A 72,089-nucleotide genomic window follows, 5' to 3' on the forward strand; every position below is an offset into this window, starting at 1 on the left:
AATACTATAATTCTAAAGCTATTAAGAACCCCATGGATTCAATGGGAAGTCTAGAAACACGTTCCTCCATTAAGTCTTCTCTGAAGTAGCTTTTTCATCGCCCAGGCCACTGGGTATATGGACACTGGGCATCAGCATGCTTCAGTAGAAACCTTCCTGTAAGGAATATAACCTTAACTCAGTTTTGCTAAACACTGATACCTGTGCTATAAAAACAAAACAGGGCTGCCTGGGTGGCTCAGTCGGTTGAGCTGCTGACTTCGGCTCAGGTCACGATTTCACAGCTTGTGGGTTCAAGCCCCGTGTCGGGCTCTGTGCTGACAGCTCGGAGCCTGGAGCCCCCTTCGGATTCTGTGTCTCCATCTCTCTCTGCCCCTCCCTCACTCATGCTCTGTCTCTGTCTCTGTCTCAAAAATAAATGAACATTAAAAAAAAAATTAAAAACAAAACAAAAACACAGCATGTATGACTTCAGTGTCTTACGCAAATTTTTATGAAAAAGCTCAAGTTTTTTTTTCTTTATGAAAGATTAAGGCTTAAGCATGACTCCAAGGATCTGAACCAGCCAGCGATTTGAGAGTAGATACACAAAGCTGTATGCTCAGAATGTCTCGATCTTCTGACACTGACACACTGCCAAAAGAAAACCCCAAGTATCCCACTCTCTCTTCTCTTAAACCCAGTTCATTCTTAGGGGGCAACTTTGTCATGACCTCTCCAGTGGCCATCTTTCCAACTTCCACACATGACCAGTGTATTTGTTTCCCGTTGCTGCTATAACAAATTGCCACAAGTTTAGTGAACTACAACGCTACCCTTTTATTATCTCACAGTTGTGGAGGTCAGAATTCCAGAAGGGCTCAGATGGGTCCTTGGGTTAAAGTCTCACCAAGAGGCTGGCTGGCCTAGACTCTTTTCCGGACACTCTGAGGGATATTCCATGTCCAGGCTCATTCAGGTTGCTGACACACTTGTCCCCATTTCCTTCCCGGCTGCCAGCTCCTGGAAGGTTCCCACTGTCTTTGGCTTGTGCCTCCTCCTTCAAAGCCAGCAGCAGTGCTCCAAATCCTTCCAGAGTTTCAAATCCATCTGACTTCTCTTGTGTTGCTCTAACTTCCTCCTCTGCCTTCTTCTGGATTAAGGGCTCATGTGCTTACATTGGATCTACTAGAAACTCCAAGAATCTCTGTTTCAACATCAAATGGTTAGTAACCTTAATTATACCTGCGAAGTTCCCTTTTTACCATATAAGGTAACATATTCATAGTCCTAGGGTTTAGGGACTATGAATCTTCTTAGGGGCCATAATTCTGTCGACCACAATCAGACATGTTTGAAACTGAGTTTTTCCAACTGGAGTACCTACTTCTTATAGCATTCAAAGACCAACAGGAATCTGTTCACAAGTGTCTACTTCAAATCCCTGAAAGACAACACTTGTTTGTTAAATCTTATAATCGTTGCCTCGGCCAAATGTATTTATACTCTCCTATCCAATGCCTTTCTTTTATCAAAAAATGTGTAAGCTAGTTTGGTCATATGCAAACTATAATTACAAGGTCATTATTCTGGAGAAAGTATTATGTGTGTTTGACATTGTGTGACTATGCATGACAATCAGAATAATGTGAATTTTTGTGTCTGAGTATGTATGTATATATGTGTGTGTATATTTTTTTTTCCTTTATCCATTTATCTGTTAATGGATGCTTAGGGGTTTTTTTTCCATGTCTTTACAAATGTAAGTAATGCTACAGTGAACATGGGGATGCAGATATCTCTTTGAGTTAGTGATTTTGTTTCCATAAGTGGAGTTGCTAAGTCATAGGGTAGTTCAATTTTTAATTTTTTGAGAGGCCTCCATACTGCTTTCTTTTTTTTTTTTTTTTAATGTTTATTTATTTTTGAGACAGAGAGAGACAGAGCATGAACGGGGGAGGATCAGAGAGAGGGAGACACAGAATCTGAAACAGGCTCCAGGCTCTGAGCTGTCAGCACAGAGCCCGACGCGGGGATCGAACTCACGGACCGCGAGATCATGACCTGAGCTGAAGTCGGCCGCTTAACCGACTGAGCCACCCAGGCGCCCCATACTGTTTTCTATAGTGGCTATTCTAACTTAAAGTCCCACCAACACTGCACAAGGGTTCTCTCATATGGGTGGTATATATATATATATATATATATATATATATATATATATATATATATCTGTGTGTGTATATATATATATATATACAGGAATTTATTCCACCACAAAAAAGGAGGAAATCCTGCCATTTGTGACAACATAGATAGACCTTGAAGGCATTACACTAAATGAAATAAGTCAGACAGAGAAAGATAAATACTGTATGATCTTACTTATATGTGGAATCTCAAAAAAAAAAAAAAAAAAGGAGCTCCCCGGTATAGAGAACATATTAGTGGTTGCCAGAGACGGTGGCCAAAAGATACAAACTTCCATTTATAAGATAAATAACACCTAGAGATGTAATGCACACCATGGTAACTATAGTTAACAATACTGTGTTGTATATTTGAAAGCTAAGAGAGTAGATCTTAAAAATTCTCATCATAGGAAAAAAAATGTATAACCACGTGTAGTGATGAATGTTCACTAAACTGATTCAGGCAATCATTTTGCAATACATGCATATGTCAAATCACTGTGTTGTACACCTAAAACTAATACAACAGGGGCGCCTGGGTGGCGCAGTCGGTTAAGCGTCCGACTTCAGCCAGGTCACGATCTCGCGGTCCGTGAGTTCGAGCCCCGCGTCGGGCTCTGGGCTGATGGCTCGGAGCCTGGAGCCTGCGTCCGATTCTGTGTCTCCCTCTCTCTCTGCCCCTCCCCTGTTCATGCTCTGTCTCTCTCTGTCCCAAAAATAAATAAACGTTGAAAAAAAAAATTTAAAAAAAAAAAATAAATAAATAAAACTAATACAACAGTATTTGTCAATTATATCTCAATTTTTTTAAACTTCTATGAAGTATTTTTCCTTTCTTCTTTAGAACAACCACCGATTTTGCTCCTCATGCAAATCATCTCACTGCCAACAGAAGGGAATTTACAAGTTGACAAATCTGCTCCTCAAGACACAAAATAAATTGAACTGTAAAAGCTTTCAACATCTTGGGGCACCTGGGTGGCTCACTGGGTTGAGCCTCTGACTTCCACTCAGGTCACGATCTCACAGTTCATGGATTCAAGCCCGGCATCGAACAGCTCAGAGCCTGGAGCTGGCTTTGAGTTGTGTGTCTCTGACTCTCTCTGCCCCTCCCCTGCTCACACTCTGTCTCTCTCTCCGTCTCTCTCAAAAATAAATAAACTTTAAAAAAAAAAAAATTAAAAAGAGCGTTTCTTGGTTTAGCTCTCTCTTTCTTTAAAAAAAAAAAAAAAGCTTTCAATATCTTTAGATTCGCCTATATCCTCGTGCAAAACAGATGAGTATCAAAATCTCTTCCTAAGAAGGCAACACAAGCAGAATAAATCCCACAGAAGAGTTCACCCTTCATTTTTTTCTGGTGAGGAGTCCTGATGCAACTCACTCGTCCTCTGACATCCGCAGCGACTTCCCTTTGCTCCAGTGACAGCCTCTATTTTCCCCGCACACAAGTGACTGCACAAAACATATTTTTAGTAAAACATACGCAATATGTGTTTTGGGTACAAGAGGTAATGTCAGCTATTACTCACGTACCCAAAGACCACATGATATGGATAATATTTGTTGAATATAGTTGAAAGTATTCATAGTAACAGAATCTCAGATTTTTTTTTTTCCCCTGAAAGGGATCATGGCTCAAAAGCCATATAAACCATACAATCTTAAAAGCTTACATTTTCTGTTACTTGCTCTAATTTCAAACTACCTAAGTGCAATTATTTTTCTTTCATTGAACTCTTATTATCAATCCCTTAAAAGGTAGTTTGTATTGGGGTGCTTGGCTAACTCAATCAGTACAGCACGTGACTTTTGATCTTGGGGTTGTAATTTCAAGCCCCAGGTTGGGTATAGAGATTACTTAAAAAATAAAGCATTTTTTTAAAAAGTAATTTGTATTCCCCAATAACTGCTGCTGATATTCAGAGAATTTGTAACTTCATAGGTGAGGCAGAAAAGTATAGTACTTAGAACTTATACTGTCTCTTCTATTTCCATATGACATATTTGTACTAATTCTATTATGATAACTTGAGAGTATTTCAAAAGGCTGACACCATCTCTACTTCTTTTTTTTTTTTTAATGTTTATTTATTTTTGAAGGAGAGAGAGACAGAGTGTGAGCAGGGGAGGGACAGAGAGAAAGGAAGACACAGAATGGCATGCAGGCTCCAGGCTCTGAGCTGTCAGCACAGAGCCTGATGTGGGGCTTGAACTCATGAGCCATGAGGTCATGACCTAAGCCCAAGTCAGAGGCTTACCTGACTGAGCCACCCAGGTGCTCCTCTATCTACTTCTTATATCACTGATAGCATAGTATCTGCACATGGTGGTTGCCCACTAATGATTTTTGAATAATTTATTAATAAAATTCACAGAACTCAATAGAGCAAATAACAAAGTAGAGAACAGTCCAGTTCTACTAAATGCTAATGAGTTATCAACCAATGCATTGTGTTCTGTTCTTTTCCAGTCTATTCTGGGTGCCACATCTTTAAATCAATTTTATTCAGGTACAATTTACATGCAGTTAAATGCATTCATTTTAAGAGTCAATGAGTTTTGACAAATGCATATAACCAGGCATAGTCTACCAGCATAATCAAAATACATGTACCTGTGTGGGGTGGGGGTTGCAAATGGAGGCTGTACACACAGCATGTTTTCATCAAGCACAGAAAGCTTTTATAATGGAAGGTAAGCCTGCCTCACCTCTTTGCCCTGGATTAAATCGTTATCTCTCTGATAGTGGACGGTGAACAATCCTGCCTTTTTTTTCCAGGAGAAGACACTGCCCCCATCTTCTAAGACTGTTTGCTATGCAAACATCCTTGAAAGTATACTCCAGAACAAAGATGGCCAATGCCTTAGCTCACAGAACATACAGAAATGTGAGAGACCCATGGACAATTATGTTTTTTTTAATTTATTATTTATTTTTGAGAGAGACAGAGAGAGTGCAAGCAGGGGAGGGGCAGAGAGAGAGAGGGAGAATCTGTCAGCGCAGAGCCCAGTCGGGGCTCCAACCCAAGAAACTACGAGATCATGACCTGAGCCGAAATCAAGAGTCAGACCCTTAACTGACTGAGCCACCCAGGCACCGTGAGAATTGTTTCATAAAAGAGAAAGAAAGAATTTTATATACATTCCAAAAACCATAAATTTTATATACATTCCAAAAAGCATAAATTACCTCTAGAGGTAAATGTCGCCTAAATTAAACTTTTTCATACACATCGACTAGAATTGGTCTGAGACCAGAAAACAATATGCACAACTCTGATTATATTTTAGAATGATAGATAGAATAGATAGAATTCTATTCTATTCTATTCTAGCCTATCTAGATAGATAGATAGATAGATAGATAGAATTATAGATAATGGGTTATTTGAGGAATAATTGCTGGAAATATTTGTATCCTTTGCGTCCATGAACAAGTTCAGACTAGATTCTGTTGTCTCAGATATACTCACCGATAGGGGCCCCCCTCCCCTACCTCTGACTCTTGCGAAGAATAACAGTAAAATTATCCTAAGAGGTTTTGAGATCCAAGCTTGATTTTAAGCTGCCTTTATTCTGGGTTGTAAGCAAGGCTGAGCTGATTTTGAGGCCTGATGGAAATAAGAGTAAAGGGATCATTTAGGATGAAACGAGTAGAGGATAAGTGGCATCGGTGACAGCATTTTGTACAGTCAATGGACACCATGCCAGCAGTATGGCAGTGACAAAAGGCTCTTGGCACCGATATCAGTCCACCTGTACGAGTATGGCGGGGCGGTACAGTGTAGGACCTATGCCACTGGCCCTGGGCCTTATGTAGGTGCTGCACACAGAAGGCATCATCAGCAAGCCAGTGAAAGAAGAAGCAAATAAACATCAGAGCATCTCACATATAAGCCACTATTTGAAGATAAGTGTCCATGCAGAGTGGATGGTGGCAAAGCCAGAGAAATCTTTCTTCTTTTAAAGTGTGATGGGGCGCCTGGGTGGCTCAGTCGGTTAAGCGGCCGACTTCGGCTCAGGTCATGATCTCGCGGTCCGTGAGTTCGAGCCCCGCGTCGGGCTCTGTGCTGACGGCTCAGAGCCTGGAGCCTGTTTCCGATTCTGTGTCTCCCTCTCTCTCTGACCCTCCCCTGTTCATGCTCTGTCTCTGTGTCTCTAAAATAAATAACGTTAAAAAAAATTTTTTTTTAATTTAAAGTGTGATGATTATTCGATTGTGCCCCCAGATTGGTGTAACCTTGGAAACATGGTTTACTTATGAAAGAAGTGTTACTGAATGCAAATACCTTTAATCACAAATCTAGAATTAACCTTGTGGCCTTCCTTTCCCCCAAGGAAACACTGCCAATTCACAGATACAGAAATATGTCATTTTTATGTGTAATAAAATTTTTTGAAGAGTGTGATCATTTGTATTAGTATATATCAGAAATCTCTAATATAAAAATAGTTGTGTTCATACAGTTAAAATTCTGCCTGCAGCTCCCTCCTCTGTTGACTTTCAATAAATGCAGTTTCCCTTCTGCCTTTTAGAATAATGCATCTTGACAATATTGCTTGATTCCAAAATTTTCAGGGGATTTTCTTTGGATGATTCCATTTCTATTAACTAATATTTTTTTTTCTTTTTGCTAACTTAAGCAGCTACACTGTTAGAATAAGGAACACAAAATCTATTACAAATAATATTTAGGGGCTGGGTGGCTCAATCGGTCTAGCGTCTGACTCTTGATTTTGTCTCAGGTCATGTTCTCACGGTTCGTGGGATCGAGCCCTGTGTCTGGCTCCCGGAGCCTGCTTGGGATTCTCTCTCTCTCTCTTCCTCTCTCTCTGCCCCTCCCCCGCTCATGTGTGCTCTCTCTCACTCAAAATAAACTTAAAAAAATATATATTATTTAAATTCCTTTCATCAACATTTATTTTAATCACAAGATACATATCAAGCCTATAATATTTTTAGTTTAAAGTGGAAACTTGGCCCAAATCGTTCAGATGCTGTTTTTTTAGGCTGACTGTGTTACACATCTTGCACATAGTTCCACATGCACATAGTTCCACACATACTTATGCAATGAATGACACCACCAATAGTTGATGCAAACTTTCTCATAGTAAATTTTAAGGCAATAAAAGGACTGTCAGAGACTGTTGGGTTGGCTGTGCTCGTGTTACCACAGTGTCTGGAACAGAACTTGTCATCTTGCCACAAGGAAGGTCCCTTTGAGCAGGACCTCATTTTGCTCACAGCTGGTGCCATCAGTAAAAGTAGTGAGGAGGACGTAGCCATTGTCCAATACTTTTTCTTGGATAAATAAATGTGTGATTGAGACCATCACCAGATTCCTGCTGCCTTCAGGATAAGGACAAAACTCTTCATTATTGAATACTTTGTTCTTAAAGTCCTCTCTACCTGTGTCTCTTGAGGAGACTACTAATTGCTGTCCCGATAAGCAGAACTGCTTTGCCTGAGGACGGTTCTTGGATATTCCAGCAGACATTTATATTTTTTTTTATTTTTTTAATGTTTATTTTTTTGAGAGAGAGAGAGAGACAGAGCATGATCCGGGGAAGGGCAGAGAGAGAGAGGGAGACACAGAATCCAAAGGGGCAAATTCTCTTCATGCCTGATGTCTATCAACAGGCCAAGAATATATATTCTCCTCCGAGGAAGGGATACAAACATTGGTGAACAAGAATACATTCTATCACTGCCATGTACCGAAAAATAGAATGTAGAATGTCAAATCAGCCATTTAATGGCATCTGCAACTCAACCCAGTTTATTCTTACAAAAATGAGGAAGCCGTTGAAGAACAAGAAGCCGGAGACACTGTAAGAATGTCCTGAAGGAAACCCACGGAGGAGCAAGGAACTGAAAGCAGTTTCATTCCCAGGACGGAAGGCTGCCGGGACTGCTCCTTCTCTCCAGAAGGACATCATATGGGCGCCAGGCCTGGGATAAGAATGTTTTGTCTGGCGCCAGATGTATTCATGACCCAGTATGGAATACACTGCAGGTGCAGGACCCGTCAAGATGCCAAATACTATGTTGTATGTGCATGGTGTCATCAAGACAATTTGCAAAAATAAAAGAGGCTTGAGGCAGGGGAGCGATGCTTCGGCTCTGGAGAGTCTTAGCCCCCTGCTTTGCAATTCTCTCATCACTGCACCTTTAGGACCTGTCTCTCTACAGGAAGAAATGGAGCAAAATATATCATTTAATTTTTTTACTTTGATAATTTTAGAAATATAGGCTAAAAATTCCTTTCACTAAAAACAAAACCTACGAAAACTGTCACAAAATTAAAACAGTCACAAAAGCTCTTCCAAGTCTCTGGAAAAGATAACAGCAAATTAAAGAAACTCTGTAGAGCAAAGATAAGACGAAAGAAAGAGCAAGGTTGCACAAAAGATATAAAGCACAATAGCAGAAGATATACAAAGCAGTTATAACCACATGCGCAAAAGGCTTAATGTCCCATAATGAAAGGCAAATACTAGTTAAAAAGTAAAATCCAACTATGTGCTGCTTAAGAGTTAAACCTAAAGTAAATTAAAAAAAAAAAGAAAGGAAAAGTCAAAACTGAGCGATTGAAATTGTAAACACAAAAAGAGGGAACAAAAATGACTATGGCCAGTGATTTCTACCTGTGCTGCTGTGTAGGGCACAAGGCAAGCTTGGACATGAGTTTCTGGAGTACGAGGTTCAGCCAGAGAGAAAGCTTACAGATGCCAACCACAGCAATTACAAAAATGATGTCATGATCAGAAAGGGGGCTTAAATACACAAGAATGTAAGGGGAGAACTGAAGAGAATTATTGATGACAGTGAAATTACAAAAGAAGATGCTTTGTGGCCCCCCTCGGACAGAGTTAGCCACCTGGAGCTTAGAATTGTCAATGGAGATGAACACATTTCTTTTACCACATCAAAAATAGGTTCTCTTGTTTATTTTCAAAAAAGTTGTTTGTAGACCGTGCAAAAAAATAAAAAATAGGCTCTCTTATTGACATAAATCAGTCAAAGGATCCTGAAGGCCTTCAAGTATTTTACTATTTGTTATAGGACCTGGAATGTTTAGTTTTTAGTCTTATTGGATTACAATTCAAGATGAAACCAATCTAAGTTGTATGTTTTTAAAGCTGTTTTTATATTTAATTAACAGATGAGTTTGTCATTTATAATACTGGGATTTTTATAAATGCGGAACTTTTTTATACGCCAATTAAAAATAAGAAAATACATAAACAAGGGCACCTGGGTGGCTCAGTCAGTTGGGCATCCAACTCTTGATTTCGGCTCAGGTCATGATCTCACCTTTCCTGAATTTGAGCCCTGTGTGGGTTCTATGTTGATGGTGGCACGGAGCCTGCTTGGGATTCTCTGTCCTCTCTCTCTACCCCTCTCCCACTCATGCTCAAGCCCCCCTGCGTGCTCTCTCTCAAAAACAAACATTTTAAAATGAATAAAATATGTAAACAGGCTTAATGTCTATTCTCATTTGGGTCCAAGTGGTTTGGACAGTCCCCACACATGTTAAATTCTGTAAATAAAAGCAACCTTTTGTTGAAATTATGTTCTAATAAAACATGTCAAAGCCTGAAAAAAAAACACACAAACAGACAAAAAGAAAGTGGATAAGGAAATATCAGCTCAAGTAGAGTTTAAATTTTAAAAACTTAAATGTAGGGGCACCTGGGTGGCTCAGTGAGTTAAGTGTCCAACTTTGGCTCAGGTCACAATCTTGCAGTCTGTGAGTTCAAGCCCTGAGTCGGACTCTGTGCTGACAGCTTGGAGCCCAGAGCCTGGAGCCTCCTTCGGATTCTCTGTCTCCCTCTCTCTCTCTGCCCCTCTCCCACTCCTGCTCTGTCTCTGTCTGTCTCTCTCTCAAAAATAAACATTAAAAAAAAATAAAATAATTTAAAAAATAAAAATAAAACTTAAATGTGGGGGCGCCTGGGGGCTCAGTCAGTTGAGTGTCCGACTGCGGTTCAGGTCATGACCTCACTGTTCATCGGTTCAAGCCCAGCAGCGGGCTCTCTGCTGTCAGCACAGGGCCTGCCTTGGATCGTCTGTCTCCCTCTCTCTCTGCCCCTGCCCTGCTAATGCTCTCTCTCTCCCTCTCTCAAAAATAAATAAATAAAAATTTTAAAAAATTTAAAAACTTAAACGTAATAAAGAGGATAATTTAATAGTGATAGCAATTTATGTTGGAAAGAGAGTAGTTATTTATTAACATAAACCACACATGTCCCCTCAGAACAGGAGATAGGACTTCAGGCCTGTGTGAAGCAAGAGAGCAAAATTGAACCCTTGCATAAGGTCCAGAATTTCCTTCTAGCCTATTTATTTTTTAAAAGCTGGGGGGAAGGATTCTGCCCATAGTACTAGGAACTATGAATTAGTTTATTGGCTGCTCAGAAACTTGGAAGAAAAACAAAGTCACCTGGAAGCATTAAAATCCCAAGACTGCTACACTTACATGTGTGGGATCTTAACATGCAAGACCTGCTTAGAACAAGAGCCAAAAGCTAACATAATATTAAAATTAGTCCAGGTAAATAAACTGTGGTATCTTCCCACATTGACACACTGTACAACAATGAGAATGATCAATACCACCACACAGAAACATGCATGAAATTCACACATGTATTGTTGAATGAAAGAAGTCATTCAGAAAACTACAAGATGTTTAAGTACAAACAGACCTAACTAACAGTGCTGAAAGGCAGGATGGTGATCACTCTTGTGCAAGATGAGAATGGCACTGTCTGAAAGGGGGCAAAAGGCTGGCTTCTAAGGTGCTTCTGCGGTAATGTTTCTTGATTTTGGTGCAGGTTACAGAACGGGGTTCACTTTGTGAAAGTGCATTAAGCTGTATGCTCATGATCTTGCCCCTTCCTACACGGATTTTGTACTTCAACAAATGTCTGTTCTATGTTAGACTTTCATAAAAAGAAAGGAAAATGGGTCCTGGTCTATTGAAACTCAAAAATACAATCCAGTCTCTAGAGACCCTTTTTGGTTTCTTTACTGTTTATGTATATTTGAGAAAGGGGGGGAGGGGTAGCGACAGAGGGGGACAGAGGATCCAAAGTAGGCTCTGCACTGACAGCAGAGAGCCTGATACAGGGTTCGAACTCACAAACTGTGAGTTCATGACCTGAGCCGAAGTCAGATGCTTAACTGACTGAGTCACCGAGGCGCCCCTAGAGACACTTTTAAAACTCAAGGTAATCTTCATTTGACCTTTACCCAGGACAGATCCAACTCCCCCCAGGGGAAACTGAGCAACCTTTATCTAAGGAACTAACAAGGAAAAACTTACCAACATTCAAATATGACAAATACTGGGGCACCTGAGTGGCTCAGTTGGTTAAGCATCTGTCTTTGGCTCAGGCCATGATCTTATGGTTCGAGGGTTTAAGCCCTGCATTGGGCTCTGTGCTGACAGCTCAGAGCCTGGAGCCTGCTTCAGATTCTGTCTCCCTCTCACTCTGCCTCTCCCCCACTTGCACTCTGTTTCTCTCTCTCTCCCTCTCTCTATCTCTCTCTCTCTCTCGAAAATAAATAAAACATTTTAAAAAATAAGAAATTAATTAATTAAAAAATGACAAATACCAACAGTGGAGTCAACAACAGTATTTTGTAAACAAAAGTTTTCCATTCCCCAAAAGAACACCAGAAAAGCCTGTTAATCAATGAAAACCAAGTTTATTAGAGCCACTGCAGTAAGGAAGGACAGAATCTTGACAGAGTCTGAGTAAAATGTCTCAGAAGAGGAAGATAAAGACAGGGTTCTAGGGCCTGGGCTAGGTGATCACAAGGTAAATCTTGGAGGACAGGGAACTAGCTGGGATCAGAATTTAATACATTGTATCTTTGATTGGATGAACACAGTGAAACTAGGATTTTGAAGCAAGTTCTTGATAAGTAAACTCTTTGAATTGGTTTACAATCTTAACCTCCAGGAGCAAGTATTTCCTGGAGCAAGTAGCAAAGCTAGATTTGCCTGCCCCAGTATTGATTAGTTAAAAATAGGAAAAGTATGATTTGGTCCAGGATTGATCAGCCCAGGGACAAGAATGTATATTGTTTTCGGTGATGTATATTTATATTTTCAAATACAAAAATGATATGTTTAAAAATGAAATTATATGCACGAATACAAAATGATATTTTCAAGTGCAAAATGACGTAGACATATATTAAAATACAAATGAACTTGGGGTGCTTGGGTGTCTCAGTCGGTTGAGCGTCCGACTTCAGCTCGGGTCATGATCTCACGCTCCCGTGAGTTCATGCCTTGCATCAGGCTCTGTGCTGACAGCTCAGAGCCTGGAGTCTGCTTCCTATTCTGTGTCTCCCTCTCTCTCTGCCCTTCTGCCGCTCATGCTCTCTCTCTCTCTCTCTCTCTCCCTCAAAAAAATAAATAAACATTGAAATACAAATGATCTTGGGGCGCCTGGGTGGCTCAGTCGGTAAAAGCGGCCAACTTCGGCTCAGGTCATGATCTCACGGTCCGTGAGTTCGAGCCCCGCATTGGGCTCTGTGCTGACAGCTCAGAGCCTGGAGTCTGTTTCAGATTCTGTGTCTCCCTCTCTCTGACCCTCCCCCGTTCATGCTCTGTCTCTCTCTGTCTCAAAAATAAATAAATGTTAAAAAAAAGTTTTTTAAATAAATAAATAAAATAAAATACAAATGATCTTTTCAAATACCAAAAAATGATATAAACATTTATATTTTCAAATGCAAAAAAACTATAAACACAGTAAAAATGTAAATTAACAATAAATGGTAAATAAACATTGTTATTAAAATATAAATTATTAACAAATAACATTAATGAAAATAATAGTTCTCTAACTCTTAAGTACAAATAAAACAAAACGGAGCCTGGCTGGCTCAGTTGATTAAGCGTCACTTCAGCTCAGGTCATGATCTCACCATTCATGAGTTCGAGCTCGAGTCGGGCTCTGTGCTAACAGCTCAGAGCCTGGAGCCTGCTTCGAATTCAGTGTCTCCCTCTCTCTCTGCCCCTCCCCGACTCATGTTCTGTCTCTCTCTCTCTCTCTCTCTCAAAAATAAACATTAAAAGTTTTTTCATAAAAACTCGATTATCCCCAAATTATTCTATAAATGCCATAAAATTTCATTTACAATTCAGGAGAGGTTTTTAGTGAAACTTGGCAGGTTAATGCTAAGATGTACAGAGAAAAGCAAAGGGCCGGGAATAGCCAAGACAGTATTAAAAAGAAAAAAACAGGTTAGGGAGACTTGCCATACATATATGAACACTTAGTATGAAGCTATAGTGACTGAGACAGTGGCATATAGTAACTGAGATGGTTATGGTTGTAGTAAATGACACTAGAAAGTCCGAAAAATCAGAACAAGACCCACATATACAAGAAACCCTGATGTTGCAGAGGAGGTCTGGCAGATCAGTCATTAAAGGATAGTCTATCAATAATTGTTACTGGGATAACTTGTAACACTAGTGGTGAGAATACGCAATATTGTAACATGTCAGCTCTACCCAAATTATTCTATAAATCCAATGCAACTTTTTAAAATTTATTTGAGAGAGAGACAGAGGGTGCACAAGTTGGGGAGGAGCAGAGAGAGAGAGAGAATCCCAAGCAGGCTCTGCACTGTCAGCACAGAACACCATGTGGGACTTGAACTCATGAACTGCTAGATCATGACCTGAGCAGAGATCAAAAGTCAGAAGTTCTACCAACTGAGCCACACACATGTCCCCAACACAATTTTAAGCAACAGAATTATCCAGAGAACTTTTTCTTAAAGCATACACATACACACACACACACACACACACACACACACACACACACACTCCCCAAACTATAAAAGAAATGATTGATAAATTTAGCTATATTAAAATTTAGAATGTCTTTACAATAACAGACAATATAAATAAAAGTAATAGAACAGCCAAAAATCAGAAGAATACAATATATTTTGGGGATCGAGCCCCATCCATGTCAGGCTCTGTGCCTGCCCCTCTCCTACTCTCTCTCTCTCTCTCTCTCTCTTTCAAAATAAATAAATAAACTTAAAAAAAACACAAATTATTGCAATATAAAGTAAATACAGAAGCCCCACCATCAAAAGTAAAAGATAAGCAATGAATAGAAAATTGTTCAAAACATACAATTCACAGAAGAGGAAAACAGAAATTAATTAATTAAATAAAAATTACTTAAACTCACTATTAACCAGAGAAATGCTCATTAAAACAACAGGATATCATTTTAGCCACTGCATTGGTAAAATTAAAAAGCCAAATTAAATGTTTACCACTTGGTGATTAAAATACCCCACACTCTTTTATAATCATTACTAGATTTAAAAATACCCAAACAACAAAGAGTAAAAACATTGCACTTTCAGAAAATGACCAGTGTTGTAGAGGTAAATTAATAGGTTTCTATGTTTCATTATTAAGAAAGACTGATAAAAATTTTAAACTTTCTAAGTGAGAAAGTTAGGGAAAATGTCAAACAGGAAAACAGAAGGAAGAAAAAAATAATGCACAATCTAGTAATAGCAAAATAGAAAAAAATCAGAACTGATAAATAAATCTGAAGATGGTTGGAAAGGAAGGGGAAACAAATAATAAAATAAAATAGAAAATCTGAAATTTTTAATATAAAAGAAAAACCCCCCAAAAGGAAATTAGAAATTAGATAAGGGATGTATCTGAATATTTTTCAATCCCATTGAAGTAAATTATTCTCTTGGAAAATTATAATTGCCAAAACAGACTCATGAAGTATTACAAACACGAATAAGCCAATTAAATGTTATTAAAGAACTGTCTCCAAAAATAGTTCTAGGGCTAGTGAATATTAGTGAAAAGTACAATGAAGCTTTCAAGGATCAAGTATTTTCTGTGCTGTATAAACAGTTCTAGGGCCGTAGAAAAACTGGAATGCTATCCAATCCAGGGTACTAGCAGTAACCCTGGTACAAAATAAACACAACTGGGTTTATAAAAATAAAAGTAAACTTCAGTTACTGATGTGCAGTATTAGTCTGGGGTATCTTTCTATCAGGGTGAGTTAATAGAAATACAAATGTCTGAAGATTATGAATTAAAGGAATATGTACAAGCCATCAAGACCTAGTGATGGGAAGTCAAAGTTGAGAAATATACCAAATGTGGACATTCTTATAAGCACAAAAATGAGATGAGCAAAAAAACACAGCAAGGTTTAAACAGCTCTAAAAGTGTTAAACACTTGTATCACTCCTAGGGCCCTACAGTAGACTTCTCCAAGCTATTAGAAAACCAGGAAATACCAAATTGATACTAAATTAAAAATGGAGCCACATGGGTCCAGCTGCCTTGAAACCCTCTCAGTGGCTGCGACGCCTACCCAGAAAGCTTATAGTAAAATAGAGTCCACGAATATCCATAGCATTTAGGAATATAACAGTAATAATCTTAAATAGCTTTTGACTAAAGCTAGTGGATTACGTGCAATACGTAAACAAAAATTGTGATGAGACATTAAAGCAGTGATGAAATTGTGTACAGAGCTCAGAGGCTTCTGGGGGAGGGGCATGAGTGAGAGAAAGATTGGCAAAGGAAGCGAAGTTTGCGCAGAACCTGTTTCTACTCATCTGTACCTTCCATGTCACCTTATGGTTCTGTGGTCTCTAACCTTCATATTCTATTTGCATCTGTTGGGCTTTTATTTGCTGTTTGGTTGGTTGTTGAAAAAAACATTACAATGTGCTCACTATTTCCCAATGTCAATAAATTTCAGTAGATTTTCTTCACTTATTTGTATCATCATCATACTTACGTAGAAAAAAAAAAAATGTATCTCAGGACGCCTGGGTGGCTCAGTCAATTGAGCCTCTGATTCCAGCTCAGGTCATGATCTCGTGGTTTGTGCGTTTGAGGCCCCCATAGGTGCATAGATCCCGCTTTGGATCCTCTGTCTCCCCCTCTTTGCCCCTCCCCTGCTGGTTCTCTCTCTCTCTGTCTCAAAATAAAGAAATAAACTTTAAAAAAATGTATCTTATTGGGATTGATTCTTATAAATTTAATATAGCTATAGCTAATGACTTAAAGATTTGTTACATGGCCAACCCCTACTAGAAGTATCTATTAAAAACAAAAACAAAAAAACCACTTTGTTTGAAACAAAGGATTTTGGCCAAGATGTAAAATATCTCCCAAAAGTAGTTAATGCCCTTCTTGAGTATTACTTACACCTTAATAAACTTAGGAGAGAATTTTGGCCAGGTATCATAAGAAATTGGTACTGTGGATTTCTAAGAATAAATGTGCAATATTTCTCAGGCAGTTGGCAGAAGGTATTAGGGCATTAGGACTTCTTTCTTTATATTTTGTTGATTAATAATTCTTCCTTTTGCATACAGAGATGAAAATTTCACCAAACAAAATTTTTAGACTTGCTTTAGTTTAATTTATCTCGTGTTCCTTTCTGTACTCCCTCCCATGTTTTATCTTCCTTGGGCTGGTTCCCTATCTCTGGAGCTCCAAACTCAGTATTTATTTAGTCCCTTCTTCCACACTGCTCCACTCGCCACCAATTCTCTTTCCCTTTCCTTCTCTCATTCACCCATCCCAGACTAAGGAGATTACAGTGATACACAGCCATAGTTCGCCATTAAAAACAAAGAGAAAGAAAAATGAATACTGTTATATTTAGATCAATTAGAATATTCCTTCCTTTGTGGGGTGCCTGTGTGGCTCAAACAGTCAAACAATGACTCTCAATCTCAGCTCAGGTCTTGATCTCAAAGTCTTGGGTTCCAGCCCCGTGTTGGACCCAGCATTGGACTCCACGTTAGGCATGAAGCCTACTAAAAAAAATAATAAAATAGAAAAGAAAAGAAGATTCCTTCCTTTGTAACCTAAACACATAACCAAAATTTATATTCAAATTATACAGACATTTGTAGTTTGAAGACAACACCTCAATTTGTATGGTCTTCTTCCCTACTTAAGACAACCTCAACCCCATACTTGTTTTATCTTGCATATTATTCTCAATAGTAAAACCATTAGATAGTAGCACTTGAGTGTACATTGATACAGTGGGTGTTTTATGTACTTATAAAATAAATACTCCCTTTCCTTAAATAACTGTCATTCCCACAGAAAAGATAGGCCAAATAAAAATATGCATAAAACAATTGCTATCTCCCCAAGAGACCACCAGAATAACCTGGTGATCAAGGAAAGCCAAATTGATTAAATCTACTACCGTAAGGGAGAACAGTGCTCTTTGACAGAGGCTTAGTAGCCTCAGAAGGAGGAAGGTAGCAGGTGATACTTCATAGGCTATGGGAGTCTGAGTACAAATGGTTTAGGACAGCTCTTTTTTTTTTTAATGTTTATTTACTGTGTGTGTGAGAGAGAGAGAGAGAGAGAGGAACTGAGCCGGGGAGGGGCAGGGAGAGAGGAAGACAGAGGATCTGATGCAGGCTCTGCACTGTCATCGCAGAGCCCTATGCAGGGCTTGAACTCACAAACCATGAGATCACCAGCTGAGCTCAAGTTGGACATTTAACCAATGGAGCCACCCAGGTACCCAGGACAGCTCTTTTAAAACAAGGAATTGTTTTGGGTATTGAGCAAAGTTTTTGACATAATAGCTCAGGGCTGGTGGTATAGTGGCCACTTTGTCCTTGGTTTTCCAACACTTTCCCAGATTTAGCACTAAAAACCCTACATCTTGGGGACCCTTCAGTCCTGGACAAATTGAGACAGGTGAACATCCTAATGGGTGAGCACACCAGTACAATGATTTTGAAGCAAGTCCTGATAGCTAAGATGTTTTTTCATATGTAAAGTATTTCATAAGTTTTATACGCCAAGTATTTGCCCAGATAAACCGTGTGTTTCAGCTAAAAGAGATACTTGCCAAGAAGAGCAAGCATTTTTTTAGATCAATTAGTTTGCAGAAATTTTCCTGAAATAAACAGTGAAGTTAGTTATTAGTTTATGGCCTTATGCTCTTGGGCAAGAATTTACTAAAACTAGAGAAAAGTCATGTTAATGTAGATGGCCTGAGTTCTCAGTCCTGACACTTAAGCTACGTGGCTACAGTTGGTCTCAATTTTTTTTTTAATTTTTTAATGTTTATTTATTTTTAAGGGGGGGTGGTGGTGGAAGGGGCAGAGAGAGAGGGAGACAGAGAATCCAAAGTAGGCTCCAGGCTCTGAGCTGTCAGCACAGAGCCCAAACACAGGGCTCGCACCCATGAATAGTGAGATCATGACCTGAACTGAAGTCTGACACTCAACCAACTCAGACACCCAGTCATCCCCATAAATTCATTTTTTAATACTGATAAGAATTCAACAGAAAATATTTACTGAACACCTAAAATATGCCAGATCCTATACTAGGCACAAGGGACACTATTAAAAGTTTATCTGTAGAGTGACCCAAGGCTGGTGATGCGTTATCATCTACAAACACATATTAAGCATCTATTAGCCTTAAGACGATGCACTAAAGATTAGTGACTGAAGACAATGTACTCTTGCTGCCCTAGTCTCATCTAATCCTGATAATAACATTTCATTTTTGCCTCAATTACTGAGTTTCCTTTAAAATTTACTGGGCACATCGAGGAGGGCTCCTGTTGGGAGGAGCACTGGGTGTTGTAGGGAAACCAATTTGACAATAAATTATATTTAATTAAAAAAATAAAATAAAATAAAATAAAATAAAATAAAATAAAATAAAATAAAAATAAAATTTACTGGGCCAAAAACACAGTAAGGCAAATCATCCACCTCTAAAAAAAAAAAAAAAATGTCTCTTCATATCATGTTTTCCTTCTATACCAATAGTAACAGTAGGGGCACCTGGCTGACTCAGTCGGTACAGCATGCAACTCTTGATCTCAGGATCATGAGTTTGAGCCCCTTGTTGGGTGTGGAGCCTACCTAAAAAAAAAAAAAAAAAAAAGTAGTAACACCATCCTTCCATCTAGAAAACTATGAAGTTTTCTTTGATTCCTCACTATGGCTCAGAGCTGATACTTCCTCAGTACTGTGCCTTAACTGCTTCTAAACAATGATATCTTCAAGTTCACAGTCATTATCAGCATTTATTTCCATTTAAAAATGCTTTGTTTTCTTTTTCAAAATGTCACTCTAAAGATTCTTAACAACAACAACAAAAGCCAAATCTGAAATATTTTATTTGGGCAAAGGAAGTGAGCAGAAGCAAGAAAAGAAATTATTTCTTTTCAAAAATCATATTAACCCCACTTGACAGAAAACTGAAAGATAGCAAGTAACTTGACTTAAGGTTATATACTTAATATATGCTAAAGCTAATATTAGGCTAAGAAGAATAGCCATAGGAAGCAAAAAACAAAAACATATATTTTTTTAGGAGAAAAGACCAAAAATGAGAATCTGTAAGCAAAGGAATTTTCACCCCTTCATTTGATGACAGTTATCTAGTTTTGTATAAATATATTGGTTGGATATACATAATAATTCCACTGATTGTGCTCAGAGTACTTTGAGAGCTTCTTTGGAACTGCCTTCAAAGTTTGTACTACCTTGTTTTATATTCTCAACTATGGCACAGAGTCATCCTTTGATAATGGATTTAATATGGAGGAACAATCAAACATTATGTATTCAAAGTCAAATTGGAAATTGGATCATTAAGATCTATGATTAAACTCAAGCAGCTCATCATTAGGATCTGATGTTGTTAAGCAAAACAAAACAAAACAAAACAAAACAAAACAAAAAGCAATTAAAAAAAAACAGAATGAGATGAGGGACCAGGACATAGTTACTATAATGTCAAGAACACAGAACTTAAAACAGATGCTGGCTTTTTAGTCCAGCTCGGACACCAAAAAAAGTATAAGATGTTGATCAAGTCACCTCATCCCTCTGGACCCAAATTTCCTTCCAGCCATAAAATTTTCCTTATCAAATTATCTGGATGTCACTAGGGAAGACAGAGACCAGATCCCAAGAACATAAAATTCTGGAAAGGTAAGTTTTTATTTTTGTTTTTAATGTTTATTTATTTTTGAGAGAGAGAGAGTGCAAGTAGGGGAAGGGCGGAGAGAGATGGAGACACAGATCTGAAGCAGGCTCCAGGATCTGAGCTGTTAGCGCAGAGCCAGATGCAGGGCTCAAACTCAGGGAGGGCGAGATCATGACCTGAGCCAAAGTCAAACATTTAACCCACTGAGTCACTGAGGCACTCTGAAAGGTGAGTTGTTTTTTGGGTTTTTTTGTGTGTGTTTGTTTGTTTGTTTGTTTTTTACTAATGAAGAGATGGAAACTTTATCCAGAAATATTAAGAAAACTGCATCAAGTTGGAGAGTTCAATCAGTCAGGACATAGCCAGTGAGGGCTCTGAGGTCCTATTCCACTCTTGTGTCCTCCAAGCTGTCTGGCTACCAAGACTACCAAGTTGAACAACAAGTGTTAGACACAGGGGTGCCTAGCTGGCTCTGTTGGTAGAGCTGGTGACCCCTGATCTCAGAGTCATGAGTTCAAGTCTCACATTGGGCATGGAGCTTACTTTAAAAAATAGTGAACCCAATCGACAAAAAATTTCACAAGGGCTTGACAAAGTTTATTGACAAGGTTCAATTTTACTGCCCCTATTTGACAAAAGACTGTACTCCTGTTTCCACTCAAGTAACAAAACTTAATTTTCTCAAATATTTTTATTACAGTGAGCCATACATAACAAAGTTTGCTATTCTAACCATTTCTAAGTGTACCATTGAGTGGCATTAATTACATTCACAATGTCCTGCCATTCGTAACTGGGAGATCCAGAGGGCCGTGCTCCACCAAGCGACAGAGCCAGCCAGGAGCCCCACCACTGAACTTTTTTTAATGGACATGTATGTTCCTTCATCTGTAAAGTTGCAGGCCCTATACTAAGGACGGAGAACAAAAATTGGCATGGGACCGTGCTTCCACATGGACTTCGTGGATCAAGGTGGGCGCTGTTTCGGTGTTTTGTTTGTTTGTTTCCTTTACAGTCAGATAACAGGTACGTTTTTATACACGTAGGGAGGAGGACAGGGTTGAAAGAGGCCGCGGATACACTTCATTGGTCAGGGAGCAGCTCGCAGGAAGACGTGGTCTCCCAACGCCCAATTCCAAAGACCGAGGCCAACAGGGTACCAAAGGGAAGCGGGTGAAGGTGTCAGGCCTGCGGAGGGCGGGGCGAAAGAGCCCTCGGGGAGGCTTGGGAGGGGCTGAGGGCGGGGCCTGGGCTGGGCGGGCACGGGGGCGGGGCGGAGATGCCGGGGCGGCCCCTGGGCGGGGCTTGAGCGGGGGCGAGGCCGATTCTGGTGAGTCGCTCCGCCCCGGCTTGGGCCTGCACCTGAAGCGGCCGGAGCCCGGGCGCTGAGTGCGGCGTCTTCTCCCGCCCGGCTCCCTGGTGGCGGTGGCCGACGGGAAGCCCGAGTGGGATGCGGCTGACGCGGAAGCGGCTCTGCTCTTTTCTCATCGCCCTGTACTGCCTCTTCTCCCTCTACGCCGCCTACCACGTCTTCTTCGGGCGCCGCCGCCGGGCGCCGGCCGCCTCTTCTCGGGGCCTAAGGAAGGGGGTGGCCCCGGCGCGGGAGAGGCGCGGCCGAGGTAGGACACTGGGTGGCCGCAGACCTGGCGCTCGAGTCCGGGAGTGCCCGCGGTCTGCCGGGTGCCTCTCGCCTCCTCCCGCCCTTGGTTGCCGGCCGTGGGCTCGGGCTTGAGGCGTGTGTGGGTGCCTCAGTCCTCGCCCGAATCTCGCACGCCATCCTCACTGCCCACCCCCAAAGCTGGCAGGGGCGCACTCCTGTATAGCACGTCTGGAGTACGCAAGGCGTGGCCGGTCGCCCAGTTCTTGGAGATGCAGCTGGGTTTAAGACCTCTATTTCCTCATTGAAACAAAGAGCCTTTTCTAATCATGCAGTGACTTGGGAAGGCCTGGGCGTTTTGCCTCCAAATTGTGATCTTCTGTCCTGTGTTTTGACCTATGTCAGATTCCGACTCAGATTTCTCTCTCCCTTTTTCCAGAATTTTGCACAATAGTGTCTAAAACTGTTGGACACTTTACATTCCGAAGTCAAGTTTTTATGTGTAGGGTACGTGTGTATATACAACCTATAAAGAATTGCAAAAGTTAAACTTGTAGCTTGATACGTGCTATCCAGTTATTGTAGGTTTCATTTGGGAGAGAGAAGTTTGTGTCTCCTGTTAACATTCTAGGATCTTTCAGAATAAAGATTTAATAAAAATTAAATTTTGACTTCCTTTTTTTTTTAATTGTATGTGTTTAACCAGTTCAAATTCAGTTGCTTTTAGCACTCCCTAACATCTCATTTAAATGGCTTGAATTTATCTAAAAGACTGCTCTACCTTACTGATAACACTGTCTCTCTTTTTAAAACACAGAACAATCTACTTTGGGAAGTGAAGAATGGAATCCTTGGGAAGGAGATGAAAAAAATGAGCAACAACACAGATTTAAAACTAGTCTTCAAATATTAAATAAATCCACAAAAGGGAAAACAGACTTCCATGTACAAATCTGGGGCAAAGCTGCCATTGGTAAGTTAATGTATAGAGCTAAGACATGTGAAAAGAATCCTAAAATGGACTTTATTAATATTAAATTAATTTATTTTAATACATTTAGGATATGTCATCATTTGTTAATTAAGGCATCATGGTGTTTTGTTTTTTTTTTTTTACCTAATATTCCTCCTTTCTGTTAAACAATATCTGTGTAAATATAAAGACACGTACACAAATATCCTATTGTTGGTCTTTAGCAGAGTACAGATTTATTTGTAGACACAAAGTAGAATGTAAGCATTATTATGTAGAAATGCCCATGTCCTCTGAATTTTCATGAATCTATGTGTTTATGGGATACTTGATGCACAAGTATAAGATGTGGCCTCTGTACTTGATGGCCAAACAAGTTTGGGAAACACTGAACTGAACAAAGTTAAACAAGGTTCTTTATTGCAGGACAATCTCAGAGCCTTTAATATGTCTGTGTTCATTATACATATGTAAAATGGGGATATGGTATATAGTTGATTAAACTTGAATGCCCACAAAAGTATTTTTGCTCTGAGTATCATAAGAGTCTAGTGTTCCAAGTTATATATTACACTCAATTAAAGAATGGGATCCTCAGAGTTACAAGAGTCAGAAAGAATTTAGTGAATTAAAAGAAACTTTACTGGACCTTTAAACATAAGTTGGATTTATGTACAGTAAGGGATATGGATAGAAAGGGCCAGATAGGAAGAAAGTAATTGGAGAATGATGCTTTTGCCTTTAGCGTTTCATAAATTCATTCGCCCTTGCATCCAAATATACATCCTTGAAGATCACCCCTGACCTCCCAAGCTCCAATCAAATTCTAGCAATTTTTTCTTTATAAAATCTCTAATATTAATTTTTCTGTAAATTACCACTTCCCCATTCTAGTTTTTAATTAAATCTATATCTTAACAGGTTTTCATGTTTTTAGACTTTTCTCTGTTTTTTTTTTTAAGTTTATTTATTTATTTTGAAAGAGGGAGCAAGAAAGAGAGAGAGCAGGGGAAGGGCAGAGAGAGGGAGAGACAGAATCCCAAGCAAGCTTTGTGCTGTCAGTACAGAGCCCCAGTTGGAGCTTGAACTCATGAACCATGAGATCATGACCTGAGCTGAGATCAAGAGTCATACGCTTACCCTGCTGAGCCACCCAGGCACCCCTGGACTTTTCTCTTTTCAATTCAATAAGCACAAAGTGGCCAGCTGAGTTTTTATCAAACACTACTTTTCATCAACCTATTTCCCAGGCATAAAGGATTGTAATTCCATTCCTATTCAAAAAGGAGGGGGGCACCTGGGCCCCTGGGGGCATCCAACCTGGCAGTTGGGTGTTGAGCGACCAACTTCAGTTCAGGTCATAATCTCACAGTCTGTGAGTTCAAGCCCTGTGTCTGGCTGTCTGCTGACAGCTCAGAGCCTGGAGCCAGCTTCAGATTCTGTGTCTTCCTCCGTCTCTGACTGTGCCCCGCTCATACTCTATCTCTCTCACTCTCAAAAATAAGTAAACATTAAAAAAAAAAAAAAAAAAAAAAAAAAACAGTTAAAAAAAAAAAAAGGAGGAAAATGAAGTCATGGTCCAAGCAATTCTTAAATCCAACCAGGCAAATCATTAGGTTTTAAGGCCTGAGAATAATCTGTGGCTCAAAGTTGCCTCTAGTCTTTTGGCTCAAAGTTGCTCTACCTCTGTAGTCATCCTTTCTTTTTCATGAATGGTAGTATATGCTTGCAGCTCAATGGGTTTTTTCAGCCTGCTGATAGGATTTTGGGAGTCCAACACGCTTCTTTCATTTCAACATTTCTGTGTCCCCTCTAATCCAAGCTAGCAGTGTTTCTGCTGATACAGCATTCTCAAGTCTTTGTGGGTCTCCCATGTATGTCACTGCATTACACAAGAGCTCCTCCACAGGTCTTTCCTGGGTAATCCCATCTCTATTTCTGCCTTCTACTGAGATGGCTGAGGAGATCCATAAATGACACACCTAATATCCTCAAAGAGCCCTCTATGTGACTGAATATTTTAATCTTTTTATCCCTTCTGAGGCACTAGCAAAAAAGATATTCACCTACATCCTTGGCCTTTTTACCAGAGCATGCCTTCGTGACAGTGAATCTCCTAGTTTTCCACCTCTTTTGCAATTGAATAGACTGAGAATTTCCCAAATCATCAAGTCCTGGCTCCTTGCTTTAGTTTTTCCCTCAATCACTCTTTCCTCTCACATTTACTATAATCAGCGAGAAGAAACCAGGCCACAGCTTCAATACTACTTGGAAATCTTTTCAGCTAAATATCCAAGTGTATCATTTATACATTCCACTTTCCATATAATTTCTGGACACAATTCAGCTAAGCTTTCTGGTGCTAATATAACCAGGACCCCCTTTTCTTCAGTTTCTAATAGCATGTTCCTCATTTCCTTCTGAGCCCTCAGCAGCAGCACTTTTAACATGCATATTTCTACCAACAGTCTGCTCAGATATTTATAAAAACCAACATAGGGGTTCTTTTCTACTATACTTTTTGATGTGAGTTCTCACTAGCTGAGTCACTAACACCCATACTTCTACCTATAACCTGTCCAAGGCAATTTTACCTAGCCATTTTTTTTTTAATTTATTATTTGAGAGAGAGTGCACAGGCAGGGAAGAGGCAGAGAATGGAGAGAGAATCCCAAGCAGGCTCCACGCTGTCAGCACAGAGCCTAACGTGGGACTTGAACTCACAAGCCATGAAATCATGACCTGAGATGAAACCAAGAGTTGGATGCTTAACTGAGCCATCCAGGCACCCTTCTCATCTAGGCATTTTTAAGTCCTGCTCCTCAAAATTCTTCCAGCCTCTCCCCATTACCCAATTCCAAACCACTTCCAGATTTTTAAGTATTTGTTATAGTAGCATTCCATTCCCAGGTATCATAATCTGTGGTTTCCTATAGCTGCCATAACCAGTTACCAAAAATTGAGTGGCTTATACAACACAAATTTCTCATTTTTTTTAAATTGAGAAATAATTGACATTTAACATTATATTAGTTTCAGGTGTACGACATAATGATTTGATATATTTACATATTGTGAAGTTATCAACATAAGTCTAGTTAGTATCCATCATCACACGTACGTGTACTTTCTTTTTCTTGCGATGAGAACTTCTAAGATCTACTCTCTTGGAAACTTTCAAATATACAAAACAGTATTATTAACTATAGTCACCGTAAACTTAGAATCTTACATTTTTGAGGGTAGAAGACTAAAATGTGTCCACAAGGCTGTATTCCTCTTAGAGGCTTTCGAGGAGGATCTGTTTCCTTGACTTTTGCAGCTTCTTGAGGTTACCCAAATTCCTTGGCACATGGCTCCGTATCACTCTGACCTCTACTTCCATTTTCAGACCTCCTTCCCTTCCTCTGACACTCTTGCCTCCTGTTTGTGAGGACCCTTTGCTATATAGGGCCCATCCAAATAACCCGGGATGATCTCCCTGCCTCAGCATCCTTAATCACATATAGAAAGTCTCTTTTGCCATGTAAGATAACATATTCATAGATTCTAGAGATCACATCTTAGGACATACTGGGTGGACAGGGAGGCATTATTTGGCTACCACTTTTGGAAAGCTGTATCTGATTGGCTAGGTATTGAAACACGGTTATTTTGTGTGTGTCCTCTAGTTCCCCGGGGCATACTTACACATCTGTCAGTGTAAGTAAAACAGGGCTCCCAGGTTACTTCATTGTGTGCCACTGCTTTCCTCTCCTCTCAGAGCTTCCATTCAGGTGAGATCATGGTAAAATACCAGGGGCTGCCGTAAGGAGAATGGTACAATGGCATTTGTCTGCAGAGGGCATCATGTGGTGAGGGATGTGTGTTCCAGTGAGGAGGGGTTACTATCTCCTGGATGTAGTGACTGTATACATGCATACCTGAGCCTCTTTGGTTGTGTTTGGCACAAAATCGTGAATCCCCCTAGTTTGTTACGATACAGAAACTAGAAACCGTTCTAATCATATAGTAACTTATATTATAACACATTTCAGGATAAAGCAGGTAGTAAAAGTCCAGTGACAATTAGGGGTTTCTCAAATTTAGAGTAAGAAGATTATTGTCCTCATTATAACCCACATTTTGCCACATGTCACACTGTCAACCTCTGAATTCCGTCTCTCACACATTAACTGCCATATTGATGATTTTGAGCTATTGCTTAGTAGAACTGCCTACGAAGGGACCAAAGAGGAATAAAATCTGGTTTCTTGCTCAAATTATGTAAATGAGCAGAGCATAAACTCATCTCACACACCAGACTAAACCAGACAGTAAATGGGTTTGTTTTTGTTTTTTTTAATTACCAGGTTTGTATCTCTGGGAGCATATTTTTGAAGGCTTACTTGATCCCACTGATGTGACTGCTCAGTGGAGAGAAGGAAATTCAGTTGTAGGAAGAACACATTACAGGTATTAACTGTGCAACATTAACCTTTGTTGTATTTCTGTGCAATGTTTTATGTAAATACTAGAAGAAAAATAAAATAAGAGGAAAATATATTTAGAGACAGTTTTTGCACTTCAACTTGTGAAGAATAGAGAAGTAAACTCATGACTATATATTTGTAGTTACAGCTTATCTGAACGTTTTACAAAATACTTCCTTTTTAAAATTTTGTCTGTTTCATTTTTATTGAAACATTGCTGATTATATGGGAAAGCTCATGCTCCAGATTTTGTAACATTTGATTGTTGATAAGCATTTAACATTCCATATCTTGAAGGAATAATATGTAAACTTAAAAATATTCTCATTTTTCTCTTTTCATATAATAGTCATGTTCACATATTTTTATAATACTCAATTAGTGGGCGTGCCTGAGTAGCTCAGTAGGTTAAGCATCTGACTTCAGCTCAGGTCATGATCTCATGGTTTGTGAGTTTGAGCCCCATGTCCAGCTCTGTGCTGACAGCTCAGAGCCTGGAGCCTGCTTTGGATTCTGTCTCTCCCTCTCTCTCTGCCCCTCCCCTGCTTACCTCTGGGTGTGTGTGTCTCTCTCTCTCAAAAATAAATAAACGTTAAAAAAAAATTTATAATGCTCAAGTAGTATCAAAGCTGTTGTTATGAGCTTTGAACATTTTATAAAAATGTATTTATATATGAGTTCTATCATGATTTAATTTGTATAGATTACCATTGTAATGAAATACTAAGTAATCTTTTTTTAGATTGCATAAAATTTGTATCTATGATTCCATATTTTCTAAAGATTTTTTTAGGTTTATTTATTTATTTTGAGAGAGAGAGTGGGAGCATGAGTGGCGGAGGGGCAGAGAGAGAAGGAGAGAGAGAGAGAATCTCAAACAGACCCCATACTGTCAACGTGGAGCCCAACACAGGGTTCAAACCCATGAACTGTGAGATCGTGACCTGAGCTAAAACCAAGAGTCAGACCCATAACCAATGAGCCACCCAAGCACCCCCTAAAGATTTTTAAACAGGTAGAATTAAGATTATTTTATTTAGGAAAAATGTGATAATTTTGCTATATGAAAGAGTGCTATTTTCTATTAGATTTTGCTTTCTTATTGAAATAAAAAATAAAAATAATTATTTTTAAGTGCTTATTCCATATAAAAATTGTACTATTAGGGGGAAAAAATGCCAACCAAAGATTCAGGTTTGTATTAGCATTCCGTTTATTTCCCACAGAAATCAAGAAGAAAAGCTATGGTTAATCTCAATTTCATTTGCATTTTCACTGCTCCTTTCATTCTCTGTTGACTTTATACACACTTGGAAAACAATTTCATTTCATGTATATTTTCAAAGTAGTCATTCTTGAAAAGTAAAGACGGACTATAAGTAATACCCAATTTATATGAGGGTTGTTTGATTAAATATGGAATCAAGATATGGGGTTTAACTACATGTAGTACTTCAGGTCTCTGTTTCAGAGGGAAGAAATGACTCTGTTCACCATGAATCAGTAACACATGTGGTCTGTGCTCAGGATATGAATACACTTATGGTAAACTGAATTTTTGAGTCAGCCTGTTGAAATGCTGCACACTGTGGGGGCGCCTGGGTCGCTCAGTCTGTTAAGCATCCAACTCTGATTTCAGTTCAGTTTGTGAGTTTAAGCAACGCCCCCCCACCCCCACCCCACCGCAGTGTCCATGGGGCAGAGACTGCCTGGAATTCGGTCTCTCGTCTTCTCTCTCTGCCTCACCCCCACTTGTGCACATGCTCGCGCTCTCTCTCTCTCTCTCTCTCTGAAACAAAACAAAATTAAAGAAAAAAGAGCATGTACTGCAGCCAAAATATCTGAGTTCAAATTCCAGCTTTACCTCTTTATTTTTTAGTGTTTATTTACTTGTTTTGAGAGAGAGAGAGAGCATGCTGGGAGGGCAGAGGCAGATAGAGACGGAGAGGGAGAATCCCAAGCAGGCTCCGTACTATCAGCACAGAGCCTGACAAGGCTCGATCCCATGACTGGGATTATGACCTGAGCCAAAATCAAGAGTCAGCTGCTTAACTGAGCCACCCAGGTGCCCCCGCTTTATCTCTTATTAGCTGTCTGAACTTGGGTAAATCTCTTAACCTCTCTGCCTGGATTTCCATAAATTTAAAATATGGCAAATAATAGTTTCTATTTCACAGGATTATTTTGAAGCTTAAACATTAACAGGTATAGAGTGCTTAGAACAGTATCTGGCACATAGTAATCACTAAAGAAGTCTTGTGTTGTTACTAGTTTTATTACTTTTACTATTACTTAAATAGGTACTGCAACATCTCCCTACCTTTCAGTTCCTTCTCTGTGTTTCCAGTATTGAATATTATCTCACCTTCATGTTCCTCCACAAAAACCTTATTGATACATTCTTTATATTAATACCTTCAATTAGGTTACAAGCCTGCCTGGGACTCAATCTGTCTCTTGAAGAAACTTTGCCTGTCTCTACTCATAGCTATCATAGATTGATTTACAGTTTCGTTTCATGAGGCAACTTCATTTTTAATTTCTTAGGAGGAATCTTACCTCTGTTCATCATGGCCTTTGCTCATCCTTAAAAGACTGCATTCAAGACCCTATAATATCCATGTGCAGCCATTATATAAGATATATAAATGACTATCCATTTGATAAAATGAAGGCTAGATGCTAAATTACTTAATTTATTGTCGTCAGGGCTCAATTATGGTATTTTCAATGAGCATCTGCTACTTAGGAAAAAGTTGAAAAAAATGGAGTGCCTGGGTGACTCAGTTGGTTAAGCGTCGGACTGTTGATCTCAGCTCAGATCTTGACGTCAGGGTCGTGAGTTCAAGCCCCACGTTGGGGCTCTGCCCTGGACATGAAGCGTAGTTGAAAAGAAAGAAAAGGAAAGGAAAAGTTGGGGAAAAAAAAGAAAAAGTTGAACTTATTTCTAAAGATCATGACAGAATAAATATGCCTGATTCTATTTTTAGAATTTCTAGCTATTACTAGTAAAAGAAGTTAGGGAGCTCACTACTCATCACAATGAATGAAACCTTCTTTTAAAAGAGGATTTTTAGGGGCGCCTGGGTGGCGCAGTCGGTTAAGCGTCCGACTTCAGCCAGGTCACGATCTCGCGGTCCGTGAGTTCGAGCCCCGCGTCGGGCTCTGGGCTGATGGCCCAGAGCCTGGAGCCTGTTTCCGATTCTGTGTCTCCCTCTCTCTCTGCCCCTCCCCCGTTCATGCTCTGTCTCTCTCTGTCCCAAAAATAAATAAACATTGAAAAAAAAAATTTAAAAAAAAAAATAAATAAAAATAAAAGAGGATTTTTAAAACTACTAAGTTTTAATTTGTATTTCCTAAAATTCACCCATTTGGGGGCACCTGACTGGCTAAGTCAGAGGAGTGTAGAACTCTTGATCTCAGAGTCGAGTTTGAGTCACATGTTGAGCGTAGAGGTTTCTAAAAAAATAAATAAGATTTAGGGATGCCTGGGTGGCTCAGTCGGTTAATCATCTAACTTCAGCTCAGGTCATGATCTCACAGTTTGTGAGTTCAAGTGCTGTGTTGGGCTCTGTGCTGAGAGCTCAGAGCCTGGAGCCTGCTTCAGATTCTGTGTCTTCCTCTCTCTCTCTCTGCCCCTCCCCCACTTGCACTCTGTATCTTTCCCTCAAAAATAAATAAACACTAAAAAAAAAAAATTTTTTTACAAAAATAAAAAATAAGATTTTTTTAAAATTCACCCATTTTAAGTATATGATTCAATTTTTTTTTAGTATGGTCAGCACACAGTGTTACCTTAGTTTCAGGTGTACCACATTGTGATTCAACAACTCTGTATGTTTTGCTGTGCTCACCACAAGTGTAGCTACCATCTACGTAAGTGAAAGCTTTTATACGTAATATTAATGGTTACTGGGACTACCATTAAGTCAAACACTGGACCATAGATCAGTGAGGGTTTCAGATAACATTCTCACTGGTAAACAAAGACAATGTAGTTAATCTTTCATAATTCGCATTCTCCCACTCTAGCCATGTGAGAATGAGAGTCGGACTATTCCATCACAGACGTTGAATTGGCAAGGTATGGAGTCATGATGGTAATGCCGACCACAAAAGCAGGGTGAATTGCAGCAGCTATTCAAATGTAAAGGCCGCTCATGAATTCAGTATACCTAGCTCGTAAAACCAAAATTTTAAAAACTGTTTATTAATCAAAATTGATATAAAATTCAGTGCCTAAGAGACGTGTGGACAGTACAGCTTGTGTATTCTTTTTTTTTCTAAGATTTTATTTTTTCAGTAATCTCTCCACCTAGTGTGGGGCTCAAACTCACAACCAGGAGATCAAGAGTCACGTGCTCCACTGACTGAGCCAGGCACCGCATCTTGTGCACGTTTTTCTTTTTGTTTTTGTTTTTGTTTTAGAGAGACTGGGAGTGAGGGGCAGAGGGAGAGAGAGAGAATCCCAGGCAGGCTCCAGCATGGAGCCTGACACGGGACTCAATCCCCTGGGATCATGACCTGAGCCGAAATCAAGAGTTGAAAGTTAAACCAACTGAGCCACCCAGGTGCCCCAGCACTTACTATTCTTTTAAGTTTATTTATTTATTTTGAGAGAGACAGAGTAGAAGAGAGAGAATCCCAAGCAACCTCTACACCAGCAGCACAGAGCCTGATGGGGGACTCGAACCCACAGAACTATGAGATCATGACCTGAGGCAAAACCAAGAGGCAGACACTTAACTGACTGAGCCACACAGGCACCCCTGTTCTTTTTTTTTTTTTTTTTTTTTTTTTTTGGTGTTTATCTATTTTGAGAGAGAGAACAAGCAGGGGAGGAACAGAAAGAAAAGAGAGAGAATCCCAAGCAGGCTCTGCACCATCAGCACAGAGTCTGACACGGGGCTCAGGGTCACAAACCGTGAGATCATGACTTGAGCTGAAACCAACACTCAGTCACTTAGCTGACTGAACAACCCAGGGACCCCTGCACTGATTCGTATCTTATTTACTTATTTTACTTAATTTTTTACTTATTCTGGCATTTGCCAGACTCATAGCTGGCAAATTAGTAATCTTATCTATAATTCTATTAATATCATAGTGGTGTGTATATAGTGTTAGTTCAGTAGTACTTGTTGAATTTAGAAAAAATGAAACAATTACATTGGATTCTAAAAAATATATTCGGTTCATACTCAGCTTAAAACTCAAAATTTGAATGATTTCTCTGGCCTTTCTACATGTTGAAAGTACTTGCTGGGAGGAGATATTTTAACTAAGCCAAGGAGAAGAGAAAAAATATTGGAAATTATAAGTCCTGACTATTAAATATATGCTAAGAAATGCACAAGAGTAAATCACTGTTCTAAAAATTCTATGTATGAGCTCTTTAAATATGCTTATTCTTCAGTTAATGGAATTTTATGATTGTTGCTTGACTAATAACCTTAGAAAATGAAAATGTACTTTTCATCACGCGTGAATATATGATAATATCTCATAAATAAGACCTACTTTATATAATAAATGTATAGCTGGAAAGTTATGATTAAATTGAACTTTTGTAACTTGATTCATACTTTACATGCAGCAAGAGAATTTAAATAAATTGGTAGGGCAAATAACTCCCTGAGAGAGAATTATGCTTATTCATCCAGCATCTACCGAAGCCTATACTACTTGTTCATACTAGGCTCTGAGGATTTCAAAGTGAACAAAATACTTTTCTCTGGCCGCAGGGAGTTCACAGACTAGTGGTTGAAACAAATACATAAATAATTTCCATACCCCATATAAAGCATATTGATAAGGATGTGAATACTCTATCATGTTAGTAGGTAGGGAAATACAGAAGGCAACTAACCCAGTCTAAGTAGAGTTGTAGAGTTGGGGGTATGATGCCTATCAAGAAAGACCTCCCAGAGGAGGTGACTGCTGAGCTGAGTCTTCAGAGATTAGTAGGATTTAGCAAAGCAGTGAGAGGAGAGATTATATTCCCACAGAGGCAACATCAGAGACTAAAAACTGATAAACAGCCATTTTGGTCATGGAATTGTAGACCATTCAGAACCCCTGGGGCATCATGATGGCGTGGGGTGCCTGAGATTGGGAGTGCAGGGCAAGGGGCAGATCACGGTGGACCTCATGTGTGCCACGTTAAGACTCTTGGACTTTATTTTTGGGCAGTGAAAGCAACTGAAGATGATTAGACAAGATAGTGGTATTGTCGTGTATGTTTTTGGTGTAGATTTCTCTAGTAGCCATGTGGAAAAAATGATTTGAAGGAGACAACTGGGTGCAGGCAGACCAGTTAGGAGACTATAAGTATCCAACAGACCAACAGATATATAAGTAAGGGGTGAAATAAGAATATGCTGGCGCAGTCGGAGCCAGGGACAAGTTTGAGAAATATTTTGGGGCCCAACTATCAGAATTTAGGGATTATTATTATGGGGCGCCTGGGTGGCGCAGTCGGTTAAGCGTCCGACTTCAGTCAGGTCACAATCTCGCGGTCCGTGAGTTCGAGCCCCGCGTCGGGCTCTGGGCTGATGGCTCAGAGCCTGGAGCCTGTTTCCGATGCTGTGTCTCCCTCTCTCTCTGCCCCTCCCCCGTTCATGCTCTGTATCTCACTGTCCCAAAAATAAATAAACGTTGAAAAAAAAAATTAAAAAAAAAAAAAGAATTTAGGGATTATTAGATGTGAGGATGAGAGCAAGAAGCAAATATGACAACCCCCTCGTTTCTAGCCTGCATGGCAGGATAGCTGGTGTGCGGTCAAAATAGCAAATACAGGAATAGGAGCAGGTCTGTCCACTCCTCTCCAGCTCACTGCACAGCACCTGCTTGACTCCCTGTTTCTCAACAGACAACCCTGCCTCCTGTTTCCTCAAGAAAATTGAGTGGATCCATGATTGTATTCTCTAACGTTCACCTTCTGATCTCCATCTGACCCCTCACCTAACCTTATGTCTTTCCCTAGCTCTGAGACTTCCTGGTTCAAGGTTAATTCCCTCCGCATGTGCTTCCCTTCTGCTTCTTCCCAGACCTTGCTCTCCTTCATCTTTAATCTTTCACTCACTATTGCTTTCCCACCTTCTCATCCAAACTTTCAAGAGCATCTGCATTCACTATGCCCAATTCCTCACTTCTCACTCGCTCTCAACCCACGGCAATTTGACTAACACACCTCCCAACACACACAAAACTATTTGAATCTTATAGGATTTTTCTTTTACCCCTGAAGTTTCTTTACCCAGGTCCGTGTTTCCAAGACTGTGTACCGAGGCACCCTGGGGCACCATAAAATATATGTTTTTAAAGATTTTATTTTTAAATAATCTCAACACCCAACGTGGGGCTCAGACTCACAACCCAGAGATCAAGAGTCACATGCTCCACCAACTGAGCCAGCCAGGCACCCCAGCACCACAAAATATTTTAAATATTTGTGGGAAATACTGTTATACTTCATATCTGTCAGACACCATGCAAACTACTGGCTCGAAGTAATTCACAGTCTCAACATTATATCCCCCTACATTTATTTCAGCGATGTCATATCTTTGTGGAGCTGGGTTTTCCATGGTTGCTGTGCTAAAATTCAAGTACTGTGCAAAAATCACTGTGGGACAGGGAGTGATAGTGGCAGTGTCCACTCTGACTCAAAAGTTTGCAAAGGTGTGTAGTCCTCAACAGGTGCACACATCCATCTCATAAGGTATTTGTGGTTCGTTAAGAATGAAATAGGGGTTTTTTTCTTTCAGTGTGTGCCTGTTATTTTTCTCAGTGACTTTTGGGCAGTTAGGACAAAAATACTAAGTAGTTTGGATTTAATGACTTTTTTAAGTGTATTTATTAGAGAGAGAGAGAGAGAGAGAGAGAGAGAGAGAGAAGGGGAGGGACAGAGGGAGAGGGAGAGAGAGAATCCTAAGCAGGCTCCTCGCTGTCAGTGCAGAGCCCAATGTGGGGCTCCATCCCAGGAACCATGAAATCATGACCTGAGCCAAAATCTAAAGTCAGACACTTAACCAGCCTAGCCACCCAGGCACCCCTGGACTTAATGACTTACCATACTGAACCATTACTCATTTCTTTGGGCTAAAAAAAATTACCGAAACACTGAAGGTGCTGGGAATGAGGAAAGTTTAGGAACCTCAAATTTATACCTCAGCTCCCCATCATTGACCCTGTGGCTCACACCATTACCTAAGCATGACCTCGAGGTCTGGAAAGCCGATTAGTCAGAGCATGAGAGCCACGTTCCTGCTGCTGGAACATAAGAGCACTCTGCAAAAGAGAGCTATGGAGATTCCAAGACTAGTCCAATGAGCCCCAAGTGATTCAGACCTCATTTCATTAGTTTATGTGAGTCAATAAAATTAGAAGTATTCCTTTCACATGAAAGTGACATTTGAGCACAGCTTACTCTACTATTTTATTTTAACTTACAACTAAAACCAGGTACTAAAACACTTACTGTAGGCTCCCAAGTTAATGACATATGAACAAAAGTTTTGCAATGTCCAGCTAAGTTAATACTGTGCAAAGTTATCTTTTGGTTTCTTCCTATACAGATATGGCATATTTCTAGTTATTGGAGACCTTTGTGATAGAAAGGCCCAAAACATTATGAGTTACTGAAATTTTTATAAGATAGGTAAATATAGTTTACCTTTTCTGGCTAAATTATAAAATGTCTTCTATCTTTATCTGTTTCTGTTTGGCTTAAGGTTTTTAACTTATTTACAATAGCACCCGGGGGCACCTCGCTGGCTCAGTCTGAAGAGTGTGTGACTCTTGATCTCAGGGTTCTGCGTTCGAGCCCCATGTTGGGTATAGAGATTACTTGAAGATAAAAAAAATCAACTTGTGGCAGTGCCAGTGTCACCGCCTCTGCGTTGGCTCCACACAGACAAGACAAAAGATGTCCAGCCTTACAGGGACTGAGTGGTGTATCGAGTCTCTTGTTTTCCAGAAGTATGCTGGAAAGGAGCTTATTAACAACTGCACACTCTCCAAGACAGAGTCCCTGAGCTTTCTGAATACAGAACTGGCTGCCTTCACAAAGTACTCAGAGGACCCTGGTGTCCTTGACCTCACGATGAAGAAACTGGACCTCAACTCTGATGGGCAGCTAAATCTCCGAGAATGTGTTAACCTTATTGGCAGCCTGGCCGTAGCTTGTCACGACTCCTTTGCAAGGTCCACCCATTTCTAGAAGTAAATCCAAGGGGCTCTCGGGCCTGACTTCAGACCACCCCCTTTCCTTCAAAGAAGCCTCAATCTTCACCTCCTCCTCACATCCTACACATACCCTGGGCCCAGAGCATCCACCACCCTTTTGCAGGCCAGTCCTGCTGGTAGTTAATAAAGCAACAGCGTTGGGGCGCCTGGGTGGCTCAGCCAGTTAAGCGCCCAACTTTAGCTCAGGTCATGATCTCATGGCTCATAGGTTCAAGGCCCCTGTTGGGCTCTGTGCTGACAGCTCAAAGCCTGGAGCCTGGTTTGGAGTCTGTCTCCCTCTCTCTTTAACCCACCCCCGCTCACACTTTGTCTCTCTTTTTCTCTCTCAAAAGTAAATAAACATTAAAAAAAAATTTTTTTAAGTATTATTTGCAGGTTATGGCTTTGAGGTATAAAGCATTTTTCAATTGATATATATTTATTTCTTTATATAACATTGTAATAGATAAAACACTTGCACAGTGTTTTATAGTTCAATAAACACTAACATGAGAATACATATTAAATGCTATATTAAGTGATACAGAATAAAATTGCTATGGTAGTTTACATTAAAGGGGAATCAGAAGAGGAAGGTAAAGGTGGAAATGTGTTCCAGGAAATATAAGTAATGAACAAAGGCAGAGAGGCAGATAAGTTTGTGATTTAAGGGTGTATAGGAGAATGAGATTACACGTGGGCAGTGGAACTAATTTAGTCAGAAACAGTGGATTGTAAGGATAAAGGGTAATGGTTGTAAAGCACTTTATACAATATTGGTCATGGAGCTTTCACTCAGTGTATGTTATTAATCTGCAAAACAGCAGGAAACAGTATTATATCTGTACTTCAGTTTTAATTACATAATACTATAAATAGAAAAAAACTGGAAGTAGACATGACAAAATGCTGTCTAACCCTGTTTTTGGAATTATGGGCACAGAATTATGAGTGATGGAAACATCTTTTGAATTTTCCAAGTTATTGTAATAACCGTTTGGTTATTAATAACCAAACTAATAAATGATTTTTTTAATTATAAACCTATCTTAAAAAAGAAAGATGTAATTTTAAAAACAAATGAACTTGCAAAATTTGAATACTGAATTTACTTATTTTATTGTGCTTTTAAACAACGCTATTGCTTTTTTTTTTTAACGTTTATTTTTAAGAAAGAGAGACAGAGCGTGAGTGAGGGAGGGGCAGAGACAGAGGGAGACACAGAATTCAAAACAGGCTCCAGGCTCTGAGCTGTCAGCACAGAGCCTGAGGGGGGCTCGAACCCATGAGTCGTGAGATCATGACCTGAGCTGAAGTTGGACATTTAATCAACTAAGCCACCCAGGCACCCCTGTAACTTATAAATAATACTTTAAAGCAGTTATATCAAGGATGAGCAATGACAGGTAAAGATATTATCTCTCAGGGCATAAAGTCTCCTGGTATTGTTAGATAATCTTATTATAAATTATTCTGATAAAAACATTTTTAGACACAGTCTTATCTAGTTAGAAATTGAAATGAAATATTATTAGATAAGTTCGATACTATCCTTAGTAAAATGTTTTATGTCTTTTTAAAAAAATAGTGCAGAAGTCTGTGTGACATTCTTTAAAATAGTTTGGGCACATGATATATATGTACTTAAATGTCAAATAACTAAGTTTGAGGCCCATCTCTACCATTGCCTATCTAGTGTTACTAGCTTTATATAAGTCATGTAACCTTTCTCAAAATTTCCTTTTCTTCCTTTGTAAAACTGACCTAGGGTAGGAAAGCAAGACTGGAAGACCTCATGTGCTCTAGGAATTAGGCCTCCCTATAAATCTAAAGGAGAAATTAATTGTTCATATACTACCAATAATAAATTTTTAACCCTGTCATAACTATTATCATGATCCCTAAAGTATTCTCTACCTCTCAGATTTTGCAGATTCTCTTAAATTGCTAAAGAATCATTGAATCATTGGCCATCCCAATGCTAGGTACTGTCCAACACAAACAAAACACAGTTCTCATTCTCGTAGGTTACTGTCATTGTGTAATAAAGTCATAGAATCCACACAGTATACATACACACAAACAAAATATATATTTAGGTCTTGGGTTTTTAATATTATCTACTAACTCTAGTATTTATTAACCATAGTGCCATGGAAACAACCTCTGAAGTAGATAGGTCTTAACTTACAACTCAGTGTTGCCATTACAAGTTGTGTAACTTAAGCCTGATTTCCCAAATGCAAAGTGGGGATTAATATGCTGTGGAGTTGATAAAGGTTAAATGACAACCTATGCAAAATGCCTATCATCTATATAAAAGGCATTTAATAAATGTTAGGTTTTTTGTCCAACAATAGTAAGCAATAAAAGCAGGATTTCAGCATATTTGTACTAAAAACTCTACCAGGTTATGGGGAGCCTGACTGGCTCAGTCAGTAGAGCATGTGACTAATGATCTCAGGGTTGTAAGTTTGAGCCCCATGTTGAGTGTAGAGATTACTTTAAAATAAAACCTTTTTAAAAATAAGATAGGGGCACCTGGATGGCTCAGTCAGTTAAGCTACCGGCTTCAACTCAGGTCATGATCTCACAGTTCGTAGGTTTGAGCTCTGCATCGGGCTCTGTGCTGGCAGCTCAGAGCCTGGAGCCTGCTTCAGATTCTGTCTCCCTCTCTCTGCCCCTTCCCCAGCTCACACTCTGTCTCTCTCTCTCTCAAAAATAAACATTTAAAATTTTTTAATAAAATAGAATAAAATAAAACAACCCAGTCAAGAAATGGGCAGAAGACATGAACAGATACTTTAACAAAGAAGACATCCAGATGGCCAACAGACACATGAAAAGATGCTCAACATCACTCATCATTAGGTAAATACAAATCAAAATCATGATGAGATATCACCTCACACCTGTCAGAATGGCTAAAGTTAGCAACATAAGAAACAACAGGTGTTGGCAAGGATACCAAGAAAGGGGAACCTTCTTAAACTGTTGGTGGGAATGCAAACTGGTGCAGCCACTCTGGAGAAGAGTATGGAGGTTCCTCAAAAAAACAAAAATAGAACTACCCTACAGTACAGCAATATTCAGTATTTACTCAAAGGATACAAAAAATCATATTCGAAGGGGCACTTGCACCCCAATGTTTATAGCAGCATTATCAACAATAGCCAAACTATGGAGAGCCCAAATGTCCATCAACTGATGAATGGATAAAGAGGATGTGGTATATATGTATATATACCATGGCCATCAAAAAAAATGAAGTCTTGCCGTTTGCAACATGGATGGAGCTAGAATGTATTATACTAAATGAAATAAGTCAGAGAAAGACAAATACCATATGATTTCACTCATGTGGAATTTAAGAAAAAAAAACCAGATGAACACATGGGAAGGGGGGAAAAAAGAGAGGGAAACAAACCACAAGAGACTCTTAATGATAGAGAACAAACTGAGGGCTGATGGAGGGAGGGAGGTGGGAGATGGGCTAGGTGGGTGATGGTTATTAAGGAGGGCACTTGTGATGATCACCAGGTGTTGTATGTAAGTGATGAATCACTGAATTCTCCTGAAACCAATATTACACTGTATGTTAATTAATTAAAATTTAAATAAATTACCCCCTCAAATGGAAAAAATAAAATAAAAAATAAAATCTTTTTAAAAATAAAGACTCTAGCAGGTTATATGGTTTAGCAGGTTATAAAGAATCCAGGACCACTGCGACTAATTTTAACATAGCTTAAAGCTATTTTTTATATTTAACACTTAGGTTAAAATAATTTAGAGGCAAGGGCACATGGGTGTCTCAGTCAGTTAAGTATCTAACTCTTAATCTCAACTCACATCTTGATCTCAGGGTTGTGAATTCAAGCCCTGCATTGGGCTCCACACCTAGCATGCGGAGCTTGAAAAATAAAAACAAAAACAAAACCCACAGCAGACACATCCTTTAAAAAAATAAATACTTTAAAAGATAAAATAATTCAGTGTTGTTGGTTGTTCTAAAGGAGCACATAATATAAAAATGTAAGTTATGAAACATGTCTGTTCCTTTTATTACTTTTTTATTACGCTAAGGAGCACATTCTCATTTACCCATCACCCAGAACTAAAAAATTCCCATTTGCTTCAGATATTTAACTTCCCTCTTAAAAGAATTAAATATTCCCAGAAAAGGGAAGCTTTCTTTGTACTGTTCCCATTTCTTTTCTCTTCCTGCTCCGAAGCAACCATTGTAATGAATTTGGTGTGTATCCTCCCATTCACATTTTTATATTTATACTTATAAAATTTAAGCATAATTTTTGTATTATACTTTCAAATTTGCACACAATTATCATATTCTGTGGGTATTCTGCACCTTGCTTTTTCCCTTAACCTTGTGTTTTTGAGACTTAACCTCCATGGATGTTTACACCAGCATCCGTTTCTCAGTTCATCACTTACAGTTCATTCAGATAAAGGCATAATGGCAACTCAGACCTTAAAGAGGATGGGAACTACTGACCTAAACACCTTTCCAGTGTAAACTACACGGAGTTTCATACTGTTCAACTGTGTTTCTTTGCTTAACGCCTCAAACTCTAGCCAGCGCTTATTTTGAATGTGGTTAAAAACAACAAAGCCGCCACATTTTTTTTTTTTTTTTTGTCTTTTTTGTTAAGTAGGCTCCATTCCTGTGGGGCTTGAACTCATGACCCTGAGATCAAGAGTTGCATGTTCTACTGACTGAGCCAGGCAGGCACCCCCAAAGCCACCACATTTCTGATTATCATATGCGATTGATCTGCATACAACCAAGCTTCCCATTAATCGACAGCCATGCTCTATCATTCAAACATGTTCAAAGAAACTTGTATTAGAGAAATTATGTTTCTAGAAAGAATGTAGATTGCATCTCATTGTAGATTTTATGTAAAATGATTTAAAACTTCTGATATCAGGGGCACTTGGGTGGCTCAGTTGATGGAGCAGCCTACTCTTGATTTCGGAGCAGGTCATGATCCCAGAGTCATGGTAATGAGTCCCGTGTCGGGCCCCACACGGTGCATGGAGCCTGCTTTGGATATTTCTCTCTCTCTCTCTCTCTCTCTCTCTCTCTCTCTCTCTCTCTCTCCCTCCTTCCCTCCCTCTTTCCCTCCCCCTCTGCTGCCTCCCCCACTCATGGGCACATGCACACACACACACACACGCATCTCTGTCTAAAGTAAAAACAAAAAATAGTTAAAAAAATAAAACTTCTGACATCAAATACTTTTGTTCTGTTTTTTTTTGTCTCTTGTTTTTGTTTTGTTGTTTGTTTTTAACAGCTTCATCACTGGCCCAGCTGTAGTCCCAGGGTATTTTCCTGTTGATGTGAATAATGTGGTACTCATCCTAAATGGAAGAGAAAAAGCGAAGGTCTTTTATGCCACCCAGTGGTTACTTTATGCACAAAATTTAGTGCAAACTCAGAAACTCCAGCATCTTGCTGTTGTGTTGCTTGGAAACGAACATTGTCTTAATGAATGGATAAGCCCGTTCCTCAAAAGAAATGGAGGCTTTGTGGAGCTGCTTTTCATAATATATGACAGCCCCTGGATTAACGACATGGATATCTTTCAGTGGCCTTTAGGAGTGGCAACGTAAGTACAAATATTATTACATATTTCTAGACCCTGAGACCTGAATTTCTGAATCAGGAAAACGGAGCTTTAAATTTGTAATAAACATAGTTCTGGAGTCATCTGGGAAGCCACGTACAATCTTTTCCATGGAAAAAAATCTGGTTTGGTCTCAGGCTTCAGTAATAATAATAATGTTTTTTAGAGTATTTTAGCATGTTACAAGGAGAGCATATAAGTTATTAGGGGTTTTTTGTGTCTAAAAACTCCAAATGTATAGGATGAATTTTCAAGTTTATCAGTAGTGCCCTAAAGAGATGTTTAACTGGGGCACCTGGGTGGCTCAGTTGGTTGAGTGTCTGACTGTTGATTTCTGCTCAGGACATGATCCCAGGGGCATGGGATCAAGCCCCATGTCGGGCTCCATGCTGTGTATGTAGAACCTGCTTAAGATTCTCTCCCTCCCTCTCCCTGTGCTCGTCTCCCCCTCTCCCCAGTTCACACGTTCTCGCTCTCTCTCAAATTAAAAAAAAAAAAAAAAGATGGTGAATTGTTTAATGGAGAACGGCAGGCCTTCTTAAAACAACTTACAGAATCTATATAATTTATAGTAAAAACAAACAAAATTTTACTTGACAAACAATATGAAATCAGGAACATATGGTATCTTGAGGGTTTGAGAAGATCATAATATGCTCAGATCTGCCACCGAGACTGCTTGAACTGGCACAAATTTCTTCTATAATAAGAGGGGCTAATTAAGTAATAGCTAACTAAGGCTTCTGAAGATGTCTATACAGTCTTTATAAAATGGAAAGCTTATTTTTTATCTTTCTGTTAATAGAGGGCTTTTAATCAAGTTGACTTTAAGGTAAGTTAAACTTAGATCCAGCACTGCTGCATAAACTTCCTAAGAGCAGGGGATTTGTCTCTTGTTCACACTACCAGCAGAGCCTGGAACCAACCAAGGCTGCACAGAGTAGACAATAAATACTTGTCAAATGGATGAATTAGGAGAAATCTCACCAACATGCGTTTTGAATGAGATACTCATTGTTCATTACTATCACTTGTTACCAAATGTGACCTTAAACTGCTACTTGGTTGGCTACACAAATATCATCAGATAAGCATATTCACAAGACCTATTTCCTGGCCCATGCTGCAGTATTTCAACTTAGTAAGTTTGTGGTAGAACCAGACCAAAAGATTTATATTAAGTATAGCCGGGTGTAAGACCCTTTGAAAAATCTATCCCTTGAGTAGAGCTCATACTTATAAAATGCTTTGAAACAAAATTACCCTTTTGGAGTAACACTACATAGGCTATTCATACGGTTTCCATACATTGAATGGAAACTCTTTGTAATTCTGTTATTGTTGGACTAGGCCAATACTTTTTTATAGATCAGTGACTTCCAACCCAATGCACCTTTGCCCCCCAGGAAACATTTGGCAATGTCTGGAGATATTTTGACTTGTTACAAGTGGAAGGGGGAGGTGACAGTGGTATCTGGTGGACAGAGGCCAGTGATGGTGTGAAATATCCTACGATGTACAGGACAGTCTCCACAACAAAAAGTGAACTGGCCCAAAATGGCAATATGGTAAGGTTGTAGCGCAGGTGCACAATTTGGTGTCTATTCCAAATGCCCATAAGAATGGGCTGATTGCAACAGGCCTCTCCTGCATGGCTGCAAGGTTTTTTCGTTTGTTTGTCTTTGTAATCTACTTTAAAAGCCTTTGGAGTTGGAGCTCTTTGCTACAGTAGTATGTGTTCTGTAATCTTTCCATCGCCTGGCTAAAACAGTAATTAAGGGACACCTGGGTGGCTCAGTCAGTTAAGCGACCGACTTCGCACAGGTTGTGATCTTGCAGTTGGTGAGATTGAGCCCCGCATCAGGCTCTGCACTGACAGCACAGAGCCTGCTTAGGATTTTCTCTTCCTCTCTCTCCGCCCCTACCCAGCGCTCGCTCGCTCGCTCTCTCTCTCAAAATAATAAAAATTAGACAAAAAATATAACTAAAATAGTCATTAAATCATGATCATTATGAATGTAGATTATTTATACTCTGAAGGTATTTCAACCTTCCTTATAACTACAAGCGTATGGAAGTTGAGGAATATAAAAAACAAAAGCACTTCATGCACTTAATCTCTATATCAATTTTGTAAAAGGTGCCAGCGTGAGGGTATTTTCTTTTTAAATTTTTTTAAGATTTTATTTTTAATCTCTTATACCCAACATGGGGCTTGAACCTGCAACCCCAAGATCAAGAGTCCCACACTCCAATGTGAGGTTATTTTCTTAAGTCAGTAGATTAAGGGACTTTTCCCAAGTAAGCTTGGAAAATTACAGTTTGGAGTTTAGGAGATCATATTTGAAATCTGTTCTCTCTGCACCCTCATGCTACCTAAGATGTTAGGTTATGATAATTTGCCAATCTGATCGTCATACGTTGTTAACTCCTATGTACTTATTTTTGTAGATATAGGAATTTTCCTGTGGTGGAGGCAAGCTGGTCAATGCTGCATAATGAAAGGCCCTACTTATGTAATTTCTTAGGAACCATTTATGAAAATTCATCCAGACAAGCACTAATAAACATTTTGAAACAAGATGGGAATGCTAAGCTTTGTTGGGTTTCAGCAAGAGAACAGTAAGTTCTACGTTTACTTGATTCACCCACTTTGTTCTCAAATCTGAGAGTTGCTCTATGTAACAGCACAGGTTTCCCAGGAGACTTTAACTTCATTCATACCAGTCTTTCTGCAGAAGAGATATTGGTAGTTAAAGCTGTGTAGAAACTGGGTTTCTATCATCCATCCTGAAGAGGAATACTAGTAACTGTCCTGTGCAGATGTCAATTTTTAAGATTCCGCAACAGTATCTGTTAGCTAGACCTGACACACAAGACATTCATTATGAGTGCCAGTAAGGTCTTGGGTTCATCCCTGAGATATTCAGCAGACCAGATTCAGTGTTCCAAGACTGGCATGAAGTACTCCTCTCATCATCAGAACCTGACACCACCCTGAGGACAGGAGGACAGGACATGCTATTCTTTGAATCTCCAGATCCAACATAGGATCCTACACAAAGTAGGCCAAGGATAAATGGGGAGTGGATGGATGGTGGATGGATGGATGGATGGATGGATGGATGGATGGATGGATGAATTTAATAGGTTAACTTTCTTCCATCTTTTACATGGTAGTCATGAAACACATGTTCATGGAGTGAAGGAAGGAACTTTGGAATTATTCATTTTGTTTTTACATAAATGCAGTTTTGTGTGTAGAGTAATCAGAGAAGAACTGCCTAAAAAATGTCCTTCCAGATCTAGAAATATATTAATTGTAATACTCTCTTTTTGAAAGCATAACTCCCAATTCTACTGTTAGTGTAACCATGCTATATCCATTCAGTCAACAAATATTTTTCAAGCAACTGCTGTATGCCAGAAACTATCTTAGCCATGAAGGATACAGCAGTGGACAAAACAGTGAGAAGTCCATGCCCCCCCTAGAACTCACATGTTTGTTGGAAGAGACAAACCAGTAAAATATATTGTGTGTCAGAAGATGATAAATGCTGTGTAAAACGAGTTGAGCAGAGGGGAGATGTAGCAAGGACTGGGAATCAGGAGTAGAGCATCGGATGTTCTAGAATGGCCAAAGAAAGCTCTAGTGTGAAGATTACATGCAAACATGGACCTGAAGAAGGGGAGGGGGGGGGTGCTCCCATGTCTATTTAGGAGAAGGGTAGTGCAGGCAGAGAGAGCGCAGATGTAAAGAGCCGCAAGGGACAGCATACCAGGAAAGGAATGAGTGAAGGCAGTGGAAAATATCAGAGTTCATTGTAGGAATAGAATTCTTCTTGTAATTCCTCTCATGGCATTGAGCCAGGAGGTGGAGTGGGTGTCTTTCTTGCTTCTCATTGCTGCCTCCAGACCATTCTCCCTTTTTTCCTCCCTAAAATCTCCCATTTTAAATATCATGCCCGCAGAGAAAACCTTTCATTGCCTTCCTCTTTGAAATCATTTACTGATCCTGGGGTTTATCTCCTTCAGTCTCTGCAGAGTTTAGTTCTGGCACACTCCCACTCTCTCTGATGTTACTCTTACCTAACTCTTCGTAATGCCCAATCTATATAGATGGCCCTTCCATCACCTTTTTCTTACCCCCTTTATCCAGTGATCTGGTTCTCCATTTGGTTTGGCCATTCAGTGTCATGGTCGTTTCTTAGACCTTGTCATAGCACATACTGTGTCTTCTCTGTGATCTCAAGTCCCAGCATCTCTCTCTGTAACCACCATTTTCTGTTATTCCATCTCACTCCCTGTAAATATTTGACTCCAACAATTTGGCTGAGATTTATAATTCATTGTTCCTGCTACCTTTTCATTGTCCTTTGCTCACCTCATCTCTGCTTTCTTCTTTTCCCCATTTAAATTTCATAGTCAACTATGACTGGTATACATTCAACTCCCTAGTTCCCTAATGGAGCAAACCCTAACTGTGGTTAAATCCAGCTCTCCTATCTGCTCTATACCTGTACCAGGCAGCCAAACACACACAACGTGCGTGCGCGCACACACACACACACACACACACACACACAGAATTGTGTCAGTAGACCTAGCTTTAAATACAAGACCTTGACTCTCAAGTGCCCTGCAGTCATACATTTCCCTTGTCTGTGTATTCTCCACCTTTCCCACAAGACTGTTTTGTACCTTCTTCTCCCTTCCCAGTCACCATTACCTTCCGACCCTATTGCTTATTTCACTGAGAAGATGGGAGCAGTCAGGAGAGAAGGTCTAGCTTTCTGACAGGTCTCTCAACTTCTACTCTTGCCCCTGGACAGTCTGTTCTCACCACAAGGGCCAGATTAATTCTGATAAAACATGGGTCAGGTCAGCCACCCCTGATCACAACCCTGCTTGATGGGATGCTCTGACTTCATCTTCTACACCTCTCCCCCTCAGTCACTCTGCTTCAGCCGCCCTGGCCTCCTTGCTGGTCCTTGAACTTGCCAGGCACACACTGTCCCATGGCTTTTATGCTTGCACTTCACTAGATTCACCCCTTCAACATCTGCGTGGTTTGCTGCCTCACCTCTCGCTCTGTGCTCAGAGGCCCCTGAGATGAGATGCTCCTTGATTACCCATTTAAATCTGCAACGCTGCTGGCTCAGAAACTCACTCCTCACTTCTCTGCTTTATTTTTCTTCATAGTACGTAATTAACACCTAAGTAAGATACTGACCTGACTTGATTACTATCCATTTCCACCACTAGACCTAGAATATGAGCTCCATAAAGGCAGAATTTTGGAGGGGGAGGTAAGGAAAGGAGACCTGGCACACAGAAAATATTGGCGGGATACACGTTCATTCAGAAATTTCAAGGTGACTACTAGATTTTAAACATGACCAGCTGTAAACTTTTCACATTCTTAAATATTTTCAATAAATCTATTTGGGCAAGATTTTATCTATTTCTTCTGCCCGTCATCTCTAAAATGTGTTTACCATTTCTTACAACTGACGTTTGCTTTCACAAAAGACTTGCTTTAGTAAAGTGAAAACTACAGTTGCTTTTCTGATTTGTTTAGGTGGCAGCCTCAGGAAACAAATGAAAGCCTTAAGAATTATCAAGATGCTTTGCTTCAGAGTGACCTCACATTGTGCCCAGTAGGAGTAAACACAGAATGTTACAGAATATACGAGGCTTGCTCCTATGGCTCTGTTCCTGTGGTAGAAGACATAATGACAGCTGGCAGCTGTGGAAATACATCTGTTAACCATAACGCTCCTCTGCAGCTACTCAAGTCCATGGACGCTCCCTTTATCTTTATTAAGAACTGGAACGAACTTCCTGCTATTTTAGAGAAAGAGAAAACTCTAATTTTACAAGAAAAGATTCAGAGAAGAAAAATGTTACTTCACTGGTATCAGCACTTCAAAACAGAGCTAAAAATGAGATTTACTAATATTTTAGAAAGTTCATTTTTAATGAATAATAAAGGGTAACTCTGAATTATCTTTTTGACCAAAGATCCGATTTTTTTAAATCATGTCTAGCCGGGGGCGGGGGGGGGTGGTATTTGTGTGTGTGTGTGCATATAAATGTCCTTTGAGATACACTTGTAGACCACAGATTATGTCTGTAATGTTGACCAAGCGCTTCCATAGTAGGCCACTCCCGAAAATGAAATTAAATGTTACTCAAACTTGCTTTTACAAAGTCAGTGATTTAACATTTATCAGCTCTTCTCGCCCATTTAAACCCATCCTAGGGACACAGCATTGTGTGGTAGAAAGACGGCTTTGGAGTCAGACAAAATCTAGGTTAAAACCTTGACTTTGCACCTACTACCTGGGGACCTTGAGCAAGCCATCTGAGTGTTGTCAGTGTCAGTTCCTTTCAATGTAAAATGAAGATCATGGTACCTCATAGGTTAAATTTTAAATATGAGGAGCACCTGGGTGGCATAGTCAGTTAAGCACACAACTTCAGCTCAGGTCATAATCTCGTGATTCATGAGTCCAAGCTCCGCGTCGGGGTCTGTGCTGACAGCTCAGAGCCTGGAGCCTGCTTCGGATTCTGTGACTCCCTCTCTACCCCTTGCCCACTTATTCTCTCTCTCTCTCTCTCTCAAAAATAAATAAACATTAAAAAAAAGAGTTTAAAAAAATCTTACAGAGTTATAGATTCAGATTACTCAAGTTTTGTTGGATTGTGTTGAAGTAGGTGCCTGGATGTACAATTTGGTCATAATTCATACAAAACATATACTGGAAACAGAGCCAGAAAATTAGTGCCTAAAGTTGTCCTTGAAGTACAGAGTAAAACTAGCCCCCCAGAGGGGAGTGCTGCACGTGAAGCCTGGCTGATAGCCTGAGAGCAGTGGCTCTGTAAGGCCTGCATGAGTAGTCTTATATCTTCAGGTCCTTGGGCTCCTGAATGGATACAAGCAATCTTGAGGTTAGTCTGTTACTATACCTTGCTTTTTATTCGCTCAGGAATCGTATGGCTTAACTCCCGTGAAATGGGATTTACGTCATTGTTCCCTTCCAGGAGATTTTTGTCTCCTCATTATATGAATGGCTCTAGATAGTCAACAAGTCTAAATTTCCCCCACACTTTGTTAGACCTGGAATTCCCACAGGGGTGTCCATATCACCAGGTCTGGCAGCCTGCTCGTGAATGACCTCATCTTCACATCACGTTGGAGAATTGTGGTGCCTGCCACAACCCTATTCAATTCTAAGGAAACTCATCCACCTGTGTACTGTGTTTTACCACAAGATGGTACCATCTTTCTCTTTATGTGGTACTTGGTGCTGCTTGTCAACCTTCCAAAGAATGCTTTCTGCATTGATCCATTTGTTGCCAGCAAAGCCTTTGGAATGTCAAGACCTTGGCAACAGACAAGTGAATCATATCAAAAGAAATGTTCCAGTGTCTTCCAACATCCTTCCTTACTCTACGGAGTTTGTGAGTTACTTTCTAACGGGCAACTCCAAGCTGTCAGTTGACTCTAGACTTAGTTGGAAATCTGCCTACATAGTTCTGGCGATTTGCGTGACAAAACTGGAGTCCCTAAAGCTTGAAGCTCCAGAACGCATCAAGGTCTGAATTCAAAGTTTCACTAAACCAGAAATACAGGCTTTGAGGCCAATGCTGGGAGGGAACTCCACTATTTCAGGTTGCTTTTCTGTCACTTATACAGAATTTTACACCTCAAGAAGGAGCCAGTCAGCTGAATGCATTCATACATTAAATATTTTGCAACATACCCTATGTACCAGGAATGTACCTATATGTAAGGAATTAAAAAACAAACAACAACAGCAACAAAAACTGTGTCCCGTCCTCAAGAGCTCACAGCCTGCTGGAAGAGAGAATTACACAAATATTACAGGGCATTCGTGCTAAGAATTCCAGTAGACATATTTACAAAGAACTATGGGAATTCAGAGGAAGACCTGTCTGTCCATGGATAAAGCATCTGAACTTGTCTAGAGTGGAATTTAAAGGATAAATAGATTTCATGGCATCTTTTAGTACCAGCATATGGACTTTGGGGCAGAATTTTTTCTCCTCTAGGATCAGCTGGAACCAAGACTTTCCTGATGCATTGCTTGAGGAGAAGACAGGTTCCTGGGATGGTTATAAGCTACTCAGGTTAACTGCCACTAGGTCTATGGAACCACCCATCAGCGCAGGCAAAGGGTTTCAGTTATCTCCATCCATCAAGTGAATTCATCCCACAGGGGATTCATCCCATAGGGGATCACTGAAAGCTGGCTCATTGAGAGGGTAGTTCCCAGAAGGAATTGCACTCCCACTTGATGCAAGTTGTCTGGCCTATTGCCATAGTGTCTTCCATGTGTCACTGGTCCTAAAGTGACTTTTTTGTTTCCATTTAGATGTCTTTCAAACATCTTAAACTACACAATTAGTTGTCTTCCTCTTCCAAAATACACACACACATACACACACACACACACACACACACACACCTATTTCCTCTCAAACCTTAATCTTAGTAAATGGTGTCACTAACCATGCTGTTTGTCAAGCTAGAATCTGCAAATTCCTATTTATTTCTCCCTAGCCTTCCAATTAATTACCAAGTTCTATACTTTTATGGCTCTTCAAATTTATATTTGGTTCAGGCACATTTTGTAATAAAATAATCTTTTTTCAGGTAGCAAGTATCTGCTTCAGAGATAATATGATGTTACTGAAATTAATTCCAAATTTCGGAAAACATAATGTAGAAAACCTTACATATAAGATACATTATTTGATCTATAAAATAAGTGAAAGCTATATCTGGCAAACAGAACTTCTTAAGTATGAAGTTTATTTATGGTATCAATAATTTCTAATATAGACCTTATAAGAAAAAATTTTTGCAACTATGTATGGGGATGGATGTTGACTTATTGTGGTGATCATTTACTAATATATACAAATACTGAATCATGTTGTACACCTAAGTGTGATGTAATGTTATATGTCAATTATACCTCAATAAAAATAATAATAATTACTTTTTTATGTTTATTTATTGTTGAGAGAGAGAAAGCAGGGGAGGGACAGAGAGAGGGGGGAGACAGGATCCGAAGCGGGCTCCACACTGACAGCAAAGAGCCCAATGCGGAGCTCGAACTCACCAACCACAAGATCATGACCTGAGCCAAAGTTGGATGCTTAACCAACTGAGCCACCCAGGTGCCCCAAAACTATGTTCTTTTTTTTTTTTAATGTTTATTTATTTTTGAGAGGTGGGGGAGGGGCAGAGAGAGAGGGAGACACAGAATCCAAAACAGGCTCCAGACTGAGCTGTGAGCAAAAAGCCTGACCCTGGGCTCGAAACCCACGAACCGTGAGATCATGACCTGAGCCAAAGTCGGACATTTAACCAACTGAGCCACCCAGGTGCCCCTGTTCTTTTTTTATTTTTTTCAACTTGCAATCTCAGTCCCTAGGGGTCCTACATTTGTACTGGACGTGAGGCGGCCGCCACAGCAGTGTCACAGAGGAAGTTACACTCTGGGCTGTTCACCCGTCAGGATGTACTTCTATTGAAAGCATTTTATTGCAATGGTTCTTACGTGCCCTCTTTTACAGTTAAAATAACTTTTGCCAAAAGGAGTAAATAGTGCAAGTGAATATAGCATGTTTTACATTCTGATGTGGGACTGACGGTGGCAAAACTAACACACTCAACAATAACTGTTGAATACCTACTATGTTGCTAATCAGTGGACCGCAGATTCTGTGAATGAATCTCACTGCCGACCTTCAAATTTTGCAAAGCCGGTAATGCTAAAGAAAATAAATAAATAAAATTACAAATTAAGCACTTGGAAATATTTTCCGATGCTGCTGCATTTGTCTTTTATTTGCTTTCTAGAGCTCACACTTGCCTCTTTCAAATAATAACAGGGATTATGTTTTGTTTTATCAATCCGAATGCAAATGATAGATTCTCAGACTGTTTACTGAAAGAAGTTAGACAAACAAGCTGCACTTAGAATATCTGCATGGCTAAATCAACTTGTTTAAATTTATCTTAGGTTCAAGCATGGTTTCTACAGCCTGTCTTGCTTAAAATGTATTTGAATTGTTTTAAATATATTATCTTATTTACCTTTCTGAAATGAAAATGGAAGCAATCCTTGCAACTTACCTTCCTGGATATACCTACAGTGAAGCCTTGTTTTTGAAAACCACAGAGGAATCTCCTGCCAGGCCAGAAGGGGCCTCCTTAATGCAGTCAGACCTCAGTTTCTAAAGTTGGTGTTTTCTCTTTTTGATTTGTTCTTCTTTTCTAGTCTGTTGTTTGAGATACTCGTTTTAATTAAAGCCTTTTAAAACTCACTAAAAACAAAGCACAAAATGTGATAGTGGGTCAATAAGTCAAAATCAGTTTTCTAATTGATGTTGACCTTTTATTCATTATGTCCTTCCGATTTTCTATTCCTTACCTGTTGCTAAACTCCAGCTGGGATTTGTTTTAGTTGCATCAAAACCTTTCTTTAAAAAAAAAATAATTCTTGGGGCATCTGGGTGGCTCAGTCAGTTAAGCATCTGACTTCAGCTCAGGTCATGATCTCATAGTTTGTGAGTTCGAACCCCGTGTCAGGCTCTGTGCTGACAGCTCAGAGCCTGGAGCCTGCTTTGGATTCTGTGTGTGTGTGTCTCTCTCTCTGTCCCTCCCCTGCTCATGCTCTGCTTCTTTCTTAAAAATAAATAAACATTACAATAAATAAATAATAAAATAATTCTTTAGTTCTTTGGTGAGCTTTTGCTAGGTTATACTACCCATCTTGTCTGTATTCAAACTTTTGATATTTTTGTTCATTGTGGGTTCTTTTGCATTTTGACAATTTAAAACAAATATTGAATGAAAATACTCATTTTGAGGGACACGTGGGTGAACCAAGGGACATGTGGGTGACTCAGTCGGTTAAACATCCGACTCTTGGTTCTGGCTCAGGTCATGATCTCAGAGTTCATGGGTTCGAGCCCTGCATCAGGCTCTGAGCTGATAGCCCAGAGCCTGCTTCAGATTCTCTTTCTCTTTCTCTCTCTTCCCCTCTTCCTCTCTCACTCTCTCTCTCTCTTTAAGTAAATAAATAAACATCAAAAAAAAAAAAAGATAGACATAGCCATGTGTGGGCACTGCAAACTCAGTCAGGAGAGCACATAACTCTTAATCTCTGGGTTGGGCCCCATGTTAGGTGTAGAGATTACCTAAAAATAAAATCTTGGAAAAAAAAAAAAAAAAAAAAAGGCAGGGGCGCCTGGGTGGCGCAGTCGGTTAAGCGTCCGACTTCAGCCAGGTCACGATCTCGCGGTCTGTGAGTTCGAGCCCCGCGTCAGGCTCTGGGCTGATGGCTCGGAGCCTGGAGCCTGTTTCCGATTCTGTGTCTCCCTCTCTCTCTGCCCCTCCCCCGTTCATGCTCTGTCTCTCTCTGTCCCAAAAATAAATAAACGTTAAAAAAAAATTAAAAAAAAAAAAAAAGGTATATCCAGGTGGTTTACTTTGGCTGATGGAGGATAGTAGGGGTGATGTTTCACTTCCAGGCAGGAACTTTAAGTGACGATGCATAATTAACCTCATTCCCTCTTTGTACCTCATCAGTTATGAAAGCCTAGGTCAAGAGGAACCTCAATCAGCCTGTGTCCTGAGTAAACAGACCCCGTAACAACCCACTATGAACATGGAGAACGACATGGATAAACTTGTTATGGTAAGCCACTGGGATATGAGGGTTGTTTGTCGTGCGGCATAACCTAGCCCACCTGACTAGCACATTCCACGTCCAGGGACAGTGCCCCTTCTTCCTGTCTGGCATACGCATTTCTAGGAAGCAAACAATAACTGCTCTCCTCTGATAGGTTAGACCAGTGGTTCTAAAACTAGTGGGTGAAAGTCTGATAAGAAAGAGGAGATTTGCATATTCTCAAAATATCGCCTCACAAAATACTTAATAATTACAGAGGAAAGAATAGTAAGTTTTACAGGGAAAAAACTGGGGCACCTGAATGGCTCAGTCAGGTAAGTATCTGACTCTTGATTTCAGCTTGGGTCATGATCTCATCGTTCATGAGTTCTAGCCCCACACTGTCAGTGTAGAGCCTGCTTGGGACTCTCTCTCTCCTTCTCTCTCTGCCCCTCCCCCTCCCCCTGCCTCCCCACCCCCCCAAAAAATAAATAAACTTAAAAAAAAAAAAAAAAGGAAACCTACGGAGACAAACCTGATAGACACCAACTTAGCCAAATGATAGAATTTATATTATGGGATAAAGAGATAAGTAAGTATCATATGCCTCTTGACAGGATGCATTATGAAGGACATATCATTTCTGTGATATTACTGGTAAAAATGCACACCCTGAAAGTATTCCTGAAGAAACATAGAAAGGACCAAATTGAAGGACATTCTTTAAAATAACAAAGGGTCAGGAGTAGCCAAGAAGACATGAATAAGAAGGAAAAAGTATGGGGGCATCTGGGTGGCTCAGTCGTTTAAGCGTCTGACTTCTGCTCAGGTCATGATCTCGAAGTCTGTGGGTTTGATCCCTGTGTTGGGCTCTGTGCTGACAGCTCAGAACCTGGAGCCTGCTTCAGATTCTGTGCCTCCCTCTCTCTCTGCCCCTCCCCAGCTCATGCTCTATCTCTCTCTCTCTCTCTCTCTCTCAAAAGTAAACATTAAAAAAAAATTGTTTAAAGAAGTAAAAGATATATGGAAAGTTATGTGACACAGGGACATTGCAGATCATTAGAAATATGTACTTTTCAGTAAGTAGTTCTGGGCTGACTATCCATGTGGGAAAACGTGAACTAAAGCCATGCCTCACAGCACACACAAAAATAAATTCCAGGTGGATTAAATATAAAAGTATGAAAAATGGGCACCTGGCTGGCTCATTTGATAGAACACGCAACTCCTGATCTCAAGCCCCATGTTGGGTGAAGAGCTTACTTAAAAATAAAATCTATTTAAAAAACGTATGAGGGGCACCTGGCTGGCTCAGTTGGGTAAGCATCTGACTCTTGATCTCAGATCAGGCCTTGATCTCAGGGTCATGAGTTTAAGCCCCTCACTGGGCTCCACGCTGGGTGTGATGCTTACTTAAAAAAAAAAAAAATGGTATGAAAAGCAAAATTACAAACTCTTTAAAAATATTTATAGGAAAAATAACTTTATAACTTTGAGATAGGAAAGGACTTTTTTTTTTAAAAGGTACAATGAGGGGCGCCTGGGTGGCGCAGTCGGTTAAGCGTCCCTTCAGCCAGGTCACGATCTCGCGGTCCGGGAGTTCGAGCCCCGCGTCGGGCTCTGGGCTGATGGCTCAGAGCCTGGAGCCTGTTTCCGATTCTGTGTCTCCCTCTCTCTCCGCCCCTCCCCCGTTCATGCTCTGTCTCTCTCTGTCCCAAAAATAAATAAACGTTGAAAAAAAATAAAAATAAAAAAAATAAAGGTACAATGAGCAGAAGCTACAAGGAAAACTGATAAACTTTACAGTAACAAAAGGTATCATAAGGAAAGGGGAAAGGGATCAACATAACACTGTATGTTAACTATACTAGAATTTTAATATTTCTTTTTTAATTTTTTTCAATGTTTATTTATTTTTGAGATAGAGAGACAGAGTGTAAGCAGGGAAGGAGCAGAGAGAGACAGACAGACAGACAGAGAATCTGAAGCAGACTCCTAGCTCTGAGCTGTCAGCACAGAGCCTGACATGGGGCTCGAACTCACGAACCACAAGATCATGACCTGAGCGAAAGTAGGACGCTTAACCGACTGAGCCGCCCAGGTGCCCCTGAATGTAAATTTCTTAATAATTCAAATCATAACTAATATTTTTTTTTTATTTTTGACAGAGAGAGACAGAGACAGAGCACAAGAGAGGGAGGGACAGAGAGAGAGGGAGACACAGAATTCAAAGCAGGCTCCCAGTTCTGTCAGCACAGAGTCTGACACAGGGCTCGAACCCACAAACCACGAGATCATGATCTGAGCCAAAGTTGGATGCTCAACCGACTGAGCCACCCAGGCACCCCAATTATATGGGAATTTTTTTAAATATAGTAACAATAAACGAGTAAGTAGATAAAGAAAAAACAGATCATCAACCAATAGAAGATATAGGTAGTGAATATAACACAAAATATCAGAATTCAGAACATATGAACTGTGATTAAAAAAACAAAACAATTAACAGAAAATGGGCAAAAGAAATAAAGGGTAGTAGCTGGGAGTGGCAGTGTGGAAAAACAGAAAGTGCACTGACAAAGAATTCCAAGGATATTGGCTTTGAGACCTAGCTCTGCCAATACCCCTTTACTTTTCTGGAATAAGTAACTCAATCTCTTTGAATCTAGTTTTCTTATCTGTAAAATGGGAGCAAAGGGTGGGCATCCAGCATGAAAAGGCAGAGAATGAGAAAGGTTCGAGGTGGGGTGGGGTTGGGGTTGTCTACCAGTTAGGCCAGCCCAGGTTCTTAATGCTATCTGCCCACTAAGATGACCTGAGGAGATTTTTAAACCACCCCGCCTTTGAGATTCTGTTTACTTCTCAGGGTCCTCAAACTCCAGCAAACCTCAGAATCTCCTGAAAAGCTTGTGAAACCGCAGACTGTTGGGCCCACTCCCAGAGCTTCGGATTCAGTAAATCTGGGGCAGGACTGATCATTTGCATTTCTAACAGGTTCCCAGGAGATGCTGATGTTGAGGACCTACCCACTTGGAAAACTACTCAAAGTACAGTATGTGCAAAAAGGATTAGGAGGAAATGCCAGGAGGGTATTTGAGAGCATATGCTTTTTTTTCTTTTTGTGAAATGAGGAACATATCTCACCACCTGAAAACCTACTGCATTTTGTTAGCCATATGCATTTAAAATACATGCTTTTAAAATATGCTTTTTTAAAAAAAAATATGCTTTCAAAATACATGTGTTAAGGAACTGACTTTAGAGATTGCTCCCGGGAGGGAAGTTGTTGAATGAAAGAGACTTCCACTATATACATTTTGGTACTGCATGAATTTTACACCACATCCGTATAAACAAACAAAAAACAAAAAAGAGTAAATCCAACAAAACCTTGGCTCAATTTATGAGTAACCATAGTAATAGAGAAACCCTCTCAATATATTATGTATGACTATCATCTTCCCCATATTTGGTTCCCCAATATTTCTTATGTTATAGTAAAATGCATTCAAACAGTTACAAATGATAAAAAAAAAAATGAGGGAAGAAAGGAGGATGGGTAAGTGGGAGGGGAGGGAGAAATGGAAAGCAAAGAAATATGGGCAGGTGTTATAAAGTTTGTGATTTCTGCTGAGTCAACTTCACTTTCTTGGAGGGCAGGGAGTTGGGGGTGGGGACAACAAATAGATGAATATCAGGATCAGAATGTACACAACAGAGTATAAGGAAAGACGTCAAGTCAAGGGCAAATTATCAATTGATAACATTTTAAAATACTTTATCGAAGGGATTTCCATATCAACAAAGACTTGGGAGAAAAGGAAGGGGGCGCCTGGGTGTCTCAGTTGGTTGAGCGTCTGACTTCCGCTCAGGTCCTGATCTCGAGGTTCATGGGTTTGAGCCCCAATCAGGCTCTGTGCTGACGGCTCAGAGCCTGGAGCCTGCTTCAGATTCTGTGTGTGTGTCTCTCTCTCTTCTCCTTCTCTGCTCACACTCTGTCTCTCTCTCTCTCTCTCTCTCTCAAAAATGAATAAACAAAAAAAAATTTTGAAGGAAGACAAAGCAAGCTATCACCTACCTATGTATATCCACCTGTGACACATACATTAGATGCCAGATAGATAAAGGATACTCAGTTTGAATCTTTATGTATATAACATATACATATTATATATTTGGTAAACCTTGGTTACAAAGTAGAAATGTGGAAAAGGAAATTTTTAGTTAAAATATGCAGTGGAAAGCTGATGGCTTTCACAGGTGCAAGTTCAGGTTTTGTCCAGAAGAGGGGGGTGTGAAACTATAAATGGCATCATGGTTTTTTTCGTAACTTGTTTCCGGCATTTCCCTACTGAGCAGCCAGAGGAAAGTCCGGGTTGGGGCAAGGCGGCTATCGGCATTTGGGCAGACAAGTCTTTGCAGTGAGCCACTGTCTCCCACACCACTGCTTTGGGGCCACCCACCAGAACATCTGGCCACACTGCCAAGGCATGATATTCTGTCAGGCCCCTTTCCTTTACAACCTAGGAATCGAGATGATATTCTCAGTGTTAGTTTTCATTCTTTCCACCTGAACTGGTTAGAATTCAGAATGTGGGACGCCTGGGTGGCTCTGTTAAGCTTCTGGCTCTTGGTTTCCCCTGGGCTTCTGGTCTCACGATTTGTGAGTTGGAGCCCTTAAATCGGACGCTGGGCTTGACAGTGTGGAGCCTGCTTGGAATTCTCTCTCTCTCCCTTTCTCTCTCCTCCTACCCACCCCCACCCCCCACTCAAAATAAATAAGTAAAACTAAAAATAAATAAAAGACTGTCTCCCAGGTGAACGTGGCAATGAGGGGAGGCAAGTGTTTGTCCTCCTACAGACACGAGGCGCAGAAAATCAAAACGGAAGCCACCTCCCAAGAAGAAGATGACAAGCATTCACCTGGCCCTTCTGCGACCATGAGAAGTCTTGGGACATGAAAATGGACCGGGCCCTTAAGACAGAAGTCATCTCTTAACACCTAGTGCCTGGAGAATTCAGATGCCCGTCTCGCATTCGTCAGAACCAGTGGGCGCGTACGGCGATTGGATAGATGCCTGCGAGACAGCCAATCACTATCGAAGCAGAAGGCCCACCCACTTGGCTGTCCGGCCTGCCGTGCACCTGTCCCACTGGGGCCCGATCCAGAGACGTTCCAGGGTCCAGGAGGGTGTGTATCCAGGGCCTTCACAGGTATATGGAGTGGGTGTGGGGGTGAGCGTGTGCGGCTGCAAGTGTGGCAGTAACAGTGTGCTTGTGGGCACGGACTGGAGTTGAGTGGGGGTTGTTGGGCCCCCTGGGGGCCTGAAGTGCTTCCCTTGGCTCTGAAAGCCTTTAACTCGCTTACTCCTCCTCGGGGCCTGTGTCTCTCGACGACGTTCTGGTCAAGGACAAGCCCAGCAGAGGCTGCCTAGGGACTCTCCAGCCTCCTCACCCACCTTACTGACACTTTGCCCGTTTGAACTGGACCGCCCTTCCTCCCTCCCTGCCTTCCAAGGCCTGTGGCCTGAGATTCAAAGCCACAGTCCCACAGGCCCCTTGGCCGGGTCCTGGCAGAACAGCCCCTTTTCATGTTTAGCTGCTTTTGTAGAGGAGGAAGAGGCTGGGCGGAGGATAGCTGTCGGTCCAAGCCCTTAAATAAAACAGCCGAAGCAAAAAAAAAAAAAAAAAAGAGTCTGGAATGTGTTCAGCATTTAATGAAAAATGGGTTTGGGTTATTGAAGTTTGCGCGATCAGAAATATAAATGCAGGAAATTTTTGTGAAAAGAGCAGTGTTCAAGTTTGCCAGAACTTCAGTAGCTTTTAATTCTTCTTAGTGTAAAAAGACAAAATATGCTTACTCATTTTATTAAATGTAGTATGTTCATTAATTCCTCATGTACATTTCATTTGAAGTTACTTAAATAAATCCTCCTTAAATAACCATCAAAGCCTGTCGGGATACAGTTATGTTTTCATATGTGGCATGTGCTGTGCAAGTAAATCTGTCTGCTACGTTGTTTCTCGTTATCCAGACAATTCAAGGAAGAGGAGAGACAGACGCCAGTAAACACGTGTAAACATGTTCCTCCTTGCTAGCAATCAGGGAGATGCAAACTGAAATAAAAAGGAGATGGCGTTTTAGACTCATCATATTGGCAAAAAATGTAAAGTCACATGTGAGTGTGTAGGAACATGGGCACCTTCATGCACGGTTGGAGGGTTTTAAATCGGTGTGGCCAGGGCGCCTGGGTGGCGCAGTCGGTTAAGCGTCCGACTTCAGCCAGGTCATGATCTCACGGTCCGTGGGTTCGAGCCCCGCATCGGGCTCTGGGCTCATGGCCCAGAGCCTGGAGCCTGTTTCCGATTCTGTGTCTCCCTCTCTCTCTGCCCCTCCCCCGTTCATGCTCTGTCTCGCTCTGTCCCAAAAATAAATAAAAAAACGTTAAATCGGTGTGGCCACATCGAGAGCAATTTAGCACAAGTGATAACGTGAACGGTGCATACACCCTGAAATTCTGCCGCCCTTAAGTTGAAAACGGGCTGCATGTTAGGCTTATTATCCCCGTGGGTTATCAACCCACCACCCTATGAGAACCTCTTGCACATGTGCGTGGGGAAACAAATTCAAAAATATTCACAACAACATTACTACAGCAAAAAATTGGAAACAACGTAAAGGCTCATCGACAGATAAATAGTAAGAGAAAATACGTGTGGTAGAGTTATTCAACGGAAAACTAAGGAAACTGCAAACCACAGGTGTGTGCAGAATCACGACCAAATCTCAGGTGTAAGTTTGAGAAGCAATGCTCAAAGAGCACACGCTGCAGAGAGGCATTGCACACTGCAGTTAAAATGAACGATTTAAGCCTATGTGTATTAATCTTGTGTTCGTTTTCTTTGACCGGTATAAAAAAATTACTGAAGATTCCATGGCTTAAAATAGCACATGCTTATTATCTTCTATTTCTGGAAATGAGAACTGTGAAATGGGACTCAGTAGTGTCAGCAGGGCTGGCTTCCTTTCTCCAGCCAGAGGTGCCCTGCCCTCCTCCAGGATCTGGTGCATTGATGCGCCCCTAGTGCATTGGGGCCGAAAAGGGGGGCACTGGAGCACAGGTGCCACGGCTGAGGAAGCAGATGATTCAAATGACTGGCGAGCAGCTGTTAAATGATCAAATGTCCCGCTGATCACAAAATTGTCATGCAATTTGTAAAGAATACAAAGAAAAACCCATTTCCTTCCTCTACACCTATTTACGTGAAAAAGGTTCTCAGACTTTCCATTTATCATAAACAAAAGAAAAATGGAAAGAGGTTCCATGCTAACTCCTGTCTTATTTTAGAAATAAGTAAACATCATCCAAAGAAATAGGAACTAATTGAGAAATTAAAGCTCCATTCATTTTCCTAAAAGGTGCTTCTCCGGGGGTGCCTGGCTGGTTCAGTTGAGCGAGAGGGCACATCTTGATCTCGGGGTTGTGAATTCTAGCCCCACGTTGGGTGTAGAGATTACTTAAAAGAAAAAAAGATACTTCTCCAATAAAATTTTACCTTTATGTTTAATAATTACTTGGCAGGATTTGTAATTTATTGTTGGATTTATTGTGTAGTATTAATAATTTTAATAATAATTCAAGACAATTTTTTTAGCACTTAAGAGTCCTGTGGTCAAAAGAAAGAAAATAAATTTTAATAAATTAAAACTTATTTTATATATTTTTTATCACATGGATTTATGACAAGAGAATATTTATGACAAGAAAACATCTTTAAGGATAAAATATATTCTGTTAAGATAAAATTCTGTGGGGAAAGTAGAATGGGAACATGGATTCAAAGAGATAAAAGAATAATATAAATTCCTGTCTATTAAAAAGAGTTCATCCAAGGACACTTTTAATAAAGGTGAATACCTGGGGCGCCTGGGTGGCGCAGTCGGTTAAGCGTCCGACTTCAGCCAGGTCACGATCTCGTGCTCCGTGAGTTCGAGCCCCGCGTCAGGCTCTGGGCTGATGGCTCAGAGCCTGGAGCCTGCTTCCGATTCTGTGTCTCCCTCTCTCTCTGCCCCTCCCCCGTTCATGCTCTGTCTCTCTCTGTCCCAAAAATAAATAAACGTTGAAAAAAAAAATTAACAAAGGTGAATACCAGGGGAGCCTGGGTGGTTCAGTTGGGTAAGCATCTGACTTTGGCTCAGGTCATGATCTTGGGTCATGAGTTTGAGCCCTGCATCAGGCTCTGTGCTGACAGCTCAGAGCCTGGAGTCCACTTCCGAGTCTGTATCTCCCTCTTTCTCTGCTCCTCTCCCACTCGTGCTCTGTCTCTGTCTCTCAAAAATGAATAAACGTTAAAAAACATTTTTTTAATAAAGAAAGGTGAGTACCAAATCACCGATAGATTTCATTGAACACATTTTCTTTATTTTTTATTGGAGTATAGTCGACAAACAATGCTATATTAGTTTTAACTGTGCAACATAGAGATTTAATCCATTGGCTAGATTTTAAAATGTGGAAATGATAGTTTAATTTTAATATGCCAAAACTTAAACTATGATGGAATTTATCTTTTGAACTGTTTACATATAGGACAAAACATTTTAGATATTAATCCAAAAATGTTCGGAGGGGTAGGGAGTTTTACGAAATTACCATAGTGGGCACAAAAGCAAAAATTCCGAAGGCTGCTGCTCTAGGGTAGCATTGCTGGGTCTTAAGGTATTGAGGGTATTGGTCTCTACGGGGATAACGTCAACTTATTTGGCAGGATGGTTGTAGCAGTTTACGCTCTCTCCAGAAATCCATTTTCTTTGCTAATGGGTCACTTGAATTTGCTAATGAGTTAGCTAAATTTCCCAGGAGTAGAAAAACATTTCTTTTTGCCAGCACTTTAGCGTTCATGGAGCCCTGCTTCTTGATTAATGCCAAAGGCAAGGTCTCTGTCAATTTTAACCTTCATGTATTTCCCCGAGTGTCTCTCAACCCTCTAGCTTTGTTTTACATCATTCCCTCTCCCTGGGATGCCCCCTCCACCCAACTGCCACCAGCTTATCACCCATGCTTCTGGTCTGAGCTTAAATGTCCTTTCTTCGAAAAGTCTTTCCACAAACAGCCTACCTAAAGTTTCCTAATTCTCCCTTGCAGAACTCTGTGGAGCTTATATGAGTTAGGAATGATGTATTTGCTTCTTTGCTCATATATTTGTCTCTCTCTGCACTAGATTGTAAGCTCCTTGGGGACTGTATCTGTTTTATTCACCTACATATGCCCCAGCATTTATTATAGCTCCTGAATCATAGTAAAATCTCCATAAATATCTCCAGAATAAACAAATGGATGAATTAATTTTTTTCAGAATGTAACAGACATCATCCTTAATCCAATCACTGATGGATTTGAGCAGGGTGTGACAGGCGTTTCCTTGAATAAAAAGGTTCTTCAGGCTTTTATGCTTCATTTCCATTTTGGACTGTTGAAAAGAATTCTAAAGCCCCCTTCATATGACCCTGCCTCATCCTTTTTTTATTCCTCTTCTCCCTCCTCTTTAAAAGGTCTTCCTTGGGGCGCCTGGGTGGCTCAGTCGGTTAAGCGGCCGACTTCGGCTCAGGTCATGATCTTGCGGTCTGTGAGTTCGAGCCCTGCGTTGGGCTCTGTGCTGACCGCCTGGAGCCTGTTTCAGATTCTGTGTCTCCCTCTCTCTCTCTGACCCTCCCCCGTTCATGCTCTGTCTCAAAAATAAATAAACGTTAAAAAAAAAAAATTTTTTTTAAAAAAGGTCTTCCTTTTCAGGGCACCTGGGTAGCTCAGTCGGTTAAGCATCTGACTTCAGCTCAGGTCGTGATCTCACGGTTCAAGCTCCATGTCAGGCATTGTGCTGACAGTTTGGAACCTGGAGCTTGCTTCAGATTCTGTCTCTCTCTCTCTCTCTCTCTCTCTCTCTCTCTCTCTGCCCTTCCCTGCTCATGTTCTGTCTCTCTCTCTCAAAAATAAAATAAACATTAAGAAAATAAAAGAAAAAAAAGGTCTTCCTTTTCTTTACTCAATCAGTAATATATTCAACACTAAGATGATGGATAAATTTGGTAATTTTGCAAATGAAAGAAGAAAAATGCGCTTGACTATTCCCCAGTCTTCAGCTCCAAGTTTACAGGTGAACTTGGACTGTCAGGGATTGTACACGTAACCAACAGTGATGGAGTTCGGGACGTGCTACCCCAAAATATGGCACCTTGGCATACTAAATATTTTAAGCTGAGGGAAGTTGAGAAATGGCAGGGTGCTGGAAGGATTCTCTGATCTTCCCCCTGAAGCAGGTCTTTAGATTTTCATATGAGAGATGCCCTCCCCATACCAGGAGCATCCTTATCCCCAAAGATCTCGGAGAGGAATCTGAAGGAACAGGCCTTGCTAAGTGTCTCCCAGTTTATTAAACTTTATCTATCACACTTTCCCATGACTTTCCACTCTTCATCAAACCTATCATAAAAATGCCCAGGTCTTAGTTTCCTTCTGAAGGCTTCCATGTCACAGAAAACTTGTATGAATTTGTAGGCTTTTCTCTTGTTAATCTTTTGGTACAGAACTCCAGCCAAGACCCTAAAGGGAATGGAAGGAGAAGATTCTTTTCCCCGTCCCCTTCAATAGCTAAGATAAATTGTCATCAAATCCTCTGGTACCAGACTACACTTCCCTGTCTATAATACAAGTTTCTTAAGTGTGCAGTGTCATTCTAAGACCACATTTTATTTAATTAATTACTTTAAAGATTTTACTTTTAAGTAATCTCTACATGCAATGTGGGGCTGGAACCCACAACCTTCAGATCAAGAGTTGCTTGCTACCCCAACTGAGCCTACCAGGTGCCCCACTAAGCCCACATTTTATTTTCCTATTTCTTTTTTTTTTTTTTTTAATTTTTGTAATGTTTATTTTTGAGAGACAGACAGAGACAGAGCATGAGCGGGGGAGGGGCAGAGAGAGAGGGAGGCACAGAATCCGAAACAGGCTCCAGGCTCTGAGCGGTCAGCACAGAACCCGACGTGGGGCTCGAACTCGGGAACCGCGAGATCATGACCTGAGCCGAAGCCCGACGCTCAACTGACTGAGCCACCCAGGTGCCCCAATTTTCCTATTTCTTTAAAAAAAAAAAAAATTTTTTTTTTTTTAATTTTAGAGTGCAAGTGTGAAGAGGGGCAGAGAGAGAGAGAGAAAATCTTAAGTAGACTCCACACTCAGCACAGAGCCCAATGCAGGTTGATCCCACAACTCTGGAATCATGATCCTAGCAGAAATCAAGAGTTGGACGCTCAACCGACTAAGCTACCCAGGCACCCCTAAGCCCACATTAAAAGAAAAATCTTTGGGGCGCCTGGGTGGCGCAGTCGGTTAAGCATCCGACTTCAGTCAGGTCACGATCTCGCGGTCCGTGAGTTCGAGCCCCGCGTCGGGCTCTGGGCTCATGGTTCAGAGCCTGGAGCCTGTTTCCGATTCTGTGTCTCCCTCTCTCTCTGCCCCTCCCCTGTTCATGCTCTGTCTCTCTCTGTCCCAAAAATAAATAAATGTTGAAAAAAAATTAAAAAAAAAAAAGAAAAATCTTTAATGAGAATGAAAGAACAAAATTTTAAGCCTGTCTAAATCTAATTTCCAGTTGTATTTACATATATGTGTGTGTATATATATATATATATATATACCATATACATGTATGTGTGTGTGTGTGTGTGTGTGTATATATATATATCCCTGAACCTCCCCTTTATGTTGTTGTGAATCTGTATATTCTAAGCCTTATTTGATGTTGATAGTAACAGTGACAACTTTACGAAGAATTTCATGTTCATTATCTCATTTAATTTGATTACTCTTCAACAGATGGCTTCTGGGCAGGCCCACGTAAGTCCTTGCCGGAAGAGAGGCTGACAGCAGCCTTCCCTGATACTGAGTACATGTCTTCTCTACAGGGCTCTTGTCCTGCAGTCACCAACCAGCTGCCACCAAGCCAAGGGTCTGTCCACATCTGCTCTCACAGGCAAAGGCTTGCACCCCAGATTTATCCTAGCTGGAAGGGTAAGTTTCCTCTTCCTGTCTGAACTGGGACAACCATCTTCCCCTGTCCTCAGACATCGGTGCTCCTGGTTCTCAGGCCTTTGGGTTTGGAGTAGAACTTCACCGCCGCTGCCATGGGTCTCCAGCTTGCAGATGGCAGGTCGTGAGACTTCTCAGCCTCCATAACAACATGAGCCTTGTCCTCATAGTGTATCTCTTTCTGTATTTATACCTGTTGGTTCTGTTTCTCTGGAGAACCGTAACTAATGCAGGAACCAAGTATTTCAGAATCCGCCAGATTTAGGGGTGCCTTCCCACACAAAGCCAGACTTTATTTTTTTTCAGTTATAATTAGATAGAAATTAAGGGACACAAAAAGGCAGATACTAGCCAAAGGTTTCAGTTTTCCTTTACTTCTTGAAATAAGAGCACTAAGAACCCTGGGTATTACCTGCCCTTCTCCTGCTCTCTGCCTGCAATGGTCCAAGTGGTCCAGCATTTGGACCTGGCTACACTCACATAGTCTTTGGGGGCAGAGGAGAGAGGAGCTGTCTTCCATCTGCCTCTGAGCCACTGTATGCACATATGGGTGATCCCTCAAAAGAAGGCATAATATTCTTTGTGGAAAGGGACTGGGAGATTTTCTGGCCTCTTTTTTTGCTTTCTTCAGAGGAGACCGTGGGCTAAATAGTGACATCTATCACGATTCCCTGATCTTACAGGAACCGCTGAGGGGAGGGGTCATTTCCCCCCATTCTTTTTTTTTTTTTTTATGTTTATTTATTTATTTTGAGAGAGAGAAGAGGGAAGGCTGCTGTCAGCTTCTCTTCCCGCAAGGACTTGCATGGGTCTGCCCAGAAGTCATCTGAATGGGGGAGAGGCAGAGAGAAAGAGGGAGAGAGAATGAGCACTGGGTGTCGTATGGAAACCAATTTGACAATAAATTATATTTAACATAAAAAAAAAAAAAGAAGAAGAAAAGAAAGAGGGAGAGAGAGAATCCCAAGCAGGCTCAGCACTGTCAGTGAAGAGCCCGAGGCCAGGCTCCATCTCACAGACCGTGAGATCATGACTTGAGCTGAGAGCACAAGTCAGGTGCTTGAGTGACTGAGCCACCCAGGCACGGCTTCCCCCTATTCTATAATAGTAACATTAAAAAACTAAGTAACACAATTTCTTAAAGTAAAAAACAATTCGTTAATAGGGAAGTGGAAAACTATTGCATATTCTGTTCCATTGCCACAAATATATAGTCAACAGCAGAGTGGTTACGTATTAGACTCTCGAACTGGACTGCCCTGGTTCCGATTCCAGCTTTGTTACTTAGTAGCTATACATGCTTGGGAAAGAATTGTCACCCTCTAGATCTTGATACTCTCACTATAAAATGGGAATGACAGTGATAGTGCCAAACTCACAGGGTTGTGATGAGGATTAAATAAGTTATTTCAGTAAAGTGCTTGGAACTGCACCCATGCACCTCTGAAGCAGTGTTCCCTGTTATTATTATCATTATTTAAAGATTTTAGTTTTAAGTAGTCTCTACACCCAACATGGGGTTCGGACCCACACCCCGAGATCAAGACTGGCATGTTCTACTGACTGAACCAGCCAGGTGCCCGTTATTATTATCGCTGTTGTGGTTCTGGGGGAAAAGAACTACAGGAGCCTCAGTTAAGAATAACATACGGGGGCTCCTGAGCGGCTCAGTCGGTTGAGCATCTGACTTCGGCTCAGGTCATGATCTCGAGGTCCGTGAGTTCGAGCCCCGTGTCGGGCTCTGTGCTGACAGCTCAGAGCCTGGAGCCTGTTTCGGATTCTGTGTCTCCCTCTCTCTCTGACCCTCCCCCACTCATGCTCTGTCTCTCTCCGTCTCAAAAATAAATAAACGTTAAAAAAATATATATCATTAAAAAGAATAACATGCAGGGGCACCTGGGTGGTTAAGTGGGTTAAGCGTTTGACTTTGGCCCACGTCATGATCCCGAGCTTCATGGGTTCCAGCCCTGAGTCAGGCTCTGTGCTGACAGCTTGGAGCTCAGAGCCTGGAGACTGCTTCAGATTCTGTGTCTCCCTCTCTTTCTGCCCCTTCCCTGCTTGCACTCTGTCTCCCAAAAATAAATAAATATTTAAAAAAATTTTTTTAAAGAATAACATACAGGGGTCCCTGGGTGGCTCAGTTGGTTAAGCATCTGACTCTTGATCTTGGCTCATGTCATGATCTCATGTTTAGTGGGATTGAGCCCCAAGTCAGACTCTGCGCTGACAGCGTGGAGCCTGCCTGGGATTCTCTCTCTCTCCCTCTCTCTCTCTGCCCCTCCCCTGCTTATGCTCTCTCTCTCAAAATAAATAAACATTTTTTTTTTTTTAAAAAGAATAACAGACAGACCTTGTCACAGTTTTATTCCAAACTGGATTCCAGGTCCCATCAAAAAGATTGACTAGTGTAGGAATCCCAAGCACTGAGGAAAGAAAGGCCAGTAAGGGATCCTTTTTGGCCAAAAATGCTTCTCAGGGGCCCTTCAGTCCCACCACTTGGGCGGCGACTTGCTCTGCCTCCCTGTACCCCACTGCGATCTCTGGCACTCATCCACAGCTATGGCAGCGCCTCGAGTGGGGAAACAGATGGATCTGGAAACCCTAGTGCCTCCTAGATAGGCTGCCCTGGGTTTATGCAACTGGACTGGAACTTTCAGGAAACCAGCAATTCCAGTTTGCATTTGGTGAGTGCACACCCAGCGTGGGTGGCTGAAGGGTCTGCTGCCTCATCATTTACCCTCACAGGAGATGCCCTACTGCCTGGACAGCCTGGAGCCTCTGTCGCTGACTCAGTCCGGCCCTTCCAGGCTGTCTTTCCTGATCACACTTTGTATACAGCTCTGAACCTCATGACGCCATTTCAAATGCATTATCTCTCTCTCTCTCTCTGCAGCTATGAAGTCTCATATTCTCCCCCCCCCCCTTTCCTAGCCAAGAAAACAATGGTCAAAGAGTACAGTGACAGAGACGGAACCCAAGCCCAGGTTTCTGCCTCTAAACCCAGGACTCCTTCAAATACACATCGGCTGCTTCAAACCTAACAGCTCTTACTCTCAGAGACCTCAGCTAAGGCGGTTCAGCAAAAAGGCAATCTTCCTCTCTTCTGAGTGTCTAGAGCTCTTTGTCTTTTACTTTCACTGGTCATGCATCATTTTAATAATTTCACCTCATCAAAAATAATTAAGCAAGATTCCTAAATACAAGGAATTCCCTCTGAAAGCAAAACAATTTCCAAATTACGCAATTTGTCAAAGGATGTCATGTGTTTCAACAGGCATTTATTGAGCATCTAGTTTATGTCAGGAACAGTATTAATGCGAGCATAGTCCATCAACTCACAGATAAGTGATCCCACAGGTGGGATCTGACAGATACATGAGAAAGTAGCGTAGCAAGTGCTCTGGCCAAAGGAAGCACACGATGTTAGGGTGCCATGAGAAGGGGGGTAGAGAGGCAGAATTTGTCATCCCCAAATATGTCTCTTTGGCTGGCGGATTATTTTAGATTGATTTTTTTTTTAATTTTTTTTTCAACGTTTATTTATTTTTGGGACAGAGAGAGACAGAGTATGAACGGGGGAGGGGCAGAGAGAGAGGGAGACACAGAATCGGAAACAGGCTCCAGGCTCTGAGCCATCAGCCCAGAGCCTGACGCGGGGCTCGAACTCACGGACCGCGAGATCATGACCTGGCTGAAGTCGGATGCTTAACCGACTGCGCCACCCAGGCGCCCCTAGATTGATTATTTTTAAGAAACAGAAGGTTCCGGAAAAACCTTTGTTCTTCCCCCTAACTATCCCAAAAGGAATTTAGATAGACGACCTGCTCCAGGACGGGAGTTATCCCCATAGATAACTACAGTATAATGTGAACTGGGTGGGGTAGACATGGAGGAATTTAGCTAAATCTGTTAAAATACCTCTCTCTTATTGTTTGTGTATGGCCCAGCAAATATTTGTTTGCCAGGCATTTACTCTTTTTATCTTCCTGTGAATTGTCCTTTTTCCCCTTTGAGGTCCCAGACCCTAGCTTCTCAGCTCTAGACGCATATAACCCTCAATTGCCTATCTGTGGACTTCCTGTTCCCAGATGGTAATCCTTTTTCAAAAATCATCTTTGTTTTTACAAAAGACTATGTACCTTGAGACCCTTTTAAAGGTGAGTGTCTCCATTATATTTAAATAGGATTCTGTTTACCAGCCTTTGGCTTCTCTGGTACCCTCCTGAGAAGCATATATATAGACTTGTTTCTCTGTAAAAGAGGTGATGAAATTAGGCAGCCTTAAAATGTCTGCTGCTAAAGTATAATGGGAAGAAGGGGAGGGGTCTGTTATTCATTTCCTAAAATACAAGCATTAGAGATACATGTATTTCTTGGTATAACAAATCTTTTTGTTAGGGTTTGCTCTACATACGAATCCATCTCTGATTCTGATAACTGAATTGCAGCTGCCATTTCTTGTCTAACTTTGGCTATTTTCCTCTGAGTAATAATACCATTTTTTTTTGTATAAATGATGGGATTTAATACTTTCATCAGGGTGGGCTCATTGAATATTCATATTCTGCTTACACTGTGCGGCAGCCACATGGGAAGTTGTAGTAGAATTTCAATGCAGAAAATAGTAACTCTGATGAGAAGACTGTTATGTGTGGGTGTTTGGAAGTTATGAAGATGAGATTAAACAAAGCAAATTCTATTTTAATAACGATTTGTGCAAAATGGGAACAGGTGATTTTGAGCAGATAGTTAATATTTTTCTAAGGCAATTTTATTCAAAGAAAATTGAAGGTATTTAAAAGCCCTCATGTATTTTAGCCCTAACGAGTTTTCTTGAAAATCAAAGAGGAGTGTTTTGGATGGAGAAGAGTTAAATTACACAACTGAACATTTTAGAAGCTTCATTCATTTTTGTTGTTCTCTTTTGCTTTTTCTCTCCCTGTGACCTTCAGTTTCTTTCTCTTTCTCTTCTATCCTTTCTCTCCTGCTGTCTCTTTTTAGGATCTCTCGCATTGACCCTTCCAGGGCCTCATCTAAACTCACCTTTATTGTTGCATTCTACCCTCTTCTCTACCCGGGAAGTGCATCAGAATGAAATTGGCAAGATCTTCTGACAGCTTGTCTTTACTACTGTGTTGCCAGGGAAGGGAAAAATGGCTATTTATACAGTCCATTTCCACAAGCTGCTGCTAAATTATGGGCCAAGGTTCCTTTAAAACAATGATTAATACTTCTTGATTGAATACCCGGCAAACTCTACTGGACTCCTCCAACTTGCGAATGAGTGAGATTTCCCTAGACGTGGGTAGGGTTCAACTGAGCCTTCACTTGGATATTGGGAAGTAGGTTTTTGTTGTTGAATTTAATTTATGCCAGTTGCAGATTGTGGGGCTCATAGTCATACACGGAATCATATAACATTGCCATTTTTTTATGTCAAAAATTGTCAAATATCGGCAATGTCATATGGTTCAACTTAATAGATACTCAATAAATATTTGTTGGTTAGAATTGAAGAGACTGTAGAGACCATTCTATAAAAGATTTGAGGTAGTGTATAGGAAATGCAGACACACAGTAAACTAATAAATTACAAAACAATCCCATTAAAACCCAAAAAATTCTCAATTAACATAGGAGATTTAAACAAAGAGGTAAATAGACACACATAAACGCACCAAAAGATTCTCCATAACTGCAGTGTTTTTGCTGTAAACTTGGGAGTTAGCTTTTGGTACCAAAATAATAATAAGGATGATGACGTTTATTTATCACTTATGTGCCCAGCTTGGTGCTAAGTGTTTTATACACACTTTGCATTCATTCCCTACCACAAACCTATTAAGGTAATAATCAGCCCCATTTTATGGATGAAAAAGTTAAAACAAAATTTTTATTATCTTGGAGGAGAAAAGAGTCTAGTTTCTTAATTTTTTTTTAACCTTTTTTATTTTTGAGAGATAGAACATGAGTGGGGGAGGGGCAGAGAGAGAAAGGGAGAAACACAAAATCCAAAGCAGGCTCCAGGCTCCGAGCTGTCAGCACAGAGCCCTTTGTGGGGCTTGAATCCAAGAACTGTGAGATCATGACCTGAGCCACCCAGGTGCCCCCAAAATAGTTTCTTAGAGATACATTCAATTGAAAAAAACAAAA

At 40.5% G+C, this 72,089-nt stretch overlaps 1 protein-coding gene and 1 pseudogene across 2 annotated transcripts; both read left to right on the forward strand.

Annotated features, from left to right (window-relative positions):
• The first annotated feature begins 8,798 nt into the window (after positions 1 to 8,798).
• Positions 8,799 to 9,300, forward strand: LOC115518852 (annotated as a pseudogene).
• Positions 9,301 to 21,588: 12,288 nt separating this feature from the next.
• Positions 21,589 to 48,540, forward strand: RXYLT1 (ribitol xylosyltransferase 1). Of its 2 annotated transcripts, XM_030323107.1 has the most exons (6): positions 21,589 to 21,834; positions 22,630 to 22,785; positions 27,138 to 27,240; positions 41,804 to 42,118; positions 44,588 to 44,758; positions 47,718 to 48,530. In XM_030323107.1, exons 1-6 carry the CDS (start codon positions 21,666 to 21,668, stop codon positions 48,133 to 48,135), a joined length of 1,332 nt encoding a protein of 443 aa, XP_030178967.1. In that variant the 5' UTR covers positions 21,589 to 21,665; the 3' UTR covers positions 48,136 to 48,530. The 2 variants fall into 2 exon arrangements, with proteins under 2 accessions (XP_030178967.1, XP_030178968.1); XM_030323108.1 differs by lacking the exons at positions 21,589 to 21,834; positions 22,630 to 22,785; positions 27,138 to 27,240; positions 41,804 to 42,118 and adding an exon at positions 43,623 to 43,704 and having other exon boundaries at positions 47,718 to 48,540.
• Positions 48,541 to 72,089: the final 23,549 nt, after the last annotated feature.

This window comes from Lynx canadensis, chromosome B4, assembly GCF_007474595.2.
Source record: "Lynx canadensis isolate LIC74 chromosome B4, mLynCan4.pri.v2, whole genome shotgun sequence".
Classification (NCBI taxonomy): domain Eukaryota; kingdom Metazoa; phylum Chordata; class Mammalia; order Carnivora; family Felidae; genus Lynx; species Lynx canadensis.

Coding starts and splice junctions, on each gene's coding strand:
- RXYLT1 (XM_030323107.1), top strand. CDS start 21,666: ATGCGGCTGACGCGGAAGCGGCTCTGCTCTTTTCTCATCGCCCTGTAC. Junction 22,786..27,137: donor CTGGGGCAAAGCTGCCATTG/GTAAGTTAATGT, acceptor TTTAATTACCAG/GTTTGTATCTCTGGGAGCAT. Junction 42,119..44,587: donor TGGCCTTTAGGAGTGGCAAC/GTAAGTACAAAT, acceptor TTATTTTTGTAG/ATATAGGAATTTTCCTGTGG.